The sequence below is a fragment of the Lolium perenne genome, chromosome 3, assembly GCF_019359855.2.
Source record: "Lolium perenne isolate Kyuss_39 chromosome 3, Kyuss_2.0, whole genome shotgun sequence".
Lineage (NCBI taxonomy): Eukaryota > Viridiplantae > Streptophyta > Magnoliopsida > Poales > Poaceae > Lolium > Lolium perenne.
Genome location: NC_067246.2, coordinates 97,250,170 through 97,322,258, shown reverse-complemented (window position 1 = coordinate 97,322,258; position 72,089 = coordinate 97,250,170). Strand labels below are relative to the sequence as shown.

General features: G+C 44.1%; 1 protein-coding gene and 1 pseudogene across 1 annotated transcript; both read right to left on the bottom strand.

Moving 5' to 3' along the window:
* Positions 1–32,920: 32,920 nt before the first annotated feature.
* Positions 32,921–38,414, bottom strand: LOC127338298 (clathrin light chain 1-like; annotated as a pseudogene).
* A 10,726-nt stretch (positions 38,415–49,140) lies between these two features.
* On the bottom strand, positions 49,141–52,281 carry LOC127341957 (indole-3-pyruvate monooxygenase YUCCA4). Its single transcript, XM_051367899.2, has 4 exons — positions 50,978–52,281; positions 50,008–50,256; positions 49,801–49,923; positions 49,141–49,719 (listed from the first exon to the last, which is right to left on the bottom strand). Exons 1-4 carry the CDS (start codon positions 51,707–51,709, stop codon positions 49,498–49,500), a joined length of 1,326 nt encoding a protein of 441 aa, XP_051223859.1. The 5' UTR covers positions 51,710–52,281; the 3' UTR covers positions 49,141–49,497.
* Between the last annotated feature and the right edge of the window lie 19,808 nt (positions 52,282–72,089).

Genomic DNA, 72,089 nt, shown 5'->3' with positions numbered 1-72,089 from the left:
TTGTCCTAGGAATGGACTGGATGTCCAAGCACAATGGATTGATAGACTGCGCCAAGAAAGCCATAACCATGACTAGCAGCACCGGTATCATAGTTGAGCACGTCTCTGAAAAACTACCCAGAAAATTTACCTGCAACCAAAGTGTATCCAAGCCAACTCTGGATCAAATCAGGGTCGTTTGTCGCTACCCTGATGTGTTTCCGGATGATCTACCCGGTATGCCCCCGGATCGGGATATCGAGTTTATCATCGAGTTAATCCCCGGAACTGGACCCATAGCCCAGAGAGCCTACAGCATGAACGCAGCGGAGCTGGTGGAACTGAAGAAGCAAATAGATGACATGTTAGCCAAAGGTTTGATTAGACCAAGTGCATCCCCCTGGAGATCCCCCGTCTTGTTTGTCGACAAGAAAGATGGTGCAAATCGTTTATGCACGGACTATCGTAAGCTTAACGATGTCACCATCAAAAACAAATACCCCCTACCCAAGATAGAAGATTTGTTTGACCAACTCACCGGATCCCGAGTTTTCTCCAAGATTGATCTTAGAACTGGATACCACCAACTGAAGATCCGAGCCACCGACATTCCAAAAACTGCCTTTACCACCAGATATGGGTTGTATGAGTACAACGTCATGTCGTTTGGACTGACCAATGCCCCCGCTTATTTCATGAATCTCATGAATAAGATCTTCATGAACTTTTTGGACAAGTTTGTCGTTGTTTTCATCGACGACATCCTCGTCTACTCCAAGTCCGAAGAGGAACATGAACAACATTTGGAGATTGTCCTAGAAACCCTTAGACAGCACAAGTTGTATGCCAAGTTTAGCAAGTGTGAGTTTTGGCTGGAAGAAGTTGGATTCCTCGGACACATCTTGTCTGCAGGAGGAACTGCCGTAGATCCCGCCAAAATCAAAACTGTTATGGAATGGCAAGCCCCAACCACACAAACCGAGGTCCGCGCTTTTCTTGGATTAGCCAGATATTACCGCAGATTTGTAGAAGGTTTTTCAAGCATCGCTCGACCAATGACCCAACTGCTGAAAAAGGACAGAAAGTTTGAGTGGACCGACAAATGCGAAGAGAGCTTTCAACAGCTCAAGAGTAGATTGACAACAGCCCCAATCCTGATCATGCCAGATATCGCAAAGCCCTTTGACGTATATTGCGACGCCTCCAAGACTGGACTTGGATGCGTGCTTATGCAAGAAGGCAAGGTTGTATCCTACCTTTCAAGACAACTTAAGCAACATGAACATAACTATCCAACCCATGACCTCGAGCTTGCAGCCGTGGTCTTAGCCTTGAAAGTTTGGCGTCATTACCTCATGGGTAATCGATGCGAGATCTACTCCGACCACAAAAGCCTCAAATACATATTCACCCAGAAGGAGCTAAATATGAGACAACGCCGATGGATCGAACTGATCAAGGATTACGACATGGAGATTCACTACCACCCCGGCAAGGACAATGTGGTAGCGGATGCTTTGAGTCGACTGCCGTGCCAGTTGAACTCCATGCTCGCAACCGAACAGCCCAGCTTGCACCAAGAGTTTGAACAGTTCAGACTTGAACTTGTTAGTGAAGGATTCCTAGCCAGCATAGAACTGCAACCCACCTTGGTTAGCCAAATCAAGGAAGCCCAGAAGGACAACGCTAGCATTGACGGAATCAAGAAACAGATAGCCGCAGGAAAAGCCCCCGGATTCACCGTAGACGAAGCCGGAGTTCTTTGGTACAAAGAACGTCTCTGCGTACCATCGGACTCTGACTTGAAACAAGTCATCCTGCAAGAAGCCCATGACACCCTTTATTCAATCCACCCCGGAGGTACCAAGATGTACCAGGACCTGAAAGAACAATTTTGGTGGCACGGAATGAAGAGAGAGATCGGTAGCTATATCGCTAAGTGTGACATCTGTCAGAGAGTCAAGGCAGAACATCAACGACCCGCCGGACTGTTACAACCCCTCCAGATTCAGGAATGGAAATGGGACTCCGTAGGAATGGACTTTATCACCGGACTGCCCAAATCCAGCAAAGGCAATGATTCAATATGGGTAGTTGTCGATAGATTGACCAAAGTCACCCATTTCATCGCCGTCAAAACCACCTATCAAGGCCCCAAGTTAGCTGAACTTTACATCTCCAGAATAGTCGCCCTGCACGGAACCCCCAAATCGATAGTGTCAGATAGAGGATCACAGTTCACCTCAAGGTTCTGGCAGAAAGTGCATGAAGGACTAGGCACTCGCCTAAATTTCAGCACCGCCTATCACCCTCAGACCGACGGACAGACTGAGAGAGTAAACCAGATACTGGAAGACATGCTTAGAGCATGCGTACTGGAATACGGATCCAAGTGGGAAGACTGCCTACCTTACGCAGAATTCTCTTACAACAATAGTTACCAAGCCAGCCTACAGATGGCCCCCTTTGAAGCCTTGTACGGAAGGAAGTGCCGTACCCCCCTGAACTGGTCAGAAGTCGGAGAGAGCCAAGTTTTGGGCCCAGATGTTCTTCGTGAAGCCGAAGAGAAAGTCCACAAGATCCGCGAGTACCTCAAAACGGCGCAATCCAGACAGAAGAGCTACACCGACAAGAGACGTCGGGAGATGACCTTTGAGATCGGAGACTTCGTCTATCTCAAGGTATCCCCCTTGAAAGGAATGCAAAGGTTCCAACTGAAAGGAAAGCTTGCACCCCGCTATGTCGGACCTTTCAAAGTCCTCAGCCACCGAGGTGAAGTATCTTATCAACTGGAGTTGCCTGAAGAAATGTCGGCTGTGCACGACGTGTTTCACATCTCACTTCTCCGGAAATGCCTTGAAGTCCCGGAGAAGACCGAAGTGTTCAAGAACATCGATCACCGATCGGTGGATATCAACAAGGATCTGACTTACCGCGAAGTGCCGATTCGCATTCTGGAAGAAGCTTACCGAACCACCCGCACCCGAAGCATCAAGTTTCTAAAGATCCAATGGAGCAATCATACCGAGGCTGAAGCCACATGGGAACGCGAAGACTTCATGAAGAAGGAGTACCCAGATCTCTTTAGTACCTAACTTTGTTTTCGATCTCGGGACGAGATCTTTTGTAAGGGGGAAGGGTTTGTAACACCCCAAATTTCAATAAAAAGAAAGTTAGAGAAATCCAGAAAGCAAAATTTCAAACCAACAAAAACTTTTCTATTTGCATATAGTACCATGCATAGGACTTGTGCATTTGAGTGATATGCCATGATGATTGCTTTTACTTGTATTTGATATGCTCTAAAACCCTAATGTGATCATATGAAGATCACCAACCAAATAAATCAAAGAGGAAGAAAATCCAAAAAAATGCAAAACCCTAAAAACCCTCACATATGCCCTATGGCATTTTTATAAATTTTGACCCTAGACCTATTGGGTCTTCACCATTAGTTGAATAATGTTATTAAACACTAATTACAACTTTTGGAATCAAAGTTTCACAATTCAAATGGATTTCAAACACAAATCCCACTCACATATGATAATGGTCAAAACTGAAATTTATAGTCTGATCACCACTTTGAGCCCTTGCCATTAATTTTTCCCAAACCAATTCTTGCTAACTCTTTGCACCATTTCAAAGTCAACATCAAGGTGAACAACTTTGGTGAAGATCACCATGCCAAAATCATCTTTGATCATGAGCAAGGCTCATCCAAAGTCCCAACTTTTTAACATATGGAACAATCTACACTTAGCCATTTTGGCAAATTTTTGAATTCTAAAAATTCCACCACCACCTCAAATCACCTCTGGTCATTTACAACTAATATCAACACTCACTTTTCAAACACATTCACCTTTTGAATTATTTCAAATTTGGACAATTTTGTAATTTCCAAATTTGGGCACTATTTGCAACTATTGCAAATAGTGATCTACCTCACCTAATCTAACCCAAAGCTATTCTACATTGTCCCCTGGTCCCCTTAAACCCTAAGTGCTGCATAGCAAACCTAGGGAGAGGAGGAGCAAGCTAGGGCATGGCCATGCCGGCCATGTCCCCGAGCTCGTCGACCTCCCCCTCTCATCCTTCCTTCCCCAACCTGGCCACCATGCCGTAGCTCGCCACCTCGCTCCTCTACGTCGCCTAGCACCGGCCATTGTCGAGGAGGAGCACTGCATCGGCCAGACCAGCGCGCGCCCATGGCGGCCAGCATGCCGCTCGCGTCGCACGTGTGCGCGCCGCGGACACACACTGGCCACGCGCCGCGCAGCCACCTCGCTCACGCCCTGGCCCCGCTCGCAACGCCTTGAGCCTCGCCGTGACACCGCAACACCATGGGACACGCCCTCGACCACGACCCGTGCCCGCCGCCGCCGGAGACGAAGAGGAAACCCCGCCGCGGGCGCGACAGACGCGGAAGCGAGGCGACCAAACCAGCCACCCCCTACCCTACCTGTCGCCATCCAGAGGACCACCGTGACGCCAGGAACACCACCGCGCCCTCGCCTAGCTCGCTAGACCGCCGGAGACGCCGCGCCCTTGTCGAGTTCGCCGCAGAGCCTCGGGCACTCGCTCGCCTATAAAAGGAGGCCTCGCCTCATCGATTTCTTCACACCAGCCGCCTCACCTCTTCTCACTCAACCGCCTGAGCTCCTTCACTACCTCGATTAGCCATCGCTACCGCCCAATTTCTACCTCACTGCCGCACGCCGCCGCGGAAGCTCGCCGACGATTGGAGCCACCTCAGGCGACGCCACCGGTACCTGGAGCTTCGCCGTCGTCCACATCTACCCCAAGCACACTGCCATACCTTGCTGGAGCCGCCGTAAGCCCTCCGACCCCCTACTGCCACCGCCGCATCGTCGGGTTCTCGTCGGCGACGACGATGAACCACGGCCGTTGATCTGGATTCTAATCCAACGCTCCCCTTTAAAACATACCTCTTCGGGCGTTATGAGCCACTGACGCCTGGACCCCACCCTGTCAGTGCACCGCGCGTCTGTGGACCGTGGCTGGGCTGGACTGGGCCGTTTTTATTTGAATCTGGCCCAGTTTCGTTTCCCGCCGGCCTTTTAATTCAAACTAGATTTAATTAATTCAAATAGTTTTGAATACTGCCTCCACTTTGAAATTCAATAGATTCAAATTGGCTAAACCAAATTTAGTGAACTTTATATGGTTGGAAAGCTAGAGAAATTATCTAGCCAATGCCACTGGCCTCATGGCCAGATTCTTTGTAGAATAAATGTGATAAAAATAACAAGACAGGGACTTTTCCCTATTCAAATAATTCTTAAAAATCAACCAAAATAGATATTAAGTTAATTCCAACTCTAATAGCTCACATTTGACTCACACTAATTGTTTATGCAATAAAATGGTGTGGTCACTTTGCATGATCATGCCCTAGTTTAATTAAAGGATCATTTGACTAGTTTAACTAGTGGATATTGTCCAAAACTATTAAGGTAAATTATGTGGAGTCTTACACTTCACTTAAACTTGTCTCACATGAATTCACGGGATGTTTGGACCCCTGGTCCCAAACTCTCTTATATGAATTACTTGAGATTTAAATCAAATGTAGTGTTATTTAAATAGTATGAGGTAATCCACCTCATTTAAATCATTTTCCCAAATGATGATGATGAACATTTGATTAGGTCAATATGAGTTCATCCATGATTGTTGGAGAAATTAAATCTTAAGAAGATTTCAATGAGAGGAAACTATTTCTCAAGAACCCTATGGAAACTATCATTTACATATTAAATACAAAGAAGTGAATTCTATTTAAACCCCACAACCCATGTACTCTAGTTAATTTATTTGTGTGCATAGAGTAGTTTGTGTGTTATATGTGATGTATGGAATAGCCATTGAATTAGTGAGTAATTATACTCGTATTCAAATTTAGACGGTAGCACCGGAGAGTACGCCGAAGAAGAAGGTTGCTACCAAGAGGAGGAGGAGGAACAGTTTGAGAACTACCAAGGCAAGCTATTATTCTTGCAAAGTGCAAAGCCCCTTGGGGCAAGGCACCATGATTCTTATCTTATCTTACATAAGCCTATCCCAATTTTACTTTACAAGCTTTACTTGTTTTCTAAATGAGTTACTTTTATAGTTAACTTTGGTCAAGGTACAAGTTGGTTACTAGAGTAGTTAGTTAGTCTCTTCCAAGCAAAGCAAGATAGCACCCCTCATGATTTAGAGCTAGTGCTAATGAAATAAAACTTGACTACTCTAGATGGGAACAATGTGATTTTGAAATGGATTTGAAACCTTGGAATGAAGATGCATTCCATTGAATGATTTTTAAGGTGAATGTGAACAAGAGAAGATGGTGATTTTTGATAAACAATGATGTTGGTTTGAATGCGATACCTTTCCAATTATTAAGTACCCCCACAATACCTGATTATGGGTAGGGCTTAACTGGAAGTTTATGCGTTTTAGTATGGGTTCCCTCTAAACAAGCGTCATCGGGGTTATGCCGAAAGCTGCCTCTACCACAAAAGAAATGATATGATACGATGCGAAATGAGGTGAATGTCCGGCCCAAGCCCTGTGCAGTTCCCAGGTTGACAGTTGGTCTTCACTGGGAGGCCAAGCTCATGGGGAGAGGTGCTCATACTAGGATTCGTAAGTGAAAGGTTATGGTTGATGATCCGCGTACTGTGTTACGATGATTCGGGGTAATCCCGACGGATGAAATCAAATGTTGTGGCACAAGTGTGCAACCTCTGCAGAGTGTAAACCTATTCGAATAGCCGCGTCCACGGTTACGGACGGTTGGAAAGGCCATACAGTTTCCGATGTCATATCTTTGAAAATGATGTTGAAAAGGATGATGGGGAAATGACTTGTGGTGAATTGAATTGAAATCACCACTTGAATGGTGGGAATGACACTAATGTTCCCACTTGAGTTAGTTAGCACTTGAATAAGCTTTTCTCAAACCTTGTGAACTAAAACTAGCTTTATGCAGATAAACTAGAGCTTAGCAAACCCCACTAGAATGTCTAGCACTTACATTAGTATTAGTTTGCGAGTACTCAACGTACTCACGGCTTTGTCCCTGGCTATCCAAATGGCCAGAGTATGAAGATGACCAAGGAGATGACCAGCAGGACGCCTACGACAACTAAGCGCCTTCCGACGTCAAGCGTTGGCCTGTGGACTAGAGAGTCCTTGTATCTTCCGCTTCCGCTATGTTGAACTCTGAACTTGTGTTTGTTCGTTGATCAATAGATCAACTATTCGTGTAATATGGATCATGTGATTCCAATTTGTAAGACTTATGGTTTGTAATGAATGATGACTGTGATACTTAACTATTATGCCTCGCAACAACAATATTCCTGGGATTGCGATGTATGACATAATAGGCATCTGGACTTAAAAATCCGGGTGTTGACAATGGGTCCTAGAGCCATTTTAATGAGAAATTACAGTAATCATTAAGACATAAATGTCCCACCATAGCCATAAGATCATGGGTCCCCGACATAAACCCCTCTAATGCAACCCATAGTATTGGAAGACGGTTTCTGTCATTCCGACCCTTCCAACACTAATGCATTACATTAAAGTGCAGACCTATGAGCCCATATAGGTGAAGTAATATTAGTCGACGTTCGCATAGAACCATCATAGAACAACATAAAATATAGAAAACATGACCAAATACTCAATACACATCATATAAAATCATAGCCAGATCATCCTATGCCCTCAGGAACGTGGGGAAATACTCAGAAATGTCAAACATGATATGGACCAGAGGCATAATGATTACAACACAATATGAATATATAATCTCCCCACCAAATAATTACAAACTTCCAATCACGAACATGCAATAGCACTAAAAACAATATCTGGGGTTCAATTCAACAAAAACTATGAGGGGGATGACGTCGATCTCGTCGATGGAGATGGTGGCGATGGAGATGTTGATGGAGATGTCTCCTCCCAAGCCAAGGAGGAGTGGGTATTTCGATGGCGTCGATTTCCCCTTCACGGGAGGCACCGGTGCAGCAGGATCTGCCCTTTTCCGGAGTAGGAGAGGACTTTCGCCTCCGCTGCCGCCTCAATAAATCTCAGGAAAAATATGGCTTAGGTTTTTAGGGGAAATGGAGATTTTGGTATAAAAGGAGGGCCAAAACAATGCTTGAGGTGCGAACAACCTCGGGTGGCACGCCCTACATGTTTGGGCACTCCACCTGGGTCCGTTCAGCCCTCCTGGCTCCCCTCGCGTTATTCTTTCGCCCACTGTCCTTCTCCGGGTGAAAAACTAATCAGGTATTTTTTTCTCTCGATTTTTTGCGATCCAAAAAGTCTGTAAACAAATAAAATATGAAAAAGGAGGTTTTCTACCTCGCAAAAATTAAATACCAATAAAGGGGACTTTGTAGGAAAGTCCCGGAAATTGACTAAAAATGCATAAAAAATGTATGATGGAAAATAACAATGAAAACTAATCAAATATGTAGAAATAATGATGATGCAAATTGCACGTATCATATATATGGTAGCTACTATAATATTCTTGTACCACTAATGTCACCCCATAGAAAATAAATGGAAGAAAGTTTTGTGTCGAAGTTTTTTGACAGGCAAGGGAGGAACAACACACCGAGAGCTATCCAATAATGGTAAAGACAATAAGCTTGGAGATTTCCAAGGCACCCCACTGGACCTATTAAACTCTCGGTTTGCAAACTTCTAAACTTTGTTTTTTGAGCAACATAGAATGATCGTAGAAACTTGGAGCGTCTTTGTCTAGTCTTATGTCTAGTTTTGCTTGGAAATAAATGATACCAACATGATAGATATTTTGCATTCTTACGAAAGAGCTACTGAAACAAACATCCCATGTTTGAATGCCTTAATTAGAATAATTTGTGTGCTATCAAAAGAAAAGGGAATGAAAGCAAAAAAATCTGAAATTCAAAGTTATGTCTAGTGTTGCTAGTTTCAAATACTTTGATGAATGATAATTTGCTAGTTCCTTATTTAGTGCTACCTTTTGCTCATATACATGGATTTTTAATACAAAGGAGCCTTCTTTGATAATAAATGATTGGCACTATGGACACTATGGCATGCTTTTAGATCTTTTTGCTAGCCCAAAATTCTCAGAACAACCTAAGACTTGTATCCAAACAACTCAAACGAAACACCCACCATACCTAACTATGTGGCACTTGATACTCCAAGTATAATATGTGTGCTATGCTACCAAGTACTTAGAAATATTTCTTTTGTGTAGTTTAAATCTCATGAGAAAGTCGGGTGTGGGGTGACACCACTATGTAAGTTATGTGTTTCACAATTTATGAGTAGGTTGTTAAGTAGGAACCATGCTGACATGGGGAACACTTTCAACATTGCACTTATTTAAATTGTTGTCATGTTTAAACTTTTGGTTATGGGTAACCATCTTGTGAGAAATAAAGGGGTTATCATGCTAAAAGACTGTAGTATGCATATATGTTAGAGAAGAACATTGGGCCCCTCATGGAAGCCATGAAAAAATAATCATGGTGGAAGTTACAGCATGGGCATCCTCAATCACCTTTCGTAAAAAACAAAATAAAAAATGCTAGTATTACAAGAGGATGTACATTTGTTTGTTGTCCTGTCTTCCCGGTATATATGGCCGCAAAAAAATGAGATTGCCAAATTTCCTTGGGCACTTTGTACAGGAGGCATGGAGGTGCCCCTTTGTGATACTTGATTGAAACAATATGCATATGAAGAAGGTCTATGGCAATCTGAAGTTGAGTAGCATGAGTCGTGGGTGCCTGTGCCAAGGGGCATGAGACATCCAACTTGTAAGGGGTCAAACACATAAACCATATGAATCTCTGTAACAAAATATGCTTGGAACCCCATCCTTATGATTACCGTTGACGTGAACTACATATATCAAAACTTTATTTTTCCCTCAACCATCTTTTATTTTACTGGAGGACTAGAACATGTGTTCCCTACTTACTTTAGGTTATCTAAGAGTCAAAATATTCAAAATATCCAAAAAAAAAGAGTCTTCCAACAATTCTATATGTTCATCCAAGTATACTTTATGGTCTATAATACTTTGCATTTGTTTGTACACAAGACCACTTATTGTCGAGCATGTTTTGTAGAGTGTAAAATATATAACCTTATAGCTCACTTTCTTGTTGTTATTATTTAAATATTGAACCTTGTGAACTTTGTGTGACAATGAAAAGAAGCAAAGCAACAAACTCCAAAGTCCATGTTAATTTTATCAGCTAATATGCTCGAGGACGAGCATAGGTTAAGCTTCGGGATGTTGATGCATGTAAAATGCATGCATGAACTTTGTAGTTTGTTGACACATATTCCCAGATATTTGCAACATATATGATGTTATATCCATATTTTATATTTATTTTTGGGGATTTACCAATGATACCCTTTATTTTGGTTATAACCCCGCAGGAAAGGAAAACCTTGTTTTGTGTATTCTTATCTTTCAGGGACCTAAATGAAGTCAAATGGAGCTACGACTCCTTGGATATCAATATTTCATCAAGATGAGCACCTAGAGCACTTGGACCTCACGCGAACGGCCGGGAGGGCCAAAAGAGGTCAGGTGGCACGCCTAGTAAGGGTGTGCGCACCACCCTACCTCTTTCCCTCCTCAGCCGTTTGATTCACTTGATTCTTTCACCCACGGATTCCATCTATCCTAAAAACTTCCATATAAAGGAATCCCAAGGCTTCCTCAAAGAGAGCGCCACATAAACACCGAAAAACAAAAACAGAGCCAGAACTAGCAGGAGCACTGCTGGGATCAAGATCCAGAAGATGTACTTCCGCAACTTCGCTGGATTGGAGCCGGGAGCATCGTTGAGTGCTGCACGTGTGCAAAACTACGAGGTGCTGCCACTTGCGGAACTTTATGTCATACGAGAGGACTACAAATCAACCCTGAGGTCAGCGACAAGTACGAGTACATCATCCACGTTTGAGCACAAGTTAACCGTTTTCGGTCTACGAGGATACGTCACCGAAATCGTTTCCGTTCCATCATTTCTCTTAGATAGATTTGGGCAATCATAGTACGCTAGTTAGAATTTTTTTTGTTTTTATTTTGCTATGAAACCCTACAATTATTTCCTCATTAAACAACCTAAAACACAAAGTAGTGTTGTCTTGTGTCCCCAACCAACTCCACCAAGTGGTTGTCAAGCACAAGGTCTCGTATTAGAATTGATAACAAATAAGTAAAGTGTAGTCAATTAAAGTAAATATGCAACATGTGAAGTAAATTGAACTAAATGCAATCTCAAAGGTAAACCAAATACTATGCGAAAATAAAGTGGTATGGTGATGGTAGTGCTGTAGATTATATGAAAGAACTAAATGCAAGTGTAGCAAGTATTTTTGTATTTTCGGATTAATGAAATGATAAAAATTGAAAGGTATATAAATGTAAGTAAATTGTGTTTTTTATTATTAAAACGGACCAGGGTTCGTGGTTTCACTTGTGTACTCTCTTATAAACATGATGGAATCAAAATAACTTCAAGAAAGGCACATTATTTATGTAACTTTGATATGTGTTTGATAAATATTCATATGGCCATCACGTGCTATGGTTGAGATGATGCAACACATTCTACAAATACTCCTCTTGTAAGAGAAAAATCCAGAAACTACATTAAAAAATAAAGTATTGCTTGCTTATATTACATGATGTTGAATATAAAATATTCTACCTCAAAAGATATGAGTTCACCATTGTTGATCTCTTGGTGATAGCAACACATGCATTAATTTTTCCCTAGTTCATTTTCCCAAGTGAGGTAACAAGGGAAATGTAAAAACTCATAGTAGGACTCAAACTTTGTAGTCACAGTCCAGTTCCATACTACCATGTTACTCCAACTAATGCACACATTCCCCCTCTCTCATGCCCTATTATACTAGTTGGATCAAAACTTATACCCAAGAACGGGGCACAAAATATACATCTACTCATACTACCACAATATACGGTCATACAATTCTACAAAGCATATAGAGATCTACGAGGGCAATACTTATAATAAAGATTTTAATAGGTTGGGTTAAATCTTGTCTATAAATTGATAAAAGAGTGAACGGGTACGGTTTAATTTCATAGTTGATGTTACTGAGTTTGAAGGAGGGGTGGGGGGTGTATGGAAGCAAACCCCCAAGTTATTCCTCTAAAGAAGCGCTCTTCTGTATAATCTGTTATGCAGCAAATACCAGCAAAAGATCTTATATTTTTTCTGACAACTTGAATCCCAAGGCCATTTGAAAGGAGATGGGTTTTAGGTTCTTGAAAGGCTTTGTATGCTTCTAATACAGATTAAGTACTTCCCCATGCATAGTGCCACACCCCACAGTACGCCATTCAACTCAATGTTGTGACCAACTTGCTGCAAATCAGCTAGTTCATGAAAAACTTCTTCGGAAGGAGGCAAATGAAAGAATTCTTCCTCAGATGCATATTGACCATTTGCTGTATTGATATGTTTTCATTGAGAACAAAGGAAAATATATGAGGCCAAATAGTCTGTGGGGCCAAGTTTGTCCAATTATTTTTTCCAAAACTTAATAGTGCCCCCTGTATTAACCTTACATTGAACAATGATTTGGTATGCATGCACTAATTTTAAGCCGTCCCTCCACCAAAATGAATAATTTTCAGCTCTTGATATGGTAAAGAATCTTGGTAGTAGGTTTCCCAAATAATGTTGACCAATGAAACTTTCTGTTTGTTACAAAAATTTATATAAGCTCTTGAGTAGCAGACTTTTTTTAAAAAAAAATGGGAGCGCTGCCCCGCCCTCTGTATCAAAGCGATGTGCACATCCTTTTTCTTATTGCAAAGCTCATCAGAGTTTTGAACTCAAGGATCACTCAAAGTCGCAACATAAATCAACCATATTAAAAGATTACACAAATATAGTTGGCTGCAAGGATCATGAAGGCGACTAGGGTATCAAGTGGGTCCCACCTAACTCTCACTTGTAGTACATTTTGCTTTTTCTAGTGTAATTTTGACACAAAATTTTAAATTAAAAAAGGAAAAAATACACTAAAAGTGTGATCCCACCGAGATCGCACCTTTACACCCTAAAGGTGACTAGAATGCAGCCAACCATCCTAGCTGAATATAGCCCATACAACCCCATCAGCCGATTGCATCCAGTATCCTTAGGTTCCCGCTACTCCGCAAGAAAGTTGGTAGGACAACATGTGTATCGATGAAGCAGCCCTAACCTGCAACTTTTTTTTTCGTTTGGAACTCCTATTAAAAACCACATTGTTTTCATCATTCCATATTACCCAGACTAAAGCACAAACGAATTAAAGCCTTTGTGATTTTGTCAATCCCGTTAAATGAATTTCCAAATAAATTAGCGACACTAGATGGAGGTGGAATACTAAATGTGAAATGTACCACCCTCCAAACTAAGCGGGAAAAAAGACATGAAATGAACAGATGATCAATTGTTTCCCACGAGCTACAAAAGACACACTTTGTGCACCCGTTCCAATGCCTTTTTGCAAGATTATCTTTAGTTAGAACCACTTTCTTATATAAAAACCACATAAAGATCCTAATTTTAGTGGAACCTTAATTTTCCACGAGTATTTTCTAAGAAAACCATATGTTCATTCATATAATCGGCATACATATACTTAACTGTCAAACCACAAGTAGTAGATAAGCACCACTTAAAACTATCTGGTTCATCATTAAGATTTACCCTCATAAGCTTATGTACCAAACTAATCCAGTAATCCTAGTTGTTGTAGCGACCCAGGAAAACCCCCGTATTAGATTTGTTTGTTATTTTCATTTTGTGCATTATCATGGCATACACATCATATCATTCATGTTTTATTTAACAAAAATAAAATTATTTTATAAACCCTAGCTATTTTATTTTTCCCTTCATATGTTTTTTATAATAAAACATCCCCTTGTCCTTTCTTTTAAAAACAAACCCTAAGGTATCCAGGCCTCTTTCTCCCCTGGCCCATCTTCCTCTCTTCCTTCTCTCACCCGGTGGCCCATCTCTCTCTCCCAGCCCGAGCAGCCCACCTTCCCCATACCGTTTCGGCAGCCCACTCCATTTTCTTTTTCCTCTCGACGCTTGTCGTCTTCTCTCCACGAGAGACGTGTGATCTTCCCTGTAGACGTCATCGCGCACCACCGCGCGCACCCATAACTCACCTGCTCCCCACCTCTTATCTCCTGCGCGGCAAAACCCTAGGTCACCAACCCTCCCCTCTTCTCCCCTCGCACCACCGCCACCCTCTTCTCCCTCCTTTTCTTCTTCTCTGTTGTGAACCACCCGAGCACCCGCAACAGGCTACCATGGCGCCACCGCTACGGGCCTCCCCCCGTCGACCCGAGGGCATCGGTGGGTCCGCCTCATCCTTGTCTTCGTCCTGGTGTAGTGAATTGAGGGAGACACTCTGCGTGTCGCCATCATCTCCGCCCTCTGCCACGGTCGCCGGCGAATTTCTCCGATCCGGGCGCCGCCCGTCCACCTCCGGCCATACCGAACCTTCCTCAAGCTCCCTGGTACTATAGCGCACCTCCTAGATACCTTCTCTCCTCCCCTTGCTGCATGTTTCTACCTCTCCATCGTGGTCACCGTCGCAGCCTCCGTAGGTCCTCGCCGCCGGCGCCTCTCCGGCGGACTTTAGGTGTCGGCGCCACCTTCCTCCTTGTCCGCGTTAACGAAGCGCGTCGAACGTAACTCTTCTTGCTTCCTGGAGACCGCTGACATAGGCATCCCAAATGGGCCTGCCGAAGATAGTACCCGGGGTTTACTGAAGGCCCACTACCCGAAGAATAAGAAGATTCGGAAGCCCAAGATATTACTAAGGAAAGCTAGAGTTGTAATAGGAAGTGTTATTTGTAATCTTGCGGGATGAGTTAGAAACCTTCCCGGACTCTGTAACTTGTACAACACGAATCCCTCGGCTCCGCCTCCTATATAAGGGGGAGTCGAGGGACGAAGAAATCATCGAATCATTGTTTCTCAAACCCTAATTTCATAATCGTCGAGTACTTTTCGGCTGAAACCTTCGAGATCTACTTGCCCTCTACTTCCAACTAAACCCTAGTCTACAACCCGTAGGCATTGAAAAGTTAATACCTTGTCAATTGGCGCCGTCTGTGGGAACTAGAGGCGTCAAGGATATGATCTCGATGGCATGTTCAAGATCGTCGACTTCGTCAACCGCAAGCAACGCAATGGATCGAGGTAAACAGATCGCTACTGGTCCTGTCGATTTTGTTCCTCACCCGCCCTCCCGTTTGGATGCATATGCGTATCTGGAGGAGCCTATGGAGATGACGTTCGGAAGGTTTCACTTTCGCGTCGAGAAAGAAGGATCGTATCGTGTCGAAATTCCGATTTCGTCGGGATCGTCGGCGGTCGATTCCGATTTTTCAAGCTATACATCGTCAACCGAATCAGGAGAAGAAAAAACTTCGTCGTCACGCTTCATCAGCACCAGTGCAAGAGAAAAACTCGCCAAGATCTTCAGCGACATGTCGTTTGAGTCATCTGCGGACTCATATATAAGCGATGGCTCAAGCAGTGTCGACAGCTACAACTTCATCGACAAATCCATTACAGTGGGCAAGGTCTTCGCCAATCTTAATGATGGTGTCACCAAACCCAACATAGATCTGAATACAAAGTATCATCAGATTTATGTCATCGGAGAGCCAAGCCATGACCAGGAGGAAACATCTGAGGCTTTCGACGATTTGGGAAATCCATACGTCGATCCCTCTGATTTGCGACGAGGTCTAGGCAATAAATATATCGGGCCACAGCCGCGAGACAGAGTACGACTCCCGCAAGCAGCATGGGATAGAGCCGCAAGGGCTATGGATGGCTCAGAGCCAATGGCTACCACAGCCACACCAGAAGAATTACAAGCATATCAATATAGGCTCGCACGAGCTGGAAGAGAATTGGAAAAACAGACAGCTGAGCTAAACAGAAGAAAGGAGGCAGCCTCTGCATCAAGCAGGCGAAGGGCAGAGCTGAGTCGACAATCTAGAACTTTGGGTGATAGCCACAGGGAGGCTCGGAATAGAGCAAGATCGAGGTTACAACACGTACCTGAAGGAGAAAGAGAGCACTTGGTCCAAAACCTCGACATGTCTTTTATGTCAATAGACACGAGAGGGAACATCATCCCTAAAACACCAGAGGCTGGGTATATGGCGACACAAGCTTTTATCCTCGCATCCAAACCACCTCCAGGAGATCCAAGGGAAACACTGTACAACATGGCGATAGCAGGAGTTGGAGCCATGGGGACGGCGTTTGTATCAACACCTCCGGAAGGAACAACAAGGCAAAATAGTCCACGACCTGCGGCAGCAGCAGCAGCAGCTCCTGAAGGACCAAGTGGAGCAAGGGATACGGCAGCACAAGCAAGGGTCGACAGAGCGTGACAAAGCAGGAGGGAACATCGGCAGTCCCCAGAATTAAACGAAGAGGATATGTGTGGCTTGTCGTGCTTCACGAGGAGAGTGCGAAAAACTCGAGTCCCTTCAGGATTCAAGTTACCTGATAACTTCAAGAAATTCGATGGCCTTCAAGATCCAGAGGATTGGCTAGTTGATTATCTCGAGACGGTGAAACTTACAGGAGGAACCAGAGCAACAGCTATGCAAAGCATCCAGGTGCATTTGAGTGGAGCCGCACGATCTTGGATAAAGAAACTTCCTCCAGGATCCATCGACAGCTGGGAAAGCTTCGAGGACGTGTTCGTCAAGAACTTCCGGTCCACGTGCAAGAAACCTGCGTCGTTAGAGGAGTTGAGAGCGTGCCGACAAAAGCCAGACGAGCCAATGAGAAAATATATCCAAAGGTGGAACATCATCAAAAACTCGGCAGAAAATATATCTGACGAGAGAGCGATAGATGCGTTTGCCGCAGGGATCAGGCGTGGAGATTTTGTCGAGGATTTGGGGAGAACCAATCCAAAGACAGTATCTGCTTTAATGGAAATAGCAAACAGGTGGGCAGATGGAGAAGATGCTGTTCACAACAAACGGCATAGGTCGCCAGAGGAAGATCGCGGTCGAAACTATCAACCAAGGCGACGATTTCCTCAGTAGTACCCAAGTTACGATGCTCCAGGTCAAATTTCGGCAGGCTTCCGAGCAAACACCGGGGGAAACAACAGAGATGATTACCAGAGAAGCAATGAGCAACGAGGCGACAATAGAGATGACTCTCGAAACAATAGGCAAAATAGTGGGCCAAGGTTCCAGAGGCCTTTCGTGTCTCCCGAAGAAATGATGAACGGACCGTGTCAAATGCACTTCTTCCTCGACAGCAACAGAAAAAGACAGTCAGGACATCTGTAGAAAGATTGTCGCAATTTCCAAGCAATGTTAAGGTGGGCAGAGCATGCTAATGCTCGGGCAGCACAGAGAAATCCTCGAGAACCCAGGAGTGAGATTCACTTGCCACCCCCTCCCGCGATTACAGACGACAATCGACATCAGCTCAGAATAGCGGCAGCACCTCCACCGCCGCCCTACGTTGATCCTAACTCTAACGGAGTGGTCTCGATGATTCAGAAAGGAACGCCATCCAATAGAACTCAGAAAGTAATTTCGCGGCAAGTGTTCATGGCAGAAAAAATGCTTCCACCAACAGTTGAGTACCTTAATTGGTCAGGGCAAGATATTGGCTTCACCATAGCAGATCATCCACAGCAAGTTCCTCGACCAGGGCAGTCAGCACTTATCCTACCAGCAGTCATCGCAGGGTTCGACGTCTCTCGCGTGTTCATAGATGGCGGCAGCAGCTTAAACCTTATGTATGCAGATACACTAAGGAAGATGAATATATCCCTAGCAAACCTGAAACCAACGGACACGAGGTTCCATGGTATCACACCGGAGAAGCCAAGTTATCCGCTGGGGAAGATCAATCTCGACGTTTAGTTTGGGACTCGAGAAAATTACAGGATCGAGAAGTTGGAGTTTGAAGTCGTAGATTTTCCGTCACAGTACCACGCTCTGTTGGGACGACCAGCATATGCTAGATTTATGGCGGTACCACATTACACGTACCTGCTGTGGAGGATGCCTGGACCTAAGGGACCAATCACAGTCAAAGGAAGCTTTTCTTTAGCCGATAAATGTGACAATGATTTTCATCGGATATCAGAAACTTTCGGGATGCAAGCTGAGTATGCGGCGTCAAGGCTTATGACTGACTACGACGTACTGCCAGACATTGGAAGGCCAAATAAAGAATCAACTTTCAATACTGAGAAAAACTCTAAGGAGGTGCAGATTCACCCGACAGACCCGAAAAAGACGACGTCCATCGCAAACGACATGGACCTCGCATAGGAAAGCGCGCACGTCGAGTTCCTCCGTGAGAACTGGAAAATCTTCGCATGGTGTCCAGCTGACATGCCAGGAGTACCCAGGGAACTTGCCGAGCACCACCTAAACTTGGATCCACTAGCGAGACCAATCAAACAACCTTTGCGGCGTTTTTCGGAACCAAACCGCAAGGCTATGCTGTCAGAAATTGATCGACTAAGAGAAGCTGGTTTTATCAAGGAGCTGCACACAGAGGCCACATGGGTAGCAAATCCAGTGCTGGTGACGAAGAAAAACACTAAGGTCCTTCGCATGTGCGTTGACTTTACGTGTCTCAATAAACATTGTCCAAAGGATCACTTTCCCCTCCCAAGGATCGATCAAATTATCGACTCCACGGCAGGATGTGAACGTCTTTCCTTCTTTGACGCATATTCTGTTTATAACCAGATCAGATTAAAAGAAGAAGATGAAGTAAAAACAGCGTTCATCACACCTTACGGCGTGTTTTGTTACAGAACAATGCCTTTTGGTCTGAAAAACGCGGGAGCAACATATCAGAGGATGATGCAGAAGTGTTTGGCGACACAGATTAGAAAAAACGTGCAAGTATACATAGACGATGTCATCATAACGTCAAAAAAAGGGGCGACACTGATCGAGGATCTCAAGGAAACCTTTGACAACCTCGAAAAATTCTGCCTCAAGCTGAACCCGACGAAATGCTCCTTCGGCATCCCAGCAGGAGAACTTCTTGGGTTTCTAGTTTCAGCAAGAGGGATTGAAGCAAATCCCGACAAAATACAAGCTATCGTAACAATGAGGAAGCCAACAAAGTTGAAAGAAATACAGCAACTAACTGGGCGAGTCGCAGCTTGGAGCAGATTCGTCGCCAGGCTGGGAGAAAAAGCGTTACCGTTCTACGCTTTGATAAAACAAGGGGAGAAATTCCAGTGGAACGAAGAAGCCGATAGAGCTTTCGAGGATCTGAAACGCACAATCTCGACACCACCAATCTTGGTGGCGCCGAAGGAAAAGGAACCTCTCCTGCTATACATTGCAGCGACACCCCAGGTGGTTAGCACGGTGCTAGTTGTCGAAAGAGAAGAAGAAGGGAAGCTTCATGGAGTGCAAAGGCCGGTATATTTCATCAGTGAAGTTTTATCGCCCTCCAAACAACGGTACCCGCAGTACCAGAAACTAGCATATGGAGTGATCACAACAGCAAGAAAGTTGCGCCACTATTTTTCGGCACACCCGATAATAGTAGTCAATGAAGCACCTCTTTCAAATATACTGAACAATCCAGAAGCTACAGGGTGTGTCTCCCTTTGGGGAATAGAACTTTCCCCTTGGGACATCACGTGTGAAAAAAGAAAGGCAATCAAGTCACAAGTTTTGCCAGATTTCATTGCAGAGTGGATGGAGCTGCAAAACACGGGACCCCCAGATTTATCAAGAACTTGGACCATGAACTTCGATGGATCCAAGAGAGTAGAGGGAGCTGGCGCATGAGTAATACTTATATCACCTGAAGGCAACAAGTTAAAATACGTCCTACGGATGACGTTCCCAAACGCATCCAACAATGAAGCAGAATACGAAGCCCTCATACACGGGATGAAGATGGCGAAAGCTTGCGGTGCAACTCGACTAAAAATCTTTGGCGACTCACAATTGGTGGCTCAGCAGGTTATGAACCAATGTGATGCAGTCAATGACAACATGATAGCATATAAGGAGGTGTACAACGAGCTTGAGAAGTTGTTCGATGGATGTGAGGTAAATCACATCAGTAGATTGAGCAATGATGAAGCCGACGTTCTCGCAAACATCGGGTCGCAGTGCCTTCCAATCCCGCCAGGTGTATTTTGGGAAGAAATAGCGGAGAGATCCACGAAGCCAAAAAAGGTGCAGAAAAAAGCAAAGGAAGAAAAAACTTCGGCGCCCCTCAAGGAAGCCGTGGAGGACGAAGAGGACCAAGAGCTTGTGATGATGGTAGAAGTTCCTTGGATGCAAGCGTACATATCATATATACTCAGGAAAGAAATACCCGACGATCCAGTTGAGGCAAGGCGAGTTATTCGACGATCCAAAGCTTTCACAGTGGTCAAAGGGGAGTTATACAAGCGAAATATTTTAGGCGTCCTGCAAAGGTGCGTCACACCCGAGGAAGGAAGGATAATCCTAAAGGATGTGCACGAAGGAATATGTGGCCACCACGCGAGCAGTCGAGCTATTGCAGCCAAGGTTTTTCGGGCAGGATTTTATTGGTTGATAGCAATCGAGGATGCCAAAGAAATAGTACGAACCTGTGACGCGTGTCAGAGATTTGCCGCAAAACCTCACTCTCCGGCGGCAGAACTGATGCCAATACCATTGTCGTGGCCCTTTCCCCAATGGGGACTCGATATGGTGGGCAAACTACACAAAGCTTCGCCTGGAGGCTATGAGTACCTGCTGGTCGCTGTCGACAAATTCACCAAGTGGGTAGAAGCGAAGCCAATAAATTCACCAGATGCAGCGTCGGCAATAAAGTTTGTGAAAGGCCTCGTTTTTCGGTTTGGAGTGCCTCATAGCATTGTCACAGACAACGGTACAAACTTTACGTCCAAAGAATTCAAGGAGTACTGTGCAGAAGTAGGCATTAAATTGCACTTTGCGTCAGTTGGGCACCCGCAAACCAATGGCCAAGTCGAGAAAGCCAATGGTATCATCTGCAACGGCATCAAAAAGCGCCTGCTAGGACCGCTTGAAAAGCTCGACATACCTGGCCAGAGGAATTGCCAAGTGTTTTGTGGAGCATCCGAACAACACCAAATACGGCAACACAAGAAACTCCGTTTTTTCTCGTCCACGGAGCCGAAGCAGTATTACCAATTGAAATAGAGCATGATTCTCCAAGAGTAACAGAATATGACGAAGAAACATCACGAAAGGCTCGGGAGGATGATATGGACGCACTCGATGAAGCTCGAGACGAAGTACTTTCACGAGTCATCAAATACCAGCAGGACCTCAAAAACTACCACAGTCGACGGTTAAGGCCAAGATCTTTCCAGGTCGGAGATTTGGTCTTACGTTTAAATCAAAAAAGTACTGAAAAGCTCGAATCACCATGGCTAGGCCCTTACGTCGTCACAGAAGTCATCGACGAAGGAGCATACAGGATCAAGGACAAGAAGACGGGGGCTCCCGAGAAAAACCCCTGGAACGTGGCGCAGCTCAGGCGGTTCTACGCCTAGAGTCGAAATATAGTCCTCCTTTGTAAAAATACAATGTACTGAAACGCCCGCAAGTTTTCAGACGCACTCTTTTCCTTTTCGGGGCACCGAGTGGGGCCAGAAAGGTTTTTTAATGAGGCGGGCTCGCGGTGCTGCAATATAATAAAGATAGTGGAGATATACTTCTTATTCTTCGACACGCTCGGGGGCTCAACGCCTTCAAGTTACAACATACATACAATATAGATAAACTAGACTTACCGAAATATTTCGCCTTGGTACAATAATATCTCGCCAAATATAACATCGGAAGTTAACAATTATAAATAAAGTATACTCGTCAAGATCTTATTGCTTTGGTCTGAAAACCTCGCAACAAAAATATAGAACTTCGACACCAAGACACTCGGGGGTTTGAAACCCATCGATGGAAAAATAAATATATCTTCTTACGACAAGAGGAAAAATCTTCGAGATAGCAAAACAGTATAAACTTCAGCCAGAGGCTCTGGGGCTCCAACAATATAGGCCACTTTACAATATAAACAAATTTCTTCGGAACAAAAAGAGATTAAAAAAAATACAGACATAGATTTCTCGCAATATAGTGCAGCTCAATCAAGGCCTAAGATACTATCTATGGATAAACCTCTGGTTGTTTTGTGTTCAGCATAGGTCCCCTTGACGAAGAATTCTGAATCCATCCGAAGAAGTTCGTCCATCATCGACTCGGCCACAGGAGTCACCATGTCATTGATTGTGTCAATATAATTTTTTCGCCGCGATTTCTTGGCCAAGCAATCAGCAACAATCTTCGTCAGGTCCAACTTGGGATGACAAATGTTTATTATAATCATGGCAAACCTCGCTCCAGCAGTCAATTGAGCTCGCACAAAATTATGAATGCGAGGGGCATCTCTAAATTTCTCCAGTAGTCCAGGAAGAGTTTTTGGAGCTTCATCTCGAGGAAATAAAGTCTTGTAAACCAGGGTCAAGGTTCTCGTGCAAAAATTGAGAAATTCGCGCACCTGGCAAGCGCGATCTTGGAACCTAACAATTTGCTGGGTCCGTTCAGGGGTGGCCCAAAACAGACAGCCATGGTTAAGAGAAAGATTGACGAGGAGATTTGTTCTGACATTCTGATACGTCTCCGACGTATCGATAATTTCTTATGTTCCATGCCACATTATTGATGTTATCTACATGTTTTATGCACACTTTATGTCATATTCGTGCATTTTCTGGAACTAACCTATTAACAAGATGCCGAAGTGCCAGTTCCTGTTTTCTGCTATTTTTGGTTTCAGAAATCCTAGTAACGAAATATTCTCGGAATCGGACGAAATCAACGCCCAGGTTCCTATTTTTCCCGGAACCATCCAGAACACCCGAGAGCCGCCAGAGGGGAGCCCTGGGGGTCCCACACCACACCCTGGCGCGGCCAGAGGGGGGCCACGCCGCCTATGGTGTGGGCCCCCGTAAGCCCTCCCGCGCCGCCTCTTCGCCTATATAAAGCCCCCTGGATCGAAAACCCCGAGGCGTTCGACGAAACCAGAAACCTTCCGAGCCGCCGCCATCGCGAGGCCAAGATCTGGGGGACAGAGTCTGCTCCGGCACGCTGCCGGAACGGGGAAGTGCCCCCGGAAGGCTTCTCCATCGACACCGCTGCCATCTCCACCGCCATCTTCATCACCGCTGCTACTCCCATGAGGAGGGAGTAGTTCTCCATCGAGGCTCGGGGCTGTACCGGTAGCTATGTGGTTAATCTCTCTCCATGTACCTCAATACAATAATCTCATGAGCTGCTTTACATGATTGAGATTCATATGAGTTTTGTATCACAATTTATCTATGTGCTACTCTAGTGATGTTATTAAAGTAGTTCTATTCCTCCTGCACGTGTGTAAAGGTGACTAGTGTGTGCACCGTGTGGTTCTTGTCGTAGGCTATGATCATGATCTCTTGTAGATTGTGGAGTTAATTATTACTATGATGGTATTGATGTGATCTATTCCTCCTACATATGCATGAAGGCGATAGTGTGCATGCTATGTTAGTACTTGGTTTAGTCTTTTGATCTATCTTACACTATAAGGTTACTAAATATGAACAAATTGTGGAGCTTGTTAACTCCGGCATTGAGGGTTCGTGTAATCCTACGCAATGCGTTCATCATCCAACAAAAGTGTAGAGTATGCATTTATCTATTCTGTTATGTGATCAATGTTGAGAGTGTCCACTAGTGAAAGTGTAATCCCTAGGCCTTGTTCTTAAATACTGCTATCGCTACTTGTTTACTACTGCTGCAATACACGCCATCAAGCTATTTTCTGGCACCGTTGCTACTGCTCATATATATTCATACCACCTGTATTTCACTATCTCTTCGCCGAACTAGTGCACCTATTAGGTGTGTTGGGGACACAAGAGACTTCTTGCTTTGTGGTTGCAGGGTTGCATGAGAGGGATATCTTTGACCTCTTCCTCCCTGAGTTCGATAAACCTTGGGTGATCCACTTAAGGGAAAACTTGCTGCTGTTCTACAAACCTCTCGCTCTTGGAGGCCCAACACCTGTCTACGTGAGAAAGGAGGGGGAACGTAGACATCAAGCACTTTTCTGGCGCCGTTGCCGGGGAGGAAAGGTAAAAGGCACTCATACTTCGGTTCCAGGTAAAGTACTTTTCTGGCGCCATTGTGTTTGTGCTCGAAGCTATTTCCTTTAGATCCTGCAATTGCAACTTGTTGTTTCTTGTTTACACTAGTAAGGCATAATGGACAACATCTGTGAGCTTTTTATTCTATTTCCTGAGTCAAGACATGAATGGTTTAATGCGAAAATTAAAAAACCCATGGAACATGTTAGCATGAATACTTTGAACACCATTGTTGCTAATGATATGGAAAATTCTAAGCTTGGGGAAGCTGGTTTTGATGAGCATGATCTTTTTAGTCCACCAAGCATTGAGGAGAAAATTTTCTTTGATGATACTTTGCCTCCTATTTATGATGATTATAATGATAGTAGTCTTTTGGTACCACCTACTATGGAGAGTAAATTTTGTTGTGATTATACTATGCCTCCAACACTTGATGAGAATAATAATGATAGCTACTTTGTTGAATTTGCTCCCACTATTACTAATAAAATTGATTATGCTTATGTGGAGAGTAATAATTTTATGCATGAGACTCATGATAAGAATGCTTTATGTGATAGTTATATTGTTGAGTTTGCTCATGTTGCTACTGAAAGTTATTATGAGAGAGGAAAATATGGTTGTAGAAATTTTCATGTTACTAAAACACCTCTCTATGTGCTGAAATTTTTGAAGCTATACTTGTTTTATCTTTCTATGCTTGTTGCATTATGCTTCTTGAACTTGTTTATTTACAAGATTCCTATGCATAGGAAGCATGTTAGGCTTAAATTTGTTTCATACTTGCCTTTTGATGCTCTCTTTTTGCTTCAAATACTATTTCTTGCGAGTGCATCATTAAAACTGCTGAGCCCATCTTAATGGCTATAAAGAAAGAACTTCTTGGGAGATAACCCATGTGTTATTTTGCTACAGTACTTTGTTTTTATTTTGTGTCTTGGAAGTTGTTTACTACTGTAGCAACCTCTCCTTATCTTAGTTTTGTGTTTTGTTGTGCCAAGTAAAGCCGTTGATAGAAAAGTAAGTACTAGATTTGGATTACTGCACAGTTCCAGATTTCTTTGCTGTCACGAATCTGGGTCCACCTCCCTGTAGGTAGCTCAGAAAATCAAGCCAATTTACGTGCATGATCCTCAGATATGTACGCAACTTTCATTCAATTTGAGCATTTTCATTTGAGCAAGTCTGGTGCCATTTTAAAATTCGTCAATACGAACTGTTCTGTTTTGACAGATTCTGCCTTTTATTTCGCATTGCCTCTTTTGCTATGTTGGATGAATTTCTTTGATCCACTAATGTCCAGTAGCATTATGCAATGTCCAGAAGTGTTAAGAATGATTGTGTCACCTCTGAATATGTTAATTTTTATTGTGCACTAACCCTCTAATGAGTTGTTTCGAGTTTGGTGTGGAGGAAGTTTTCAAGGGTCAAGAAAGGAGGATGATATACTATGATCAAGAAGAGTGAAAGCTCTAAGTTTGGGGATGCCCCGGTGGTTCACCCCTACATATATCAAGAAGACTCAAGCGTCTAAGCTTGGGGATGCCCAAGGCATCCCCTTCTTCATCGACAACATTATCAGGTTCCTCCCTTGAAACTATATTTTTATTCAGTCACATCTTATGTACTTTACTTGGAGCGTCTGTTTGTTTTTCTTTTTGTTTGTGTTTGAATAAATTGGATTACATCATGCTTGTGTGGGAGAGAGACACGCTCCGCTGTAGCATATGGACAAGTATGTCCTTGGTTTCTACTCATAGTATTCATGGCGAAGTTTCTCCTTCGTTAAATTGTTATATGGTTGGAATTGGAAAATGATACATGTAGTAATTGCTATAAATGTTTTGGGTAATGTGATACTTGGCAATTGTTGTGCTCATGATTAAGCTCTTGCATCATATGCTTTGCACCCATTAATGAAGAAATACATAGAGCATGCTAAAATTTGGTTTGCATATTTGGTTTCTCTAAGGTCTAGATAATTTCTAGTATTGAGTTTGAACAACAAGGAAGACGGTGTAGAGTCTTATAATGTTTTCAATATGTCTTTTATGTGAGTTTTGCTGCACCGTTCATCCTTGTGTTTGTTTCAAATAACCTTGCTAGCCTAAACCTTGCATCGAGAGGGAATACTTCTCATGCATCCAAAATACTTGAGCCAACCACTATGCCATTTGTGTCCACCATACCTACCTACTACATGGTATTTCTCCGCCATTCCAAAGTAAATTGCTTGAGTGCTACCTTTAAATCTCCATTCTTCACCTTTACAATATATAGCTCATGGGACAAATAGCTTAAAAACTATTGTGGTATTGAATATGTACTTATGCACTTTATCTCTTATTAAGTTGCTTGTTGTGCGATAACCATGTTCCTGGGGACGCCATCAACTATTCATTGTTGAATTTCATGTGAGTTGCTATGCATGTCCGTCTTGTCTGAAGTAAGAGAGATCTACCACCATATGGTTAAGCATGCATATGTTAGAGAAGAACATTGGGCCGCTAACTAAAGCCATGATCCATGGTGGAAGTTTCAGTTTTGGACAACAATCCTCAAATCTCAAATGAGAAAATTATTAATTGTTGTTATATGCTTATGCATAAAAGAGGAGTCCATTATCTGTTGTCTATGTTGTCCCGGTATGGATGTCTAAGTTGAAGAATAATCAATAGCGAGAAATCCAATGCGAGCTTTCTCCTTAGACCTTTGTACAGGCGGCATAGAGGTACCCCTTTGTGACACTTGGTAAAAACAGTGCATTGTGATGATCCGGTAGTCCAAGCTAATTAGGACAAGGTGCGGGCACTATTAGTACACTATGCATGAGGCTTGCAACTTATAAGATATAATTTACATGATGCATATGCTTTATTACTACCGTTGACAAAATTGTTTCATGTTTTCAAAATCAAAGCTCTAGCACAAATATAGCAATCGATGCTTTTCCTCTATGGAGGACCATTCTTCTACTTTTCAATGTTGAGTCAGTTCACCTATTTCTCTCCACCTCAAGAAGCAAACACTTGTGTGAACTGTGCATTGATTCCTACATACTTGCTTATTGCACTTATTATGTTACTCTATGTTGACAATATCCATGAGATATACATGTTACAAGTTGAAAGCAACCGCTGAAACTTAATCTTCTTTTGTGTTGCTTCAATGCCTTTACTTTGAATTATTGCTTTATGAGTTAACTCTTATGCAAGACTTATTGATGCTTGTCTTGAAGTGCTATTCATGAAAAGTCTTTGCTTTATGATTCAGTTGTTTACTCATGTCGTTACCATTGTTTTGATCGCTGCATTCACTACATATGCTTTACAAATAGTATGATCAAGTTTATGATGGCATGTCACTCCAGAAATTATCTGTGTTATCGTTTTACCTGCTCGGGACGAGCAGAACTAAGCTTGGGGATGCTGATACGTCTCCGACGTATCGATAATTTCTTATGTTCCATGCCACATTATTGATGTTATCTACATGTTTTATGCACACTTTATGTCATATTCGTGCATTTTCTGGAACTAACCTATTAACAAGATGCCGAAGTGCCAGCTGCTGTTTTCTGCTGTTTTTGGTTTCAGAAATCCTAGTAACGAAATATTCTCGGAATCGGACGAAATCAACGCCCAGGTTCCTATTTTTCCCGGAACCATCCAGAACACCCGAGAGCCGCCAGAGGGGAGCCCTGGGGGCCCCACACCACACCCTGGCGCGGCCAGAGGGGGGGCCGCGCCGCCCTATGGTGTGGGCCCCCGTAAGCCCTCCGCGCCGCCTCTTCGCCTACATAAAGCCCCCGGATCGAAAACCCTGAGGCGTTCGACGAAAACCACAGAAACCTTCCAGAGCTGCCGCCATCGCGAGGCCAAGATCTGGGGGACAGGAGTCTCTGTTCCGGCACGCTGCCGGAACGGGGAAGTGCCCCCGGAAGGCTTCTCCATCGACACCGCTGCCATCTCCACCGCCATCTTCATCACCGCTGCTACTCCCATGAGGAGGGAGTAGTTCTCCATCGAGGCTCGGGACTGTACCGGTAGCTATGTGGTTAATCTCTCTCCATGTACCTCAATACAATAATCTCATGAGCTGCTTTACATGATTGAGATTCATATGAGTTTTGTATCACAATTTATCTATGTGCTACTCTAGTGATGTTATTAAAGTAGTTCTATTCCTCCTGCACGTGTGTAAAGGTGACTAGTGTGTGCACCGTGTGGTTCTTGTCGTAGGCTATGATCATGATCTCTTGTAGATTGTGGAGTTAATTATTACTATGATGGTATTGATGTGATCTATTCCTCCTACATATGCATGAAGGCGATAGTGTGCATGCTATGTTAGTACTTGGTTTAGTCTTTTGATCTATCTTACACTATAAGGTTACTAAATATGAACAAATTGTGGAGCTTGTTAACTCCGGCATTGAGGGTTCGTGTAATCCTACGCAATGCGTTCATCATCCAACAAAAGTGTAGAGTATGCATTTATCTATTCTGTTATGTGATCAATGTTGAGAGTGTCCACTAGTGAAAGTGCAATCCCTAGGCCTTGTTCTTAAATACTGCTATCGCTACTTGTTTACTACTGCTGCAATACACGCCATCAAGCTATTTTCTGGCACCGTTGCTACTGCTCATATATATTCATACCACCTGTATTTCACTATCTCTTCGCCGAACTAGTGCACCTATTAGGTGTGTTGGGGACACAAGAGACTTCTTGCTTTGTGGTTGCAGGGTTGCATGAGAGGGATATCTTTGACCTCTTCCTCCCTGAGTTCGATAAACCTTGGGTGATCCACTTAAGGGAAAACTTGCTGCTGTTCTACAAACCTCTGCTCTTGGAGGCCCAACACTGTCTACAGGAAAGGAGGGGGAACGTAGACATCACATTCACTCTTTCATCTTCAGCGGCAGCGTCAAGAACAGAGCCTATTAAGCGACAAGGCAAGAAATTTAAGGGGAGGCACAGTAAAACAAGAAAGAAGCAGTATGAGCTATGGCCTCTTTGGCTTGTTGGAGAGCAATTTTCTCTCTTTCAGATGCTTTTCGAGATTGTTCCATCATTGCCAGAGTTTGCTTTTTCATGGATTGAAGTTGTTGTCGAAGTTCTTGCAAATCTTGCGACAAATGTCTGCTTGCAGAACCTTCGATGAGGTTATTATCGACTAGCGTTTTCTTCGAGAAGGAAGAACCAGGCGAAGTATCGGCAGAACAAGGGTCGGCGGAGTAGTTATCAAATATTAACTGGAAAAGAAAGTCTCAGAATCAATGATAGTGCAAGATAGAATTTCATTGATCTTCAGGAAATTTACATGGATATTACAGAAGAAGGTTCTCCAAAAGGACTACCAAGATAATTGTAGCCAAAGCTAATATGGCGATAATAACAAAAGAAACAGAGAAAGCAAAAGAAGAGGCATTCCACTAGACCTCCGGCCTTGATGAGCTAGGAGTTGCAGATGGCTTGATCCCGAGATAGGCCAGGATTTTCTTCGTGTTGGGCTTCGCTGCCTTGATCAATGACCGCCATTTTGTTTGCTCTATCTGCTCGGTGTCGCCAACTTTCATCCAGTCAATAGTTTGTTGGCTGTCAGCGACCAAGGCAACAGTGCTCTCGATAGCAATCTTCATATTCTCCTGGCGCATCTTCAGTCCAAGATCCTCCGGTGGATTGAAGTCCTTGGCAAGGGCAAGGAAAGTCTTGGGCTCCTCTTTCTTCGGGAAGAAGTAGGGGAACAGCCTTGATAATCCTGCGTCAGCATGCTCCATGCCCTCGCGAACCTCGGTTCCATGAAACTCCAAGAAAGAGAGTGCGTCAAGGAGGGGATCATTGTCGGGGTCTTCAAGCTCAAATTCTTGGTTTGTTTTACCTGCCGCAGAAAATATATGTTGGTCGACAGCAAGCAAGGAAAAGCAAGCCTAAGAAAGATAGAAGGGATCGACAAAGTTACCAAGGAAGCGTCGATTCTGCGTGTTCAAGCGCTTGATGATCGCATGTTCACGAGTAGCCTGGGCGGCCTTGTGCTCGTTCAAAGCAGTTTCGGCGTCATCAAGTCTTTTTTGCAGATCTTCGACACCAGCAGCTTTTGCCTTGGCCTTCTCGGCCTCTGCTTTAGCTTGGCCAGCGTCAAGTTCACCTTTCTTGCGAGCCGTTTCACTTTGCTCCAGTTTCTGAGCAAGAGTGTCGACAAGCTTGTTGGCTTCTGCAAGTTTCTCTGCCAAAATAGTAAAGAATCGTCAAAACTGCGACAAAATAGGAGCAAGAAGCTATAAACAAGGGTCATTAAAAAGTTACTACCTTCAGTCTTGCTGGCATATTCAAGGTACCCAATGAATTGGGTACCGATACGAACAAGCTCTTTGATCATAGGCTGTTAAAGAAGGACAAAGAAAGAAAACGTCGGTATGGGAAAAATATGAAGGCATGAAAAAGCAAACAGAGAAAATATAGATAATGACAAGAAAATCAAGAACTTACATCATCCAAGAGAGAATTAGAGGAGCTACCCAATTGGAGGGTAGGCTCCGGGATTGTTTCCACCCTTGTCCTTTTTGGTGAAGGGACAAGAGGGCTCGACGGAGGAGTGCGAGCGCCGACATTTTGTTGAGGAGGCGAGGATTCCTCTCCTTCAACTGGCGTCTCCGAAACAATTAAAGTATGTGACGTGCTCGTTCGAGCAGCCACATCAAAAGTTGGTATTTCTTCCTCATCATCACTACGATTAAAAGTCGACAGCATAAAAAAAAGATAGACAAAAAATTTCGAGTACAAAAATAAGGGGAAATAAAGGTAACTTACGAGCTGATGAGGGATTCAAGATATGGATCATAAGTTGCCTTCTGACGTGAAGGACCAACTTCTTCGGCTTTGGAGTTGCCGGAATCTTCGGCATCATTCCTTTTCCTCTTGTTCCTTGGAGAAACAGCAGGAGGAGGAGATTGTGCCAACGCAGTGCCTTCGGAGGCAGCCTCCTTTTCAGAAGATCCCGCAGATTTTAGAGAATCCACGGGTTCATTCACAAAGGAGGGGGCATCTTGGTTGTCATCAGTGACAACGGCCCTTTCCTCGACTTCTCCACCTTTAGGAAGAGGAGGAAGCGAGACAAGATTTGGATGGTTCTGTATAAAAAAAACAGGGGAAGATATCAGAAAAGGAGTTACAAAAAAGATAGCAAAGCAATAACAAATCAATCGACAAAGGTTACCTTGGGAAGTGGATTGGCGGCGCTGAATGGTTTTACACGGCAAGAAGAAGGGACAGGATCTTTTTTGCTGAGAGACGAGATTTTTCGGACAAGCTTTTCTAAGTCCTTGACCTCTAAATCCGCTGACAACCGATCTGCGTCCTTGTCGCCAGCATATTTCCAGAGAGGGTATTTGCGAGCCTGAAGTGGCTGCACTCTAGTCCTAAGAAAATATGCCGTGATTTGGATACCTGATAACTCTTTGCCGCGAGTATTTTGCAACTCACACTACAAGAAATCTGCCATAAGTTGACAAAATAAAGGTGTCACTGAAACGTCAATAATGGCTACTTGTGACGTTACGGTGACGCTTTTAAAAACGTCGAAAGCTGGGAGTCAGCAGTGACTGCTTAAGACGTTCCACTTGAAAACGTCGTAGAGCTTTGTGACGTTTTAAAATGTCATTGACGGCATGACGTTCCCAAAACGTCATGGGCACCTGCCCCCGAGTCCAGCGTGGCAATCCGACGTGGCAAAATTGTGACGAATTAAAAATGTCATTATCTGAATTCAGCCCGGTCCATTCAGCTCCTTATGTGGGCTGAGCCCATTAGTTCTGATTATTTTTTTCAGCTTTGTTGGGCCTTGGCCCGTAACTGGCCCAATTACCTCGTCCTTTTTAGCTTATTTTTTTTTCAACAGCCTTTTTAGCTGCTGTACTTACTAGGCCTAGGCCAATTTTCATTGGGCCGTGGCCTTTTTAGGACCCATTACAGTTTTGGACCGGCAGTCAATAAGAACCAGTCAAGCTCATTATTAGTATGAACATAAAACTTAGCAAATTAATCAATTACATTGCAGTAACAAGAACCAGTCAAGCTCATTATTAGTATGAACATAATTTTTTTGTCACGGTGACTTGGAGCAAAAAGACTCAGTCATGCTCGTTATTACAATATAAACATAAAATTTCACTAGAGTTGTCTTCAGGATCTCCAGCATGTATCTTGCTAGAAAATGATGTTGCACAAGTTGTCTTCAGGTTCTTCGGCTCCAGGTTGTTCCGCAGCAGGTCGTCCTACACAGCCCAGAAACATCGCTTCAGGTCAACCCAAGTAAAATAAGCATCAAGGAACATAGTACACAACAAACTCTTCTTCACAGCAAGATACAACAATCGGAGAGTTGCTGCTTATTATAGATGGCATATAATACAATAGAAGGAATTAAATAGCAGAAAGAACTGAAACTGCATGGATTGTATAGTAGTAGACTGGTAAAACTGTGCAATTAAGTCAACTTAAAACAGAAGACCTAGTCTATTTAGAGTAGGACATATGTAACAGTAACAAAATGAAACACTAGATGCAGATCATGTTCTTTAGAAACAAGCACTGAAATCATTTAGCAAAAGTAAATAATTCAGGGACTACATAATAACTAGCATCCAGATCGTGTAACAAGTTTAAAAAGTTAAAAGACTACTATAACACACAGGTGGTATCAAATTTGCTTGTGGAACAAATACAGGTGGTATACCTAGCTTCAGGTGGTATATTAGAGAAAATGCCACAAATAAGAGAGCCATAAAAATGGCAAGGCTATACTATCAAATTGCAGCAGTCAATAAGCAAAACACGGAGTGAAGGTGACCTGTGTAGCAGATAATGTGTGTATCTAGTAACTATGATTCTATTTTGAAACAGCCCACTTTACATATTTATGTTTAGACATGTGACATTTCACACACTTAAAAATCCATAATCATGCATTCAGGTGGCATGTATAGTAGCAGGATAATGTTGTGATCTGCCAGTAGTGATGCACAATAGCAATGAACAATTGGTTTCATGTACAATGATCTGCCAGTACTGCTTGTCTGCACTAGCATGGAATTTCTCCTGGCTTTGTACGAAAATCTGCAGCACAACATAAATTTTCAGTGTTCATGGCTTCTTGTCATGCACACCGTAAGTTTTACTTAGAACTGAGAAATGCCCGCTCACGTACCTTCTCTCTTTCCCTGCTATGGACCTTATTTGTCTCACAGGTCTGTAGCCTCTTCTCATAGAAAGCTATCTTGAACTCTTCAGCTCCAGCAATTATTTGGGCCCGTAGCTCCTTCTCCTTCCGTTCTTTTTCCTCGAGAACTAAAGCATTTTGCCTGAAACCAGAGTGATGCAGTTAGAGTTCAGATTATAGACAGGGCAGAATCTAATAGTCTACAAGTGAAAAGATAATAAACAAAAATAGTGATGCCATTCAATTGATCAATTCCACAGAGTATTTTATGCCAGCTATCATCAGGTTTCAGGACACATCGCATGGCCATTGACTAAACACATTTTAAAACTAGTTTATCGAGCCGTCCATATGATAACCTTCAGGGCAAAAAAAAAACATACTACAGGCATCACAATGTTCAGATCATGCATAGCGCACAATAAATTTAGGAACAATCACACGACACGATTTCGTTGTTTCTAGAACTGTTGATTTACAGTCATAGATGAAATTAAATAAATAAACAGAGTTGAGGATAGGCATGAAGCAAATCGCAAAAGATGTACCACATGGTGCAGATAAACAATGCAAGAGCAGCATACACGATTATGCCAGGCAAAACAAACAAAGAAACAATCAGAAGTGCAAAACCATGCATGCTTGCAAACGAACAGGCTAGCTTCGTTCCTGCTATCTTACACCTTTGATCTTTTTCACAGAGCTTATTTGGTGATTTGTGTAGTTCAAGCAGAGCAAATTCTTACGGCAGACAAAATGTCTAACATTATGCAGCAGGACAGAAGCATCTGAAAGAGGTGATTTTCATAGAATGTTTACAGAGATATTTTGATTAGTTTGTACTATCATATTATTTGTATGTAAAAAAACCTTAATTGGAATGTTTACAGCAAGGAATGAACATTAACTTAATTGGATCTGGACTAAAAAAATATTCCAGTACGTTAACTGGACCTGGACCAATTTAACATGTATGAGCGAATCTCCATTGTTCAGATTTAGGAGTACAGTATGTTCTTTCGATATGGAACAATTAGATGTCCAGGATAAGACATAATTAGTTTGCAATCTGGTAGTATTAGGAATCCCGTCGTCAAATCCAACCCGTTTCATTGATAGAACATGGAAGTAAATGAGCAAACATGGAAGCAAATCAAATACGTAATCTGGCTCTTGGCTTTGGTGAGCAATGATGAAAATCATCCGTGAAGAAAAAATGGAAAGAACAGAAACATCCATGAATTATGGAACTTATGCAACGCTAGAGGAAGAAAAAATAAACCAATTCAGTCAACGACAAGGCTGAAATTATGGATCTGGAAGCTCTAGTTAGCTTCACAAGCCAGCCACATTTATGCTTACGCACTGGACTTGCATCTTTGCCAACCAAAAAAAGTTAATCCACGAATTACTCTGAGGAGCTGAACAGTGGCAACAGACAAATATGAACGCACGAGTAGTTGCTTGCTATGGGTAATCAGCAGTGTCAAAGCCTGAACTACCTGCAATACTGCAGTTGGACTATCACTAGCAGATTCAGTTCTACGAGCTGAAGCGTCATCAATCTACGCGAAATACAGGTTTTCCACACCGAGATTTCTGAACTAACTGAACTTTAGGGGACATAGCAGGACGACGCGTTAGATCTAACTCCAAGCGCCAGAACCCTAGCGCAGAGAGAAGCATGAGACGGAAACGGCACATGCCAAAACAGATCGGGGGACGGTGCTCACCTGCGCCATTCGCGGACGAGGGCGCCCTCCTCCCTGCCCATCTCGGCGGGCAGGGGCAGGACGGGGCCGCCGTCGTCGCCGCCGAAGTCAGACTCGGGGAAGAAGGGCGAGGGGGAGTACCCCCAGGAGACGTGGCGGACCGGGACGGCGCCGCCGTCCGAGTCGACGGCGATCTCCTCGTCCACGTCCGCGTCGCGCCGGCGTCGGGGAAGGAGGAGTAGCCCGCATCCGCGAAGGAGGGAAATGGCTAGGGTTTCTAGCCGGCAGGGCGGTATGGGTCGGTTTTGTCTGGGTCTGCGTCCGCGTCATCGTGCTCGTGGTTTGGACTGGTCATCGCGCGCGTGGCCAAAATCTTTAGGCGCCAATGGAAAAATCCAGCGCGGCAATTTCGGTTCATGTTTGGTGCGTTGGATGCATTGGACGGTTGAGATCCAAGTCTGGGGCTGATCCTTGGTAGGTTGTTTCCTGGCTTCTGATTGGCTAGATTTTTTTTGGCATGCTAATGACGTTTTGACCTAAATTGCCAATGACGTTTTTGCCCAATAACGTCATGATTTTCTAGGGTTTTGCCCCCCCCGAGTGGCCAAGGACGGTCAAAGCTAGGAACGTCATAAAGTTATGACATTTTGATTTCCAGTCATAAAAAAAACGTCATATTATGGCAGATTTCTTGTAGTGTCATGGATGCGAGTCATCAGGGCTTCTGTCGCTATTTTTTCTTCTTCGGTAGCCTCTGCGTCCCAGGAGCGGCGGCGAAGGATTTTCTCGGCACCATCGAAGGGAGGGATGTTGTCTTCAGCACATCCATGGTTTTCTTCCTGAATGTACAACCACTTCTTGCGCCACCCCTGACTGAGTCAGGAAGTTTGACGTCGAAGTAATCGACGGTGGGGCGAACGGAAATAACAACGCCGCCTATATTATAGGCGACGTTGGGAGAGCCATTACGGCGACAAAAGAAAATGCGCTTCCATAGCGCCCAGTTAGGCTGGACGCCAAGGAAGGCCTCGCAGAGGGTGATGAAAATGGAGATATGGAGGATGGAATTGGGCGTGAGGTGGTGAAGTTGCAGACCGTAAATAAAGAGCAGTCCGCGGAGAAAAGGATGAATGGGGGCGGAAAGACCGCGGATGAGGTGGTCGACAAAACTTACCCGATACCCCATTGGAGGGGTTGGGTAGCTTTCCTCACTAGGGAAGCTCAGCGCTTTGGGCTTCTTGCTGATCCCCAGCTTCTTCAGCAGATTGATGTCCTGGGTGGAAATCTTGGACCTTTCCCACTCCGCGGTTCCCAGATCCACGGCGGCCATTGATGATTCCGGCGTGTTGTGCCTGGTCAAACGACGCGGTGGCATCAACAATGTCGCAGGAATGCAGTTTTGAGAAGATGAGCTTAGGGAATTGTGGAGCGCAGGAGGTTTTGCAGAGGAGAGCACAAGAACGGCGCGAGCGGAAGTGCTCGAGGAAGAAGAAAGGAGATCTTATATAGAGGTGCGGCGAAGCGGCGGACCGTTGGATGGGAAGAGTGCGCGGTAGATGATAGCCACGTGGAAACAAGGGTAAACAAGTATTTTAACATTGGAGAAGTTACGGTACGTGCGCCATAAAAAGTGGAGGATGTGTGTCCCCCACTTGCACGACATGTCAAGATAGTGGATAAATTGGGCCCGCAAGGCAGCGGGAGAAGACTTCTCGCAATTTTTTACTGGCAATCGTGGCTATCGTCAGTAATAACGTCACCTTGGTAGAAGGAAAAATTTGCCTCAACATCTTCATAAAAGGCGACATGGAAAAATAATGCTGAGCCTTTGATCAAATACAAGTTTTTGATCAAATGCTCGGGGGCTACTTTGGAAAAAAGAAAAAGAAAGACAAAATAGAAATGGCGTGAGCCTATGATCAAATACAAATATTTGTTCATAGCCTCGGGGGCTACTCCCATCGGGAGCGCTGTTCGCGCACCCGAGCAATTGTAAAACTTCGGGAGAGGAAAAAAATATAGCGGCATAAGGCGTGGAGCCTACAACCAAGTACAAGTCCTTGGCTGTAGCCTCGGGGGCTACTCCCATCGGGAACGCTGTTCGCGTGCCCGATGAAATTATAAAAAAGAGAAAGAAAGAATGAAAAGAAGAAAGATAGAAGAGCAAAAGAGTATATTTCGAGTTATAAATAACTCTGCATATACTCCCATCGGGAGAGCAATATAAGTCATCTTTGACTCGATAAAATGTGCCATTCCAACAGCCGAATAAGCACTCAACAATATATTCTCAGAACGCCAAAGTTGCGATTAATTTCTGAATGCCGCAAATTTGCGAAGGTAAGACCCCAGATCCGTTCTGTGTGGCGTGGCGCTGTCTCTGACGTCGGTTTGCTACTTTTATCCGTATCAACAGATACGAAGAAAAATCCTAACGGACGCGTTAGGTACCCGATAAATTTTACTGGGACTTGACAGAATGGTAAGACCTTAAGCGGCACCTGTCGAAGTTTACACCAGTATCCCGAGATCATGTCCAGGGACGTGATCTTGAAGTAGGTTTTTGCGGATTGCCACTAGAGCAGTTAACTAGTACCTGATCCGTCAGATGAACTAGCCCCAACTACCATTATCCCTGCACAATATAGAAGTTTATGTGAAGAAATATAGAAAAGTTAAAGTTGCCGAATAAAAATAGACAGTGGAGATTTTCCCTGACTCTACGATTCAAACAAAATCTCGGGGGCTACTGACATAGGCATCCCAAATGGACCTGCCGAAGATAGTACCCGGGGTTTACTGAAGGCCCACTACCCGAAGAATAAGAAGATTCGGAAGCCCAAGATATTATTAAGGAAAGCTAGAGTTGTAATAGGAAGTGTTATTTGTAATCTTGTGGGATGAGTTAGAAACCTTCCCGGACTCTGTAACTTGTACAACACGAATCCCTCGGCTCCGCCTCCTATATAAGGGGGAGTCGAGGGACGAAGAAATCATCGAATCATTGTTTCTCAAACCCTAATTTCATAATCGTCGAGTACTTTTCGGCTGAAACCTTCGAGATCTACTTGCCCTCTACTTCCAACTAAACCCTAGTCTACAACTCGTAGGCATTGACAAGTTAATACCTTGTCAACCGCCAAAATGCTCGCGCACCACCATGCTGAGCCGTCGGTGGTCACCGTCGACGTCCGCCGCGCGCACATGGTTGCCACGCGGGCATCCACATCACCAACCGGGCCCCACTCATCAGCCGCTGTAGCTGGCAGCTCCCTCGGTGAGAAATGACATGTTACATATAACTTGTAAATGGCAGGAAATGATATAACTTGTATAATTCATATCTTCTAATTTGTAACTCGAAATAAAACATGTTACATATGAAAAATGTTCAGAAAATGCAAGCATCATTAATATGACATTCATATACCTGTTTGCATCTCGCATCATGCCTTGTCATGATAGATTTGCATTATCACCTCACATATATATGCGGAGTATTTTGGAATTCCAATTAGGATTTCCCCGCTCTGTTTAATATTGAAGTAGCTGACCCCTGCCATGTCTTTCCCATGCTAATCCACATTTAATATGAGAGGTAGGTAAACAACTTGAACCTAATATTTGTGATATCGGGATTTCGATTCCGCTTAATATGGATAAGTTGCATCGCAACATGTTTTCCATGCCATGCATATCATATCATGATCATGCCAATTCTTTTTCCATAGTAGTAAGATGTGCATCCGTTGGTTGTTGTAGCTATTTGCTTCTTCCCGGATAGGATCATGAAGTGGTGCGGTGAGATACGACAAGTTCTCTTGATGTTCCTCGTCAAGCTTTAATAGGCAAGCATTTTCTAAACTCATGTCTCTGCAGGAGTCGCTCACCTATTTTATTTTGCCTTCTTCCTCATGTTAGCCTTGAGTTGCGTTCTTGTCACGTGTCCTATCCACTTGTTACCTCAAGCAGCTCATATTGCCTCCACCACCCTCCTACAGTTGTTGTTTGGTTACCAGGTCTGCCTTGCGAGTCGTAGTGCATGCTAGTGTTGTTTATATCGTGTTACCGTTATCGCTATCTTATCGGGTTATCAGTTGGGAATCATGACACATGGTTTATGGATATATCTGTTGAGGGTATCATGGTTACTTGTTAATAGTTGTTAGTGGAGGCATCGGTGGGTCAGCTGATCGTTTTATGATGGCTCACTTGTGTTTCTTTAAAACCTAGGACCCCGAGTTCTTGTTATCTGCTCTGAGACTGAGCGCTCTTACCACACGTGGGTATGTTTATTGGGTCTCCCCTCGACCACTGCCGGAATCTACAGCTTTGTCCAGTGGCCAAAACTAGTTTATATCTTTTCCTTTGGTTATTGCGTGCATGCCATCTTGTTACTTATTTACTTTGGGAAGCCCCTGGGTGCTTTGTATCCCTTGTTTCTGGTATGCACGTATAGGTGCGGCACGTGCGTTTATCGCATGCTGAAGTGGGTCATTCGCCCCAGTGTGTGTTTTGACCATCTGAAGCCGTCCTCGCAACAGCTAGGTCCGCTTCGGAGATTCGGTCGGACTTCGATACGGGTTCAACTTAGTTAGGTGGCTTCCTGGACATTGTTGTCGTGAAGGAGAGTGTGTGTCGTGATATCCTTCCTTTGCTCTGTTGGGTTGATCGTGCGTGTGGGCACATTTGGGCACCCTTGCAGGGTTACATCTTATCGATAAGCCGCGTCCGTGGTCATGGATGACTTGGAGCTATATGACTCGACCATAGACAACTTACACCTATTTTTTCATTAATAATAACTTGCGTAGTAAGTTAGCACAACTTCAATAATAAATGGTTAAAACTTGTCAACCGTGTGAGTGCCCTTGCAAGTACTTCCTTGGCAAAGGGGGGAACTCATCGGCTGTGTTATGTTTGCAGAGTATAGAACTGTCAGTTTATGCTCTCTCTCACCTTCTCTGATAGACGACTGTTGTAGAGTGTCTCTATAGGTTTTTAGTGCATGCGCGCTACTGCTTAACCCCACCATAGTGCCTATGACGTCCTCTTGCATCCTCTAAGTCCCCTGCGTGTCTCAATTACAAAGAACAACTGGTTGACGAATGCTTATACTTCTTGAAGTCTTGTTAAGTACGAACCCGTACTTATTGCTGCTTTGGGAAAAAACCGGGCATGTATGAAGATCGGTACGAAGAAGAATGACGCTACCAAGGTTACTCTTCTGGCTTGGCCTGGGCAGGGTTATGGAGGCCACTTAGTTATCTTCTGGAATCTTAGTCCCATTTGTATTCTTATTCGTACTCGGATGTATTTGGCTTTATGTATGATTTGGATCTATGTACTGTATCTATTTGTATCTTGAATCGTTGGAGTCGTTGTTGTAATATATTTGTTTCTTGTGGGCTCTATTGTAATCGTGTTGTAATGTTACTGCTCGTGTTAATTCCTCTGGCTTCACGTGTGTGATCCGTCGCGCACGTCGTGTCGGTGGGCATCTCAGAATCGATATCGTGCGGATTTCGGCGGATTCGCTGGGATCCTCATGGTACCGGTTCTGGGGCGTCACAAGATGGTATCAGATCCTCAGGTTGTCGATACCCCATGGTCCAGTCACCTGTAGGATAACCTTGCCAACGGTCGTTGAGTTTAGAGCCTCCAAACTATTTTCTAAAAATTCATTGGATATATCTGATTAGGTTTGATTTTTCTCCTTACCTATATTCTTTCTCCTCTTATCTATGCGAGTTTTGAGTCTTCTTTCTTATCCGAGTTCTTTCAGTCTTAGGTTTCGACGTGGGTTGGACGATCTTTGCCCCTCATCTCTTATGTCCGATCTTCGGAGGTCCCGAGAGCGCATCATCGATAGCGGAACAACGACTTCTTGTTAGTGGTGTCGCCCGATCAGCATGGATCAAGAACTCTTGTTAGTGGTGTCGAGGAGATCGACATGTCGCCTGAAGATCCGATAGTTCACCTCTCTCCCCCGTACCTTGAGGTGGAACCTCGGGGCGAGGTTCCTTGATAGTGCTGTCGATTGTGTAGCGACCTAGGAAAACCCTCTAATTAGATTTGTTTGTTATTTTCGTTTTGTGCATTATCATGGCATACACATCATATCATTCATGTTCTATTTAACAAAAATAAAATTATTTTATAAACCCTAAATATTTATTTTCCCCATCATATGTTTTTTTATAATAAAACATCCCCTTGTCCTTTCTTTTAAAACCAAACCCTAAGCTATCCAGGCCTCTTTCTCCCCTGGCCCATCTTCCTCTCTTCCTTCTCTCACCCGGTGGCCCATCTCTCTCTCCCAGCCCGAGCAGCCCACCTTCCCCATACCGTTTTGGCAGCCCACTCCTTTTTCTTTTTCCTCTCGACGCGTGTCGTCTTCTCTCAACGAGAGACGCGTGATCTTCCCTGTAGACGTCACTGCACACCACCGCAAGCACCCACAACTCACTTGCTCCCTCCCCCCTCTTATCTCCTACGCGGCAAAACCCTAGGTCACCAACCCTCCCTTCTTCTACCCTCGCACCGCCGCCACCCTCTTCTCCCTCATTTTCATCTTCTCTGCTATGAACCACCCGAGCACCCGCATCAGGCTACCATGGCGCCACCGCTACGGGCGTCCCCGCGTCGACCCGAGGGCACCAGCAGGTCCGCCTCATCCTCGTCTTCCTCCTTGTGTAGTGAATCGAGCCGGGAGACACTCTGCGCGTCGCCATCATCTCCGCCCTCCACCACGGTCGCCAGCGAATTTCTCCGATCCCGGTGCCGCCCGTCCACCTCCGGCCATATCGAACCTTCCTCGAGCTCCCTGGTATTCCAGCGCACCTCCTAGACACCTTCTCTCCTCCCCTTGCTTCTTGTTTCTTCCTCTCCATCGTGGTCACCGTCGCAGCCTCTGTAGGTCCTCGCCGCCGACGCCTCTCCGGTGACCTTCAGGTGTCGGCGCCACCTTCCTCCTGGTCCGTGTTGACGAAGTGTGTTGAACGCGACTCCTCTCGCTTGTTGCAGACTGCCGAAATGCTCACGCGCCACCATGATGAGCCGTCAATGGTCACCGTCGACGTCCGCCGCGCGCGCACATGGTTGCCACGCATGCATCCACATCACCAACCGGGCCCCACTCATCAGTCGCTGTGGCTGGCAGCTCCCTCGGTGAGAAACTTCTCTGCCCAGATCTAGATCTGGCAGTTTTTTCTTTCAGGTCCTTGCAACATTTTGGAATCTAACCTGAGGCCCTCACTTTGTCCCTTTTTGCGAAAACCCCCCTACAGGTCCTGTAATCACCCGCCGTCCTAGTCAGCATCCGTGTCGCCCCCTGGGGCCGCGCGTCATTCCCAGTGGCTGGTTTTCTCCTGGTATAATTCCTTTTCATTTTCTCTGGTTTTTCTGAAAATGGCAGGAAATTATATAACTTGTATAATTCATATCTTCTAATCTGCAACTCGAAATAAAACATGTTACATATGAAAAATGTTCAGAAAAATGCAAGCATCATTAATATGACATTCATATACCTGTTTGCATTCATATATCTATTTGCATCTCGCATCATGTCGTGTCATGATAGATTTTCATTATCACCTCACATATATATGCGGAGTATTTCGGAATTCCAATTAGGATTTCCCCGCTCCGTTTAATATTGAAGTAGCTGACCCATGCCATGTCTTTCCCATGCTAATCCACATTTAATATGTGGGGTAGGTAAACAACTTGAACCTAATATTTGTGTTATCGGGATTTCGTTTCTGCTTAATATGGATAAGTCGCATCGCATCATGTTTGCCATGCCATGCATATCATACCATGGTCATGCCAATTCTTTTGCCGTAGTAGTAAGATGTGCATCCGTTGGTTGTTGTAGAGATTTTCTTCTTCCCGGATAGGATCACGAAGTGGTGCGGTGAGATACGACGAGTTCTCCGGATGTTCCTCGGCAAGCTTTAACAGGCAAGCATTTCCTAAACTCCTGTCTCTGCAGGAGTCACTCACCTATTTTATTTTGCCTTCTCCCTCATGCTAGCCTTGAGTTGCATTCTTGTCACGTGTCCTATCCACTTGTTACCTCAAGCAGCCCATATTGCCTCCACCCTCCTACAACTGTTGTTTGGTTACCGGGTCTGCCTTGTGAGTCGTAGTGCATGCTAGTGTTGTTTATATTGTGTTATTGTTATCGCTATATTATCGGGTTATCAGTTGGGAATCATGACACATGGTTTATGGATATATCTGTTGAGGGTATCATGGTTACTTGTTAATAGTTGTTAGCGGAGGCATCGGTGGGTCAGCTGATCATTTTACGACGTCTCGCTTGTGTTTCTTTAAAACCTAGGACCCGAGTTCTTGTCATCTGTTCTGAGACTGAGCGCTCTAACCACACGTGGGTATGTTTATTGGTTCTCCCCTCGACCACTGCCGGAATCTACAGCTTTGTCCAGTGGCCACAACTAGTTTATATGTTTTCCTTTAGTTATTGCGTGCATGCCAGCTTGTTAATTATTTACTTTGGGAAGCCCCTGGGTGCCTTGTATCCCTTGTTTCTGGTATGCACGTATAGGAGCAGCACTTGCGTTTATCGCATGCTGAAGCAGGTCATTCGCCTCATTGTGTGTTTTGACCCTCGGAAGCTGTCCTCGCAACAACTAGGTCCGCTTCGGAGATTCGGCCGGACTTTGATACGGGTTCAACTTAGTTATGTGGCTTCCTGGATATTGTTGTCGTGAAGGAGAGTGCGTGTCGTGATATCCTTCCTTTGCCCGGTTGGGTTGATCGTGCGTGTGGGCACATTTGGGCACCCCCTCCAGGGTTAATAATAGGGGGTGTATCGTAGTACTTTCGATAAATAAGAGTGTCGAACCCAACGAGGAGCAGAAGGTGTTGATAAGCAGTTTCGATGAAGGATTCGCTGTAAATGCTCACAGACAAGTATTCAGGGGGTTTTGATATAGCAGATAAATAAAGTACAAGTAAGTAAAATGCGAGAGTAATAATTGCAGCGAGTGGCCCAATCCTTTTTAGCACAAAGGACAAGCCGGTTTGTTTACTTATGATGACCAAACGTTCTTGAGGACACACGGGAATTTAGTCTAGTGCTTTCGCTTCATATAGTTGATTAATCTTCATTGTTTTGATAAGTGTTGTGTGGGTGAACCTATGCTAATGCATCGCCCTTCCTAGGACTAATACATACTTGTGATTATACCCCTTGCAAGCATCCGCAAATACAAGAAAGTAATTAAGATAAATCTAACCACAGCCTTAAACTCTGAGATCCTGCTATCCCTCCTGCATCGATATACCAATGGGGGTTCAGGTTGCTGTCACTCCGGCAACCCCACAATTAGCAAACGAATACAAGATGCATTCCCCTAGGCCCATAAAGGTGAAGTATCATGTAGTCGACGTTCACATGACACCACTAGAAGAATAACACCACAACTTAAATATCAAACCATTAAATATTACTCAACATAGTTCACTACTAACATTTAGACTTCACCCATGTCCTCAAGAACTAAACAAACTACTCACGAGACATCATATGGAACATGATCAGAGGTGATATGATGATGAATAACAATCTGAACATAAACCTTGGTTCAATGGTTTCACTCAATAGCATCAATAACAAAGAGTAATCAACACCGGGAGAGTTTCCCCTATGAAATAATCAAGATTCAACCCTAGATGTTACAGCGGTGACGAGGTGCAGCGGTGGAGATGACGGTGACGGTGGTGGAGATGATGGTGATGATGATCCCAATGAAGTCCAGCTCGATGGTGGTGACGATGGCGTCGATTTCCCCCTCCGGGAGGGAATTTCCCCGGCGGATTTCAGCCTGCCGGAGAGCTCTTTTCTCTCTGGTGTTTTCCGCCCCGCAGAGGCGGCTGTGTCTATTCGCGATTATCCCCAGTGCCTTAGGTTTTCGGGTAGATGAAGTACGCGAAAGAGAGATGGCCGAGGGGGGCTGTGGGCCCCCTCCCCACAAGGCGGCGCGGCCAGGGTGGAGCCCGCGCCGGCCTATGGGGGGCCATGGCGGCCCTCCCCGGCCCCTCCTTTTGGCTGGCTCATTCTTCTGGAGAAATAAGACTTTCGGTGTATTTTCCGTCAATTGTTGATCTTCAGAAATATTGCATTCTGGCGGTGCTTATTCCAGCAGAATCCTGACTCCAGTGAGTGATTCTCCAATAATCATGAAACATGCAAAATAGGTGAAATAACATAAGTATCATCTCTAAATATAAAATATATCAATGAATAACAGTAAATTATGATATAAAATAGTGATGCAAAATGGACGTATCAGACGCCACTGGGTTATCTTCATGACTCTTAGTCCCATTTGTATTCTTATCCATACTCGGATGTATTTGGCTTTATGTATGATTTGGATCTTTGTATTGTATCTATTTGTATCTTGACTCGTTGGAGTCGTTGTTGTAATATATATGTTTCTTGTGGGCTTTGTTGTAATCCTGTTGTAATGTTACCGCTCGTGTTAATTCCTCTGGCATCACGTGTGTGATCCGTCGCGCACGTCGTGTCGGAGGGCGTCTCAAAATCGATATCGTGCGGATTTCAGTGGATTCGCTGGGATCCTCATGGTACCAGTTTTGGGGCGTCACAGTTGTTTCGTTCCTTTTAAGTTCTTATTGAATCTTATATTCAACGGCACCTCACATCATTAGTGAACTAATATATAGATTCGGGTACTGAGTAGCTGACATGTATTCTGACATTGAAAAATTCTCAGAAAAGATTTTTCGATAGGCCTATTCTTTTAGGTAGATCATGTAATCACTACAGGATAACTAGAAACGGAGAGAAAAAGACAGACCTTAGTAAAACCACAAAGGTACCTCTAGAACTAAAACAAAGAGTCCTAAGATATTTTGGTCTCTCAGGTTTCGATTTCTGAAGCGCGGATCTTCTCTGCCTTGCCCGTGTGGAGCTGAACTTATGCAGGATCTTCGATCTTCATCATGCGTTGACGGATGAGGACCAGGTCTCCTAGGCTCTGGAGCCGTCGGGTGTGTACTCTGCCGACTCCATGTATCTCAGATTGTCACAGGGGGCGACAGTCACTTACTTTAAGGAGGTTTGGAGCACTAGCCCCCATTAAGATTAGAGTCTTACTCTGGCAACTCATACGGGGGAGACTCCCATCGGCAGAGCAGGTGGCCCGGAGGAATGGTCCCTCGGATGGCAGTTGTGCACTGTGTGGCGGGTTGGAAGATGGTGAACACATCTTTTTCAGATGCCACCTTGCTCGCTTCATGTGGGCAGGGGTTAGGGAACTCCTCTCATGCAACTCGAACCCAACAGGGGTTGGAGACTTTACTACCCTTGTCCAAGGTCTCTCGTTCTCCTTACGTAGGCTATCTTGGTTTACTTTTGCGGCTTTATGTTGGATGCTTTGGAACAGCCGTAACAAGCTAGCAATGGAAGGGAAGACGATCTCCAGCCCAGCTAACGCTTTATACAAAATGTACATCTACGGAGGGACAGAGCACTTTTGGACGAGGTGCGGGATGGGGTTAGATGACTCCATGCGAGAAAGGGGGGGGGGGGGGGAGGACAAGATGCTTCGACGCCATAGCTGCTACTCTTGTTATTTGTATTGTCTTGGGTGCGTGATGTTGTTTCTCCTTTCATGGACGCCGGGAGTTTGATGTTGTGTGGTGTTGGTGTGTTGTGTACCAGACTTGACTATATTGTATCCGTGGATATTGCCGTGAGAGCTTTATTTATAAATCCGGGCCGTGGGCCTTATGTTTAAAAAAGTGTGGCAGCGGCAGAAAGGAAAGAGCAACATGACTATGTTCACACAAAATAAAACAGATATTTGAATCGCCACCATATTCCTTGAACACGCAATAAGAATCCTCCCGTGAGGTGGGATCGAATTATAATCACTGAAGATGGTAAGTATTTCTGAAGAAAGTATCAACTACACTTATGATATTCCATTTAAGAGCTCTGTACTTCGAGGAAATATATATGAGACAGAGCAACTCAGAACAGAAGACAGGGTGTGTGTCTTTTCATATGTTTAGTCATCTTTGGTGCTGCCCACTCAAATATGTACGTAGCTAGTATACTGGTTCGCGGAAGGAATTCAAATAAATGGTAAAGAAGCGGTTTTGGACTAAACACATTTCACAATAATAGAATTATAGAAAAAAACATCATAGTCTCTGGACTATTACTCTTTCTCAGTCAACTATCAAAATAATTATAGTGCTGAAGACTCATCTTTAAGAAATAAACGAAAACAAAACGATTTTCATCCAAACTATTAGTCGAAGTAGTCAACACACATAATAAATTATATATTGTAGCACACATAAAACTAGACTTGAAACATAAGTTTTATGTTAATAAAATAAATAATTGGAAAATATAGTTTGTAAGATGGTCACTCATCCACCAGACTATTGAAACATTGTGTATCAAATAATGTACACAGATAACATATTTTAATGCTACTCTAGTAGCATTAATTTATATTTATATAGATATAAAAAAATTCTAAAATAATAACAAAATTGCTGTAAATCAGACGCCTTAGACTTATTAAATCTCAGTCACCTAATCAATCATTAAATTAAGTGCATTAAGATTTGTGGATTCTTGTTGTTTTGTGTTGGCGTCATTTTCTCCACAGGCGCTTCACCTTTTGTTTTCCGCAGGCTGTCACTTGTTGTTTTGTCATGGCTGCTTTGCTTATGCGTGCATGTAGCATGGCGTTTAGCATTTTTTTTTTTGAGGTTTGCCGTTTTTTGTGCTTTGCTTGTTCTTTGTAAGAAAAAACAATAGCCACACATGTGATGCAACTGAGAAAAATAACCTGGTCCATTTGATTACATCCCGATTCGTGCTAATTTAGGAAGTTACATACTGGTCGTAACTGAGATTTTTTGAGATTTTTCGAGTTGCAGGTGGATCGCAACTGAGATTTATCCTATTTATATGTGGGTCGCAACCTAGAGTTTCTCTAATTGCATATGGGTCACAACTGGATTTTTCCCACCTGAATTTTTTACTAGTTGCATGGAGGTTGCAACTGAAGATTTTCCAAGTTGCATTTGGGTCCGGACTAAGATTTTTCTAGTTGCATTTGCGTCGCAACTGAGATTTTTTCAGTTTGCCTGTGGGTCGCAACTGAGCTTTCCCAGTTGCACGTGTGTCGGAACTAAGATCCTTTTAGTTGCATTTGGGTCGCAACTGTGATTTCTCATTTGCATGTGGGTTGCAACTGAGATATTCCCAGTTGCACGTGGATCGCAACTGAGATTTTCCAAATTGCATGTGAGTCGAAACTAAGATTTTTCTTAGTTGCATTTGGGTCGCAACTGAGATTTCCCAGCTGCATGTGGGTCGAAACTAAGATTTTTTCCAGCTGCATGTGGGTTGCAACTTAGATTTTATCCAATTGCATCTATGTCGCAACTGCGATTTTTCTAGTTGGATTTGGGTCGCAAGTGAGATTTCCCCAGTTACGCGTAGGTCGCAACTGAGATTTTCAGTTACATGTGGATCGCAACTAAGATTTTTTTAGTTGTACGTAGATCGCAATTGATATTTTTTCGTTCTATGTAGATTTGCATTTTTTTTTTCTTGTTACACGTGGATATATGGGTTGCAACTGTTAACGAAAATGGATATTTTTCAGACGCTCCCTTGTTCACCAGCAGCGAGAAAGGCACGTCGAGACGAAGAAAAAGAATCCCGTATGTTGCAAGCTGGCACGCTACATAGTAAGAAAAGAAAAGAGCCATATCCATTAGTACTGGAACTAATCCAAGTACCAAACGCTGAACCAGCACACTGCCATGACGTCAGTCGCCTGCCGCGCCCAAATAATAATTGTGCATGCAGTATTATGAATAAAATCAGAAGACATGATGACATTAAAAAATGTGTCCAATGCTTGTTTATAAATATCACAAGATCTCCTTTTTCTTACAATTGAAAACTAATAAGAACGTAAAAAATTTCTAAGAATAGAAAATACCTATAGCTTTTCTAACAAAAAATAACTTCTCATAAGTAAACTATTATCTCTCAATTTCAAATTCTCACATTTTTTCACTGATCGATGCTAACAGAAAAATTAGATATGTACACATGAGAAAATTGAAACGCACTAGCCTGATCTAATTAAATATATATGCATCTAGATGTGGATACTCCTAGTTGTTTCGTGCATGTCTACAAGTTAGGCAAAACATAAACCAGACTAGTACGTGTGTGTCGGAATAATTCAATCAAACAGGGCAAGTGGCTCTTCGATTAGACATAATTTCTCTCACATCCTCCATACGCATATCACGCCATTGCTGCACAATGTCCTCCGAGATATTCATGGCATCCATGGATACCCCTAGAAGTCCACGCTTTGAGAACCCAGCAGCATAGAGGCCATTTTTGCCTTTCCACTCGTTCGATTTTTTTGGGAACCCATCTTCCTCCGAGAAAAAATCTTTGTCCTGTGTATACAAGATTAAACTATTTAAAGTTTGGTTTATTTAGTTATAAATTTGAATAGGTTAAGTAGGATATGTGTGTACCTTCAACCAATAAGGTACATTACTTCTATAACCGGTGGCAAGGATAACAACATCAAAGCTCTCTATCCTTCCATCTATAAATTCCACATCCTGATCATGAAAGCGCCGCATCCCTGGAAAAACCTACATCATCCAAGAAGATATGATTATACAAGATAATGTGACTAGATATAATGAGATTATTAGTGATTATAAAAGATAAATTACCTGTATATTTCCAGATTTAATCTTGGCTATAGTTCCAACGTCAAGGACTGGCGTTTTTCCAGACACGGCCTTGAGCTCCATAGGACCAATTCTAGGCCGAGTGATACCAATGCGAGTTGTATCACCAATAATTACGCGTGACATCATGAGGAGAATACGATCCACTGTCTGTACATGCAACCATTTGAGAAGCCACACAGACATCCCAAAAGTTGACCGCCCTAGCATTTCTCTGGGTAATACATGGACCTAAAAACACAAGATGTTTTATCTCCCAACATCACTGGCAAATTATACATTGTTAAATAGATTCTTACTTATATTTAATTGGGTACTATAGGTGAACACCAAATGATGAAGTAAATTAAAGTGACCCTTACTTTTGTTTTGTTCATCACATTGGCATATTACTTAAGTGGAGGAAGTGGCATAAGAAATGTAAAGCTCGTGGGAAAAAATAGCAGTTATGACCACTTGTTGATATATTAGAAGTGCTTAAAAAGGTACACATGTTCCTTTCGTGTAAATATGCTTAGGGATGTCAAATGTTTTTACTGTTCATAATGGTGTGCAACTCACTTTCGAATGAGAAATAAATAAACAACAAAGATCGAAAGAATATATAGATGATATAGAGTCTATTCTCAAAGAGTTAAAGTAAAACAAAATCAAAAGTACATGTCTCATAATAGTATTCAAAACTACACAAATTAGTGCTCAGGTTTTAGCATGAACAATCATTTACAAAAAATACAACCAACTACAGTATATCCTAAGAGGTTAACTTAGAAGTTTGTACGCAGTCGTGTAATGTGGTGGAAATCTAGCTGGATATATATTTGCATTACATAATATTCTCAAACTCATATTCCGTGTCTCAACCTATCTAAGTGAACTTTTAGACAGAAAACAGGGTCATGTTTACTGACATCGTTATGATCTATATTTAATTGCAAAAAAATATCCTCACCTTGTCACGGACAACCATGGACGCACGCGCATTGTGGTTGGAGAGATCGAGAGACACTTCCATACCGGAGTTGCCACAGCCGACGACGAGCACGCGCTTGTCAGCATATCCTTCACCGCTGCGGTAGTCGCTGGAGTGCATGAGTTGTCCCTTGAACCTTGCGCTGCCTTCGATCTCCGGAACCACCGGCTCGGCGTTCTCTCCGGTGGCCACTACAAGCCACTTGCAGCGGTACATGTTTACGTTTCCGGCGAGCTTGGGCTGCTCGCCGCCGCTTGCCAGCGAGGTGACCCCCTTTGTGCGAACCCACCAGGAGTCCCCATTGAATTCAGCGCTGATAACTGCCTCCCGAAACTTTGGCTCGATGCCGAACGTCGTCGCGTAGGACTCCAGATACTCAAGAAACTGCTCCCTCGTCGGGTAAGTGGGGAAGTCCACCGGGAAGGGCATAAGGGGAAGCTCGCAGAATTTCTTGGGGAGATGGAGACATAACCTGTCGTATGTGCGATGCCGCCATAGTGAGCCGATGCAGTTGCACCTCTCGATCAGCACATACGGCACACCAGCCAGTCCGAGCAGCGCCGCCGTTGCCAAGCCCGCCGGCCCAGCACCTATGATCACCACGAGCTTATCGGTGAAGCCCACCGGGAAGCCGGTGGCCGGCGGCGCGCCGGGGTTGCAGTACAAGGGGTCATGCGACCTCTTCCCTTCAGTCTCAGAGAAGCAATCCATGCGGCCGGTGGTGCGGGGTGGCGTCGTCGAAGCTAGTGGCTGCTGCTGTCTACTGTGTTGAAAAGAAGGAATTCGGATATATATGGATCATGGCTTCAGACTTGTTTCTCACCGGCGAAGGCATGCAGTGGAGGATGGCATGGAGAGGTTGAGAGTGCCGCTAGCGAAGGAGTGTTCCTAATTTAGTAACACCGATGGGAATCTAGGCCGGATATGCAACTAGTATCTCTCTCTCGGCTTGTCTCCGGCGCCCCAGAGAAGTAGGAAGTGGCCTCTTCGTTCAACGGCATTTCGATCTTGGATGGGTGCTCTTGTGGATATGCATGCATGGATCCCCTCAACAACTGGATCGAGTTGCAGCTAGCACTTACCACCTGACCAGGGTCGGTGTTAGATGCGGCCTGGCTGCGCACTTAGCTGGGATTTTGGGGCCTGTTCGGATAATTACTAGCATGTGGTTATCGGTCGATTGTTGAGATGTGGAGCAGCGCGAGACTAGGAGGAGGAGAGGTGGAGCTGAGATTTCGGCCGGTTTTCAGAGGAGAGGATCAGGGGAGGGAGGGAGGGAGAAGAGATGAGGAAGACAGAGGAGACGAGATCGAGGAAGATGGTTTATATTCGGTTTCTTTGTTTGTTCTCGCTCGGCACGACCTTTGATATCGACGTGGATCGTTAGTGGTTCCCGTGTCGACTGCTTTTGCGCATGATTGTTTTGGTACTTGTGTTCGCCCGCGATGGGATCGATCCATGTGCCGCTGAACCCTGTTTATCGCTGAACCTGAAGCCATTTTCTTGAGAGAAAACTCTGGTTAGATATGGTTGTTGCGGATATGATCTGTTTGATCTTAGTTACCCGTTCATGCATGGGATCGTTCGTCGCTCCGTTATATCAGATCGAGTCTCCAGGGGAATATTCGTGTCCGGATAAGAATGGCTTAATTTGTTACGAATTCATTTGGATAAAGATTAACCATCTACCACGAAACGCGTCTGTTTTCCCCCTGATGAAAAACAAACTCTTTACCAAACGGAACAGCATTTATGCATCGCAATGGAAACGTAACACGCATATATTTTAGAAAGAAAGAAAAAAGAAAATAACGAACGTACGGGGTAGCAAGTCCCACCAACTTATAATGAACTCAAATAGTACTGTAGAAAGCATCAGAAACAGACCTGAGATGTTCATTCGTTGACACAAAGGTACACCTGAGCGTGATGTGCCAGTGGATCTGGATACGCTCTACCAAACATCACAATAGGGCGATCGAGTCGCGCGTGTATCGCTGTATCAGGGTCTTGATCTTGTCGGAGTCCAAACTATGACAAAACTTAATCATCATCTTGAATGATAAACCTCCTGGGTTCAAAAGGCTCTTCCATATGGCGAGCTGTCGAATCAGCAAGGTGTAAGCATCATTACATCACAAATACTAAAATCTATCCCTTTAGAGAATACAGGTACTAAAATATATCTAGAAGCTTTTAGGCTTTGCCCCAATAAAGAGTGTATATACAAGGACAATCACTAATACTCAATTAAGCAAGCACTAAGTAGATTGCAAGGTTCCTCACGGGGTGATAGGAGGATTCCTAGCGCGGAGTTCGAATATATATCATCGTTTAGTGTGTGCATATGCTTAGAACCTAGCTTCCATGACAATTAAAGCATCGTTAGTTTCTTTAAGAGAAATTTATTTAAGTAAATGAGCCCGCTTTACAAAAGTTTGAAGGAAAAGTGAAACGGATGAAAACGGTTGCAAGTGCTCTGTACAGAACGTGAACATCCTATGAGAGGAGATCAACGTCCTATGTATTGTAGATTAATCAACCACTTCATCTCAAAATAACCATCAATGGTGTGAGAGGACACTGCCATCTCGCAAACATTAACCACACTAAGTAATCGAGGTTGACTCGTCACAACATTCGTCATGCCTTTGCAAGTGATAGGAATTGAAATACCTCTTTCATGGCTAATTAACTCCGAGCTCCGGAGGCTGAATGAGATTCTCTTCTTTCATTTGCATGCCAACTGCCAAGATTAAATATGTACACGCATAAAAGCTCCCACTTAAACGCTAAAAGTTATTCTATGATTACCGATCCTTAATAAGCGACACTTATTATGGATCTAAGGGGTATACATGGTGGGTACAATATACCCGGTACACTCATTTTAAGGCCGGCCCTCCGTTTGCTCTTTCGGCCTCTACATACATCACCCAACTTGTCAACGGTTGGAACTTTACTAGTTAGACAAGAGAAACAATGATATCCTACACTCCTAGGCATAGGTGTACTATGGTTGGCAAGATATACATTTGTAGCTACACAATGCGTAGAATAGTGTGTACTAATATACATTTGTGCCAACACAATTCCAACAACAACTTAATATAAGCTTTGATTTACTCCATCTAGATCAATTTTGGATATTGTTATGATCTTCGAGATAATCTTGTCATGGGGATGGCCCCCGGTAGGCCAAGACTATGGCAAGTTGGCCATGCTTAAGATTTAATCTACCAGATTAATGATTAAACCGGATGCTCAAGATTGAGTAAGTACGAACCAGTATACCAGGAGGGGTATGCCGGAGTTTGGTAAACATAGGAGTGAGGCAAAGATGCCGGAGCTCCAAGGTAGGGATACCGGAGAACCGACATAACCTCAACTGTAGCATGTCGACACTCCAGTCAAAGATTCCATCAGGACCAAAGGTACTTTATGAGCGAAGCACTTCAGCTTTAAACGAAGCTATGACGCCAAAGAAGCTGATGACGTAAAAGAAGCCGGAGGAGGTCATCAGCTCCTGATTAAAGATGATACCGGTGTCATCTGGGGCCAAAGTAACTTTATAAAGTAGATTAGCTCGCCAAAGATGTCATTAGGGTTTCTTCCCTTGTAAGCCACCCTCTCCCCTATATAAGGAGAGGGGCCACACCCCTGTGCGGGACGGTTCATGAGAGGATAAACACTAGGATAGAGGTTCTTGATGTCTACGGGAGCTTCTATTTTTGTAGACAGTGTTGGGCCTCCAAGAGCAGAGGTTTGTAGAACAGCAGCAAGTTTCCCTTAAGTGGATCACCCAAGGTTTATCGATCTCAGGGAGGAAGAGGTCAAAGATATCCCTCTCATGCAACCCTGCAACCACAAAGCAAGAAGTCTCTTGTGTCCCCAACACACCTAATAGGTGCACTAGTTCGGCGAAGAGATAGTGAAATACAGGTGGTATGAATAAGTATGAGCAGTAGCAACGGCGCCAGAAAAGTGCTTTGCTGCCCAGGACTGGCGTGTGGGTGATGGTGGTAATATTGCGGACAGTACAGATGCAGTAGAACAGTAAACAAGCAGCGATAGCAGTATTTAGGAACAAGGCCTAGGGATCATACTTTCACTAGTGGACACTCTCAACATTGATCACATAACAGAATAAATAGATAGATGCTAGACTCTACACTCTCTTGTTGGATGATGAACACCACTAATTGTGTAGGATTACACGAACCCTCAATGCCGGAGTTAACAAGCTCCACAATATTCGATATTCATATTTAAATAACCTTAGAGTGCAAGATAGATCAACATAACCAAACCAAGTACTAACATAGCATGCACAGTGTGACCATCACACTATGAAAGGAGGAATAGATCACATCAATACCATCATAGTAATAGTTAACTTCATAATCTACAAGAGATCACAATCATAGCATATACCAAGTACTTCATGATGCACACACTGCCAACATTACATCATGGAGGAGGAATAGACTACTTTAATAACATCACTAGAGTAGCACATAGATGAATTGTGATACAAAAATCATATGAATCTCAATCATGTAAGGCAGCTCATGAGATCATTGTATTGAAGTACATAGGAAGAGAGATTAACCACATAGCTACCGGTACAGCCCCGAGCCTCGATGGAGAACTACTCCCTCCTCATGGGAGACAGCAGCGTTGATGAAGATGGCGGTGGAGATGGCAGCGGTGTCGATGGAGAAGCCTTCCGGGGGCACTTCCCCGTCCCGGCGGCGTGCCGGAACAGAGACTTCTGTCCCCCAGATCTTGGCGTCGCGATGGTGGCGGCTCTGGAAGGTTTCTCGTACCGTGGCTTTTTTCGTATCGAAGATTTAGGTCGAGGAGGCTTAAATAGGCGAAGAGGCGGCGTCGGAGGGGCGATGAGGCGATGACACAATAGGGGGGCGCGGCCCAGGCCCTGGCCGCGCCACCCTGTCATCTGGGGCCCCTGTGGCCCCCCTCAGGCCTCTCTCGGGTGTTCTGGATGCTTCCGGGGATTCTAAGATGCTGGGCGTTGATTTCGTCCGATTCCGAGAATATTTCCTTACTAGGATTTCTGAAACCAAAAACAGCAGAACAAAGAATCGCCCTTCGGCATCTCGTCAATAGGTTAGTTCCGGAAAAATGCATAAATATGACATAAAGTATGCATAAAACATGTAGATATCATCAATAATGTGGCATGGAACATAAGAAATTATCGATACGTCGGAGACGTATCAGCATCCCCAAGCTTAGTTTCTGCTCGTCCCGAGCAGGTAAACGATAACAAAGATAATTTCTGGAGTGACATGCCATCATAACCTTGATCATACTATTGTAAGCATATGTAATGAATGCAGCGATCAAAACAATGTAAATGACATGAGTAAACAACTAAATCATATAGCAAAGACTTTTCATGAATAGTACTTCAAGACAAGCATCAATTAGTCTTGCATAAGAGTTAACTCATAAAGCAATAATTCAAAGTAAAGGTATTGAAGCAACACAAAGGAAGATTAAGTTTCAGCGGTTGCTTTCAACTTGTAACATGTATATCTCATGGATAGTTGTCAATGTAAAGTAATATAACAAATGCAATATGCAAGTATGTAGGAATCAATGCACAGTTCACACAAGTGTTTGCTTCTTGAGATGGAGAGAAATAGGTGAACTGACTCAACATAAAAGTAAAAGAATGGTCCTTCAAAGAGGAAAGCATCGATTGCTATATTTGTGCTAGAGCTTTGATTTTGAAAACAAGAAACAATTTTGTCAACGGTAGTAATAAAGCATATGTGTTATGTAAATTATATCTTACAAGTTGCAAGCCTCATGCATAGTATACTAATAGTGCCCGCACCTTGTCCTAATTAGCTCGGATTACCTGGATTATCATTGCAATGCATATGTTTTAACCAAGTGTCACAAAGGGGTACCTCTATGCCGCCTATACAAAGGTCTAAGGAGAAAGCTCGCATCGGATTTCTCGCTATTGATTATTCTCAACTTAGACATCCATACCGGGACAACATAGATACCAGATAATGGACTCCTCTTTTATGCATAAGCATTCAACAACAATTAATTTTCTCATATGAGATTGAGGATATTTGTCCAAAACTGAAACTTCCACCATGGATCATGGCTTTAGTTAGCGGCCCAATGTTCTTCTCTAACATTATGCATGCTCTAACCATTCTAGCGGTAAATCTCCCTTACTTCAGACAAGACAGACATGCATAGCAACTCACATGATATCCAACAAAGAGTAGTTGATGGCGTCCCCAGGAACATGGTTATCGCACAACAAGCAACTTAATAAGAGATAAAGTGCATAAGTACATATTCAATACCACAATAGTTTTTAGGCTATTTGTCCCATGAGCTATATATTGCAAAGGTAGAGGATAGAAATTTTAAAGGTAGCACTCAAGCAATTTACTTTGGAATGGCGCAGAAATACCATGTAGTAGGTAGGTATGGTGGACACAAATGGCATAGTGGTTGGCTCAAGGATTTTGGATGCATGAGAAGTATTCCCTCTCGATACAAGGTTTTAGGCTAGTAAGGTTATTTGAAACAAACACAAGGATGAACCGGTGCAGCAAAACTCACATAAAAGACATATTGTAAACATTATAAGACTCTACACCGTCTTCCTTGTTGTTCAAACTCAATACTAGAAATTATCTAGACCTTAGAGAGACCAATTATGCAAACCAAATTTTAGCAAGCTCTATGTATTTCTTCATTAATAGGTGCAAAGTATATGATGCAAGAGCTTAAACATGAGCACAACAATTGCCAAGTATCACATTATCCAAGACATTCTACCAATTACTACATGTAGCATTTTCTGTTTCCAACCATATAACAATTAACGAAGCAGTTTCAACCTTCGCCATGAAAATTAAAAGCTAAGAACACATGTGTTCATATGAACCAGCGGAGCGTGTCTCTCTCCCACACAAGCATTTATTCAAACAAAAACAAAAACAAAAGCACACAGACGCTCCAAGTAAAGTACATAAGATGTGACCGAATAAAAATATAGTTTCAAGAGAAGGAACCTGATAATTTGTCGATGAAGAAGGGGATGCCTTGGGCATCCCCAAGCTTAGATGCTTGAGTCTTCTTGAAATATGCAGGGATGAACCACCGGGGCATCCCCAAGCTTAGACTTTTCACTCTTCTTGATCGTAGTATATCATCCTCCTCTCTTGACCCTTGAAAACTTCCTTCACACCAAACTCGAAACAACTCATTAGAGGGTTAGTGCATAATCAAAAACTCACATGTTCAGAGGTGACACAATCATTTTTAACACTTCTGGACATTGCTCAAAGCTACTGGAAGTCAATGAAACAAAGAAATCCATCCCACATAGCAAAAGAAGCAATGCGAAATAAAAGGCAGAATCTATCAAAACAGAACAGTCCGTAAAGACGAATTTTAAAGGGGCACCAGACTTGCTCAAATGAAAATGCTCAAATTGAATGAAAGTTGTGTACATATCTGAGGATCACTCACGTAAATTGGCATAATTTTCTGAGTTACCTACAGAGAATTTGTCCCAGATTCGTGACAGCAAAGAAATCTGTTTCTGCGCAGTAATCCAAATCTAGTATGAACCTTACCATCAAAGACTTTACTTGGCACAACAATTCAACAAAACTAAGATAAGGAGAGGTTGCTACAGTAGTAACAACTTCCAAGACTCAAATATAAAACAAAGTTACTGTAGCAAAATAAACACATGGGTTATCTCCCAAGAAGTTCTTTCTTTATAGCCATTAAGATGGGCTCAGCAGTTTTAATGATGCACTCGCAAGAAATAGTATTTGAAGCAAAAAGAGAGCATCAAGAGGAAAATTGAAAACACATTTAAGCCTAACATGCTTCCTATGCATAGGAATCTTGTAAATAAACAAGTTCATGAAGAGCAAAGTAACAAGCATAGTAAGATAGAACAAGTGTAGCTTCAAAAATTTCAGCACATAGAGAGGTGTTTTAGTAACATGAAAATTTCTACAACCATATTTTCCTCTCTCATAATAACTTTCAGTAGCATCATGAGCAAACTCAACAATATAACTATCACATAAAACATTCTTATCATGAGTCTCATGCATAAAATTATTACTCTCCACATAAGCATAATCAATTTTATTAGTTGTAGTGGGAGCAAATTCAACCAAGTAGCTATCATTATTATTCTCATCATCAAATATAGGAGGCATATTGTATTCATAATCAAATTTATCCTCCATAACAGGCGGCACCAAAAGGCTACTATCATTATAATCATCATAAATAGGAGGCATATCATAATCAACATAAACTTTCTCCTCAACACCCGGAGGGCTAAAGAGATCATTTTCATCAAAACCGACCTCCCCAAGCTTAGAATTTTCCATAGCATTAGCAACAATAGTGTTCAAAGCATTAATATTAATAACATTCCCATTAGCATGCATATAAAGTTCCATGGGTTTTTTAATTCTCTCTTCAAACACATCATGTCCTAATTCAAGATAAAGTTCATAAGGATCTCTCATATTTTTGTTGTTTTCCATTATGCCTAACTAGTGTAAACAAGAAACAAAAAGATGCAATTGCAGGATCTAAAGGAAATAGCTTCGAGCACAAACACAATGGCGCCAGAAAAGTACTGTTACCTGGAACCGGAGTATGAGTGCCTTTTACCTTTCCTCACCGGCAACGGCGCCAGAAAAGTGCTTGATGTCTACGGGAGCTTCTATTCTTGTAGACAGTGTTGGGCCTCCAAGAGCAGAGGTTTGTAGAACAGCAACAAGTTTCCCTTAAGTGGATCACCCAAGTTTTATCGATCTCAGGGAGGAAGAGGTCAAAGATATCCCTCTCATGCAACCCTGCAACCACAAAGCAAGAAGTCTCTTGTGTCCCCAACACACCTAATAGGTGCACTAGTTCGGCGACGAGATAGTGAAATACAGGTGGTATGAATAAGTATGAGCAGTAGCAACGGCGCCAGAAAAGTGCTTTGCTGCCCAGGACTGGTGTGTGGTTGATGGTGGTAATATTGCGGACAGTACAGATGCAGTAGAACAGTAAACAAGCAGCGATAGCAGTATTTAGGAACAAGGCCTAGGGATCATACTTTCACTAGTGGACACTCTCAACATTGATCACATAACAGAATAAATAGATAGATGATAGACTGTACACTCTCTTGTTGGATGATGAACACCACTAATTGTGTAGGATTACACGAACCCTCAATGCCGGAGTTAACAAGCTCCACAATATTCGATATTCATGTTTAAATAACCTTAGAGTGCAAGATAGATCAACATAACCAAACCAAGTACTAACATAGCATGCACACTGTGACCATCACACTATGAAAGGAGGAATAGATCACATCAATACCATCATAGTAATAGTTAACTTCATAATCTACAAGAGATCACAATCATAGCATATACCAAGTACTTCATGATGCACACACTGCCAACATTACATCATGGAGGAGGAATAGACTACTTTAATAACATCACTAGAGTAGCACATAGATGAATTGTGATACAAAACTCATATGAATCTCAATCATGTAAGGCAGCTCATGAGATCATTGTATTGAAGTACATAGGAAGAGAGATTAACCACATAGCTACCGGTACAGCCCCGAGCCTCGATGGAGAACTACTCCCTCCTCATGGGAGACAGCAGCGTTGATGAAGATGGCGGTGGAGATGGCAGCGGTTGTGGTGACCCAACGTACCACTGCATGGTGTAGTACACAAGTCGTTGACATAACACAAGTGAAACACCGTTCCACCCATATTATATCTCTCAGAGTGGTACAACAGAAACATATGCGAGTCCAAGGTATGTCTATAGAAGTACACACGAACTGTTTACATAAGATCAACACAACCTCCTACTTTACAGTGAGGTAAAACTTCAAATAAAACTCCAAAAGAACGACTCGTAGTCTATCTTATTGCTAACTCAAGTTTAAGAGCTACTTGGCTTGCTATAGAATTCTAGCTACTTAGGTGCTAGGATTAGGGAAAGGTTCCCTTCTATTACTAGTCTAGGTTTCCATCATGGCTGATGCAGAAGTTGACTCTATTGACTTCTTTGATTGGATTCTTCATCTTGTTGCAGTTGACTCCTTTGTCTTCGAGTTCCACGGTAGTTTCTCCTTCGGTGCCTTGATCTAAGAAGGGAGTTCAAATGGGATAGAATGAGTACGAGCGTACTCAGCAAGTTCATATTAGGAAATAGGTGTATCATGCACTAGCTACAGCCATAGACCAGAAAGTCATAGGCCAATGCAAGTTTTTGTAATAATTTCTTCAAAAGGTTTATTTTATTCTGAAAACTATGCCCGTCAGTCTTCACAGGTTGACTAGAACTTCGTAGAGTTCCTTTCCTGCCGCATTCGCAGTTCCCTTCCCGGAACAGGGAGTGACAGTCACAATTCTTGATACCCTCTGCAGAGGTGCGTTACTTTACCCCACAAGAGATCTTAACCATGTTGCCGGCCGAGAGTATGTCCCCGTCCACACTTCCTTTGGTGTGAGGCCCAGTATAAGATCCAAGCCAATCACTGCCTTCTCCGCGACCCTGCAAACCCACCCTTTTGTCCAACCGTACACCTCCAGTAGACTTCCCCCGATAATACGGCTTTACTCATGGTGTACTCCGGACAATCCATCATAGATCGTAGAGCTTATCATCACTAATGGATGGGGATTTAAAAGGATTTCCCAACCTATTGCGGTAGTGCCTCCAACACCCCACCGGCTCTCCGATCCGTTGGCGTGCAGAAGGGAAAAGATACAGCTGACTTCCCCAGAGCCATTATAGATCTTATGGATAACGCGATATGTACGGCGCTAGAATCACTGGACGGCATTGGTACTTAGTCCTAGATGAGTAATACCCATGCAATGGAACCTCCACCATATCAACACATACCATGGTTCCATTGCCCACCACATAGTCATATTCATAATTGTAAAATAATACTTTGCTTTTCAATGCATGAGTGATAAGTATAGTACTTTGCATATAGTTTGATACAAATAATCAAATGACATGAGCAAGCGATGAACTTGCCTTTCTTGACTGCAAGATTATGCAGGCAAAAGCTTCGATACGTGATAACTCCAAATGCTGAAATACCATCATCGTCCGGTAAGGACAATGTTTAAAGAACTGGCAAAGATGCTATAATGCATAGTATGAAATGCAATCGTCCCGAGCGTAACCTAACCTCGATGATTTAGGATGGATGAGTTGTAAAGATTTCTTTAGGGTTGGTTGCACTTTTAGGATGGTTCTCAAACAAGGTTCTTATTAGGGTTGATTATATTAGCATCATAATCAAGTGATATAAGACATCATAACAATCATACTCATAAAGAATAGTGGTGTAATAATATAAAGAACAGTTGTCAATTTTTAGGTTCTACAGAACATGGTTGATGTTTACTTATACTATACTTCAAAAGAATAACTTTTGAAGAACATGTTAATTAAGAAATAATGAGTATTTCGAAGAAGAACTATAGCTTCTATGGGTTGATTGACATCTGTACTTCAAAAGAATAACTTTTGAAGAACATGTTAAATAAGAATATGAACTACTATACATAGGAGCTATTTAACTCTAGGGTTTACTATTGAGTTCATTTAGTTATACTAATAGACACTAGTTGGGTTCTTAAACAGAATGGGTTTCTACATAGCAAGTATTGGTAAGGTTATTACTATGGTTTCCCATATACATCATATCAAAGGATGGTTATTTAAGATGGTTCTATAAATTAGCTATTAGGGTTTACTATGGTTTCACAATTGCTTTACTAAATAGTCTCTAATGGTTTCTAAGCTAAGTGGCTTATTATTTCCTAAGTAGGTTTTAGTGTAATAGGAGCATGTGTTGTGAATTGCTACACAAGATTGGTACTAGGGTTTATCATTATGGTTCTACTAGGGTTTGATGGTTGAGGTTGATCCTAATGGTGTGATATATAGGATTGATGATCAATGGTGCTAACATGTGGTAACAAGTTAGGGTTTATACCTAGGTGATACTAGTGAATCATATAGGTTTTAATTAAGAACAGGAACATGAAATGACAATCTCATGTGACTTGGTTTATGCTAAGGGATCATAAGCATGCATTCATTGGTCACATAATATGGGTCTCTATGTAAGGTGACATTCACATGATCACATGTGATAAGCAACTAGGGTTTTAGAGTTACTACTAAAGTGTAATGATCACATGGTTAAATCCTTAGGGTTTTAAGTTTGCAACTACTATGGATGAACACATGAAATAATGAGATCAATGTCTTACTTAAATTGAAACTAGGGTTTCTAAATTATGGTACAACTCCTAGAATGATAATTGGTAATAGAGTTGTAGTTACTAATTACCTTGAATCAAAATTAGTGATGGTTTGACATTTTATTAATCTTCACAAGAATTAATAATTAGGGTAACTCCTAATTAGGTTTAATTCAGAGATAAGGGTTTAACAATTATTACTAGGTTTTAAAAATAATGACTTGCAAAGTAAAATTATTTAAGTTCACAATATTTAAGTTACTAAATTAAGATTGGTTTTAGTATTTTCTTGATTTATTATTATTTAAGAAAATAGTAACTTAGAATTTTCAAATTAGGGTTTATGAATTACCACTAATAATTAAGTGTTATCACCAGAATTTGATCGAGTCAGAGGTGGGCCGCGATCAAGATGGGCTTGAAGGATATACATGGAAGAAATTCATGAATCGGCCTTTATATGCAAAGTTTGGGCTAGTTTGCCCGTGTATCTGTAATATAGTAGGATACGTGTCGGTTAGTTAGAGTTTGGCTCGTGCACGGTTGGGATTATTCCCACGTTAGAAAGTCTACGGACTATAAATATGTATCTAGGGTTTATGAAATAAACAACAATCACGTTCACCACAAACCAATCTAGGCGCATCGCCAACTCCCTTGTCTCGAGGGTTTCTTCCGGGTAAGCATCATGCTGCCTAGATCGCATCTTGCAATCTAGGCAGTACAAGTTTATTCGTTGTTCATGCGTTGCTCGTACTGAAGCCTTTTTGATGGCGAGCAACGTAGTTATCTTAGATGTGTTAGGGTTAGCATTGTTCTTCGTATCATATGCTATCGTCGTGCAACCCTTAGACATCTAGCCACCCTTACGCCTATCTTAGGCGTAGGGGCGGCACCCCGCTTGATCATTATTTAGTAGATCCGATCCGTTATGGTTGCTCCTTGTTTTTCAAGGATTAGTTTAATATCTGCATAGTTAGACCTTACAAAGGGTTGAAGGATCCAGCGGCGCGTAGGGTGTAGTTTGCTAGCCCTAGACAGGATGTTCCGGGGATCAACCTCGTGTTGGTTTTTAGGCCTTGTCTAGGATCGGCTTACGATCACCGTGCGCGGCCGCGAGGCTCAATCACGAGTAGGACGTTCCGATTATGCGGTGAAAACCCTAAATCGTCGTAGATCATTTTAGCTTTATCTTGATCAAGCAGGACCACCATATATTCGTACACCTCGTGCGAATCATGGGTGGATCGGCTCTTTGAGCCGATTCACAGGACAACCTGAGAGCCGATCGAGGCTCGTATTTAATGTTTACGTGTATGCCATGCAGGAAACTAAGCGAGGCATCTCCATCACCTTCCTGACCAGGTATAGGTCAGGTGGCACGCCCTTGCACCAAAGATCGGACGTGCGTGCCGGAGTCTTTGCGGGCCGTCGCTCGGAGGGACCAGGGCCAGCCGCAGCCCTAAGTTGCTCCCGGCTCTCCTGTGTTGCCCGTCGCTGCTCGCCGGTGGGTTTCTGACCGCAACACATTCTGGCACGCCCGGTGGGACGACCTTTGACATCAACCACATCGCCATCTACATCTGAGATGGCGGACGGCACCCCAGTCACGTACGAGGATCTGACCGAGGAGCTCAAGAAGAAGTATGACGAGGTCAAAGCGATCCTCGAAGCCGGCCTCATCGGCTCCTTTCACAGAACCCGCTCACATGGCATCAGGTGGAAAGGGTTCTCACCTGAAGGCGCGCTCGATGGAGTGGACCTGTCCGCCCCGTTCGAAGAACGCACCAGGTCCCTGCGTTAGGAGATTAACTTCATGGTAGCTCATTCGCTACACCGCCACTCTGAGAACCTGGTGAACACTTTGGAGCGTGTTGCTCTTCGGGTGATCCAGGAAATCATGAGGCACCAGTACTCTCCGTCAGGACCAGCTCTCGGGACATACCAAGGAGAGATGCCACTGCAGTCCCGTCCACCGCTGCCATTCACGTTGGCAGCACCAGAAGTGCCGAATTCACCGGCATTCGTCGTCTACAAGATCGGTGGTGACCCTAGTGACTACCAGTTCTTGCACGAGGCGCCTAAGTAGATCCCTCACGGGTACACGTGCACATACGTGCCAGACTGCGGTAAGTGGGCGCTCACAAACCAGGCCGCAACAGCAGGGACTTCTGGAACAACAGGAGGAACTTCGGGAACAGATCTTGAGAAGCAGACGTGGCTAGCTAAGTATGCCACTCCGACAAACCTCCAGAGCTCAGCTCCTGCAGTTGGCTCAGAACTGGAAAAGCAAGCATGGCTGGCTAAGTATGCCACTCCGGCAAATCTTCAGAGTTCGACTCCTGCAGCCAGCACCGCGGATCAGATCAGTACCATCCTGAGAGACCAGTTCGGCATGGTCCCGAAAAGGAGGACAATCGGCTATTCCAAGCCGTACCCCAACGAGTACGAGTTGATCCCGCTACCACCCAAGTATCGGCTCCCTGATTTCTCCAAATTTAATGGATCAGATGGTTCCAGCTCCATCGAGCATGTGAGCCGATATTTGGCACAGCTAGGAACGGTCTCAGCATCGGATCCACTACGCGTGAGGTTCTTCGCACAGTCCCTCACAAGATCGGCTTTCAGGTGGTACACTTCGTTGCCACCAGACTCGATCCGGACTTGGAAGCAGTTGGAAGAACAGTTCCACATGCAGTATCACTCGCAGGCTTCCGAGGCCGGCATTGCCGATCTAGCTCAAGTACGTCGTAAGCGCTGAGAAACCGTGGCAGAATACGTCCGCCGCTTCGTAAATCTTAGGAACCGATGTTATTCGGCTCGTGTGACCGAAAAGGAAGCAGCCGAGTTGGCGTGGTGGGCCTTGCATCACCAATCAAGGATATGGCCTCCTGCAGACTACCCTTCACTGGCGCACATGGTTCGTAAACCGTCGTTATATGAACAGCGCCACCCGGACTGTACCAGGACAAATTCAAGCGTGCGGTAGTCCTGGTTGAGGCAGATGAAGACGAAGGCTCGCGGGAGATCAAGAAGTAGCAAGTGGCTGAATGGACTCTGGGCAACCCCGTGTCCTGCAAATGGGATAAGCCACCAGGTCCGCCCAGAGGGTTTGATTTTGACGTGACTAAAACTGAGCAAATCTTCGACCTCTTACTCAAGGAGAAGCAGTTGAAGTTACCCGAAGGCCTCAAAATCCCCATGGTACAGGAGCTGAACGGAAAGCCATACTGCAAATGGCATAACTCGTTCTCCCATACCACCAACGACTGCAGGGTGTGGCGTCAGCAGATCCAAATGGCGATAGAACAAGGACGTCTAATTTTCAACCAGTACGCCATGAAGGTCGACACCCACCCCTTCCCCGCCGTAAACATGGTGGAGTGCACTTACCCTGGAGGGTGCCAGCCAAGTTTCTCGTTCAACATCAACATGGTAGGACTTGGACACCACTCTGGTAAGGACGGAGACGAGGGCAGCTGCTCTCGTAGCAAGGACACAGAGGAAGCCGTTCCACGCGATCGGCTCCGGCACGATGGCAAGCGCTACATCACAGAGGGAGAAGTGAGGAACGTAAGATATCAGCGACCTCTCTCTGATCACCTCCTCAACAAGTATGTGAGTCAATATAGCCAACGCCGACGATCCAGCGACGATGATGATAGAGACCATCTGGCTAGGGACGCCAGGAGACATCGTCGGCATGATCGCGATGAGGAGGAGTACGTGCGCCGTGCCAAGGAAAAATCGAGGGAGCAAGACGACGAGGATAGGCACTGGGACTGCCCCTTCTTCAGACACTGCTGGGATTCAGGAATGAGCCGATTGCCTACAATCGGCAACTGCCCAGAATGTAGACAGAAGAGGAAGGATGCAGCTAACGTGTCCGTGTTCAAACGTCTAGGGCCTCTCCCACCGCGGAACAAGCACGCTGAGTTCCCTCGGGTGGAAGATCTCGAGGATCTGGAAGACGATGACGAAGAAGAAGACAGGTACCACCGGCCAAGGTGGTGCCCTGATGGACTCAGCCGTTCCCAAAAGCGCAGGGTTCAGCGACTGCGCGGCTTGGAGGAAGCCGAAAGGTTATACCTGCACACGCTAAGGAAGGCGCGGCCTGATCTGGCCGCGAAAATTCAGCGAACCCTGGATGAAGAGGGTCGACCACAAAAAATGGAGTGGCGCCCCAAGCAAAGGAAAGCCGATGATGAAACATCGGCTGGCACAAACATGGTGTTCATCCTTCCGACGGAGTTTAGTGCTCCAGGATTGGACGAGGCACCCGTGGCACAACTTGACTGCGGCCCACGGCCAGTTATCTTTGAGAAGCCACGAGAAAGAAGCTACAAACATCTGAAGGCCCTGTACTTGCGAGGTTATATCAATGGGCAGCCTGTCAACAAGATGCTGGTGGATACCGGAGCGGCAGTCAACATTATGACATACTCCATGCTACGTCGATTGGGACGCTCTAGCTCGGATCTGATCAAGACCAACGTGACACTGAGCGATTTCAACGGCCAAGCGTCTGACGCACAAGGTGTTCTGAACGTGGATCTGACCGTAGGAAGGAAAACCATCCCTACGACGTTCTTTATCGTCGACAGCAAGAGCAGAAGAGATTGGATCCACGCCAACTGTTGCATCCCATCCACGATGCACCAATGCGTAATACAGTGGGATGGAGATGAGGTAGAGGTCGTCCATGCAGATGACTCAACCGAGATTTCAACGGCTGGCATGAACGCTTGGGAGACAGCAAGCCAAGAGCCACTCTCAGGCATCAATCTGGACGACTGCGAGCGCATCGACGTGACGAAGGATGTGGTTAGGCTGGTCTTATCCACCGGCCTGACCGTGTAGCAGGAACAAACCTATGGACAAACGTGGCGAGGCCGATCCTTGGGATCGGCCCCAAAGATCTATGGAGGACCATTGCAAAACCTTCATTGAGCGATTCGATCAACGTGGGGGCCGATTCCAGCAATCGGCCAAAATTATCTTCACCACACATTCTGCCTGTGTTCAACGTCGATCTAATGGGCAGCGGTTTTACGTCGGCTGATGAGAACCAATATTAGTCCTAACGGAGCCGACATTCAAATACAGTGCCTTGGCTAACTACAGAGCCGATATCCGCAGTTACCTGGCAAATTCGGCTCGGGGGGCACTTAGTCAGATGAACATGCGCAGATGAACATGTGTGCAGTGAAATATTGGGGGCCGATAGGGAAAAATCGGCCAGTAAAAAAAAAATTTCATAATATACAGCCGATACACGGACATCGACTTTAGAGCTAAGAAACAAAGCCGATGCACAGCCATCGACTCTATTACGATTACACAAGATCTAGGATTTCGACCAGGTCAGTTTTCGGTTCAGCTGTGAGGCCTTCTGCTTCCTCGAGGGGGTGAACAAGGAGCCGATTTTGGTGCCTGAACCTTCTCTTCGAGGACTTCCAACCCTTTGCGTCGCTTCAGCGATCGTCGTAAGCATCAGTTTGGCATACAAGGCAGCCCTTTGCTCATTAAGCCGTTGGTACTTCATCTACAATATCGGCTTTCAAAGGAAGAAAGGTGATCGGCTCTAGTGCATCTACCGTCGGCCTGGCTAAGTTGGCCACTTTCTCAGCTACACTCGTAGGAATGACTAGGACCTCTGCACGGTGGTTGCCATGAGTTCAAGGCCCTTTGTCTGATCTGTGTATCCTCACTGATATTCTCGCCTTGATTGAGGCTCGGGGGGCAGCTGTCCTGGTAGATGCTCTGTTTTTAGAAGCCGATTGGAGTGTCGTCGGCTGACCCTGCATCATAACCTTCTTCGAAAGTGGTGAGTTGTTGCAGTAGAAGACTACTAGAACTGCTGAAAAGGAAGCCGCCATCATTTACAGAGTCAGAACCGTCTCTGTTGCTGCGAAAAGGTAGAGCAAGGCGCTATGTTCGGACAGTAAGGGGCAGTTAAGGATCACCTTCAGGCTGGGAACCATAGCGTGGGCTTTGGATGGTGCTGCCCATGGATTCATTGCAGTTGCGAACCTGCGCAATTGACATCTGAGGTTCGTATGGCCGTGGGTTGGATCTGTTCAAATGGCGTTTTGGGGAATTGGGTTTTGCCCTTGCGGACAGGCCACAGATTACCATTTGGAAAAACAATAGAGTTGGTTCTGCTCGTGTTTTCATGGCAAGGACCGGTGCGCTGCCATCGGCTCGTAATTTGTTGACTTACTTTAGCAATCGGTAAATTTGGTGAAAGGACAGAATCAGCTGAGAAGTTCTTCTTCATAATAAGAGGGATTTTTACAAAAGAAGAGCCGATTGCTCAAGAAGGGGAAAACAAAAGAAGAGCCGATTGCTCAGGGGCTACTAGTCCTACTCTACTAGTCCTCGCTGGCCTCGTCGTCGGCATCGCTGCCATCGGCGCTGCTTCCGGAGAGTTCCTCGTCGCTGCTACCTCAGCCCTCGGCCGGAGCCTCTTCTTCCTCGTCATCATCATCATCCTCGCTGTCCGCCCAAGCGCGGAAGCGCTTTGCCGGCGGATACCCAGCGGAGGAGGAGGAATCATCCTCTTCCTCTTCCTCTTCTTCCTCGTCATCATCATCGTCCTCGCTGTCTGCCCAAGCGCGGAATCGTTTTGCCGGCGGATGCCCAGCGGAGGAGGAGGAATCATCCTCCTCCTTTTCCTCTTCTTCCTCTACTTCTTCTTCTTCCTCCTCCCCGTCGGAGGAGGTGGGTTTCGCCCAGGGGTGGAGGTCATCTTCGCTTTCGCTCATCAGCTCCCCTTCGATGAGGAACTTGAGGTCGTCTTCCCCATCGGTCAGAGGCAGGTCGCCATCTGACCCGACGAGTGCTTCGGGTGGGCCGTCTGGCACATGATCAAAGTTCCAATCCGGCTCGCTCGAGGAGGAAGACTGGAGGGAGAGGCCGGAGGAGACGGAGGAAGAGGAAGACATTGCTACAGGGAAAGAGGGTTTTTTCGGTGCCGATAGCTAGAACAGAGGAAGGGGATGAAAAGGCTAATCAATCGGCACAGTTAAATAAGGAGGAGCCTAGTGGAGATTTAATGCCATTGCAGTTTCCGAGGAAGTGATGCTAAAGCTATCAAATTTTGCAGAGAAGTTGAGAAGGCAAGGCATCATGATGAAGAATACTGCGACGGTTCTGCTCTGCCACGACATGACCCGACGAAGAAAAAGCAGAGTGATTTTGGAATTATCAATTCCAAAACCAGGGGGGCATGTGTTATCACCAGAATTTGACCGAGTCAGAGGTGGGCCGCGATCAAGATGGGCTTGAAGGATATACATGGAAGAAATTCATGAATCAGCCTTTATATGCAAAGTTTGGGCTAGTTTGCCCGTGTATCTGTAATATAGTAGGATACGTGTCGGTTAGTTAGAGTTTGGCTCGTGCACAGTTGGGATTATTCCCACGTTAGAAAGTCTACGGACTATAAATATGTATCTAGGGTTTATGAAATAAACAACAATCACGTTCACCACAAACCAATCTAGGCGCATCGCCAACTCCCTTGTCTCGAGGGTTTCTTCCGGGTAAGCATCATGCTGCCTAGATCGCATCTTGCGATCTAGGCGTACAAGTTTATTCGTTGTTCATGCGTTGCTCGTATCGAAGCCTTTTGATGGCGAGCAACGTAGTTATCTTAGATGTGTTAGGGTTAGCATTGTTCTTCGTATCATATGCTATCGTCGTGCAACCCTTAGACATCTAGCCGCCCTTACGCCTATCTTAGGCGTAGGGGCGGCACCCCGCTTGATCATTATTTAGTAGATCCGATCCGTTATGGTTGCTCCTTGTTCTTCAAGGATTAGTTTAATATCTGCATAGTTAGGCCTTACAAAGGGTTGAAGGATCCAGCGGCGCGTAGGGTGTAGTTTGCTAGCCCTAGACAGGATGTTCCGGGGATCAACCTCGTGTTGGTTTTTAGGCCTTGTCTAGGATCGGCTTACGATCACCGTGCGCGGCCGCGAGGCTCAATCACGAGTAGGACGTTCCGATTATGCGGTGAAAACCCTAAATCATCGTAGATCGTTTTAGCTTTATCTTGATCAAGCAGGACCACCATATATTCGTACACCATGTGCGAATCATGGGTGGATCGGCTCTTTGAGCCGATTCACAGGACAACCTGAGAGCCGATCGAGGCTCGTATTTAATGTTTACGTGTATGCCATGCAGGAAACTAAGCGAGGCATCTCCATCACCTTCCTGACCAGGTATAGGTTAGGTGGCACGCCCTTGCACCAGCATCGGACGTGCGTGCCGGAGTCTTTGCGGGCCGTCGCTTGGAGGGACCAGGGCCAGCCGCAGCCCTAAGTTGCTCCCGGCTCTCCTGTGTTGCCCGTCGCTGCTCGCCGGTGGGTTTCTGACCGCAACATTAAGTTAATGCAACTAAGATAAAGAAAATTAATCTTAGCATTTTATTTAGTTACTGAATAGTTAAAATTTAATTTTTGAAATTTAATTATTTATTGAATTCAATTTGCATTTTAAATAAATGAAAAGGCATAATTAAAGAAGTTAAAAATAAATGGATTTTTAGTTTGTCATACATTTTTGTTCTATATTTTATTTGAATAGAGTTTATTTTTGTGAGCATTTTGATATATTATTCATATTTTTCTGAGTTGAAATGAAATTTCTATGATTTTGCAAAGTTTCAGTGATTTTCTGGAATTTGAAATAAAGCAAAAAGGCTAAACATACCGATTCGGTTACAC

What these genes read in the sequence shown, in the direction of transcription:
- LOC127341957 (XM_051367899.2), bottom strand. Translation starts at nt 51,709, where the DNA reads ATGGATTGCTTCTCTGAGACTGAAGGGAAGAGGTCGCATGACCCCTTG. An exon ending in TTAAATCTGGAAATATACAG is followed by an intron (nt 49,924 to 50,007) that starts GTAATTTATCTT and finishes TGGATGATGTAG; the next exon opens with GTTTTTCCAGGGATGCGGCG. An exon ending in ATGTACCTTATTGGTTGAAG is followed by an intron (nt 49,720 to 49,800) that starts GTACACACATAT and finishes TTGTATACACAG; the next exon opens with GACAAAGATTTTTTCTCGGA.